The sequence below is a fragment of the Anabrus simplex genome, chromosome 6 (genome assembly GCF_040414725.1).
Source record: "Anabrus simplex isolate iqAnaSimp1 chromosome 6, ASM4041472v1, whole genome shotgun sequence".
NCBI lineage: Eukaryota > Metazoa > Arthropoda > Insecta > Orthoptera > Tettigoniidae > Anabrus > Anabrus simplex.
In genome coordinates, this window is record NC_090270.1 from 163665251 (window position 1) to 163737339 (window position 72089).

At 40.4% G+C, this 72089-nt stretch overlaps 1 protein-coding gene across 1 annotated transcript; it reads right to left on the reverse strand.

Moving 5' to 3' along the window:
• Nucleotides 1–4615: 4615 nt before the first annotated feature.
• On the reverse strand, nucleotides 4616–54603 carry LOC136875605 (facilitated trehalose transporter Tret1). Its single transcript, XM_067149143.2, has 3 exons — nucleotides 54457–54603; nucleotides 35552–35823; nucleotides 4616–6408 (listed from the first exon to the last, which is right to left on the reverse strand). Exons 1-3 carry the CDS (start codon nucleotides 54563–54565, stop codon nucleotides 5314–5316), a joined length of 1476 nt encoding a protein of 491 aa, XP_067005244.2. The 5' UTR covers nucleotides 54566–54603; the 3' UTR covers nucleotides 4616–5313.
• Between the last annotated feature and the right edge of the window lie 17486 nt (nucleotides 54604–72089).

Genomic DNA, 72089 nt, shown 5'->3' on the forward strand with positions numbered 1-72089 from the left:
AGAGATATTTTAAAGTCAAACCCCTCAACATGTGGGGGGAAATGCACTATCAGTTAATTCTGAATACTAGAATAACATATGTTCAGTTATATTTTAACGAAGATAATACTTGTTTTTCAGCTACCTTATCTATAAATACGGTTCTAGGGGATCATCAGGATCAGTCCGTAGATTTTCTGGAAACAGAAATGACAGAGTAGCATCTTCCTAAGTTGCTTTTGAAGAATTTACTGCGAAGTATATGCACTATGAGCAATGTTACTTGAACCACTCCTATAAGCAGCTACTGCCCCTACTTTACGTAACAATCCTGTGGGGAAACTGGTAGTTTTACAACGTGAAATATGGTGATGCGTTTTCTTTATCCTACAACATGCCCATACGGTATATGGAGATGTTTCCATGTCTGGGAGAAAGTACCAAACAGGTTATCTCAGTGCTTTACCGCTACTGCGGGAGACGGCTGGATTCGAATCCCCCTTTGGCCATCCATGAAAATACCTTTTTTCGTGGTTTGCCCCGTTCATCTCCAGCCAAATGCCGGAATGGTATCTTTCTCATGGCCATGGCCACTTCCTTCCCATTATTTAGATTCCTAGTCGAACAATTACACTTACTCCTAGAGACAACAGTCTCATACAGTATGATAGGGTGTACCGGGAAAAGCAGCTACAGACCTGGCGAGCCGAACATGTCCTCGGACAATCCCGGCAGAAAACGTTACGCGCTAAAAATAAATTTTAGAAAACGTTCAAGTTAATCAAAAGAATTGGTAGCATTTATTCAAATGCTTTGAAGTTTCGTGAGATATTGCTGTATAATCAAAGCACATTCCAGTATATAAAGAATGGAAAATATCATATATATACAAAATTAACACAAGATATCTTGGAGAGAGGATCACAGTGCTGTAATTTTCAGGTCTGTAGCTTGCACCGTTACGCTAAGACTTGGGAGAAAAGAAACGAGCTGCTTGACTAAGCGGTATGTTCCGAGCTGTCAGAGGATAGATGGAGTGGAATAATATTAGTAGACGAATAAGTTTGAGTGGTGCTTTTAAAAGTAGGAAAAATCACAATATGAACATGAAGTTGGAATTCAAGAGGACAATTTGAGGCAAATATTCGTTTATAACGAAAGGAGTTAGGGATTGAAATAATTTGTCAAGGAAAATGTTCGATTTATTTCTAAATTCTCTGAAATTATTTAAGAAAAGGCCACTTCCGCGACGGTCCTAAATACAGATCAGTGGTGAGTGACTGATTGATCGCATGCGGTACGATGCTTAATCCACCTGGTCGCGAGTGGCACGATTTTGGCACGTAACCGATCTTGCAGCCCAGACTCTTCGACACTCTCCCCTCAACCCACCTCAAGCGGCATGCTGGTGTATGTCCGATAGGTGCGGGGACCGGGAGGGGGGATAGGTGTGTTAGGCTTTAGGGTTCTCTAAAGACTATAATAGGTATGCTCGCCCGCCATTATGGTTCATTCCTGAACTACGTTGGTAAGGCAGTTGACCACCCCAGCCTTGTATATCCCTCTTTTTTACTGTTCTCCAAGCTAGAAAATAATGCTAAACTACCATACTATAAAAATACTCATTCTCAGTATTACTCAAATGGTTACTCAACATAAATTTATTTCGTACATTATTGTGTAATTTTTACTCGATACGGTGATTGTTAAAGCAAGGTCGTTGATAATTTGCCTTTTGACACCCAAACAAACAAACAAACTAGGCATGTGCTCTCACTGGAGAAATATTAGAAAAAATAGCTTACTAATAAATCAGTTTTTTATTATTATATTATTGATAAGTAGAATAGGTTGTAGGCAAGCTATGCGCCGCGGTACCGTCTAATGAAATGAGGGACACCGTGGACCGTGGTATTGATACAGGCTACTGTCATTCTTAAATCGTGGAATTTGACGTGGTAATAGGTCGGTGTCGAAGATATATAAATTGTGATAGAAGATTTTGATACCGTATAATCTCGGTCGGTATTTCATACTTGCGTGACCGGGCGAGTTGGCCGTGCGCGTAGAGGCGCGCGGCTGTGAGCTTGCATCCGGGAGATAGTAGGTTCGAGTCCCACTATCGGCAGCCCTGAAGATGGTTTTCCGTGGTTTCCCATTTTCACACCAGGCAAATGCTGGGGCTGTACCTTAATTAAGGCCACGGCCGCTTCCTTCCAACTCCTAGGCCTTTCCTATCCCATCGTCGCCATAAGACCTATCTGTGTCGGTGCGACGTAAAGCCCCTAGCAAAAAATACTTGCGTGAAATTGATTCATCGCTATTTTCAATGTTGTCGAAATAATAAGGAGAATATTCTTCGAACAAAAAATAACGCTGAAAAGTGATGTAATAAGACGAACACACCCAAGTAACTGGCATTCTTTTATTTATTTCTTCTAAAATTTAGTCCCTTTTCTTATTTACCAGTATTTTTAAAAAATACATTCTATGTGCAAAATAAACTTAATTTTTGGTGATTGTTATAAATCTTATCAGCTTATTCAGTTGTAATGAACAGAGGATTTCAATTTACTCAACCGAACATTCATGAGACAAATGTTACGTTATTATAAATTACATTCAGGAAGAAAATAGGAATAGAGTAACTACTTATATAGCTGTATCTTCTCTCCCAACCTGAAGTATTGCACTGATAATCAGTTACCAGTGACTTGTAAGGGGAGTGACCCATAAGCTGTGGAGAACTTTTTACTTTGGCAAAGTTAACAGTACTTTTTTCTCCCTCTGGTTTGAGGAGAAGTACTGTACTATGATTTCTAACCACGACTCACCTTATTAAACTTCAATTAACGTTGCAGAACATGTACTGGTACATTGATCATTCAAAATTTTCTCCATTACAAGATTTGTACCATTTTGCATTATACATTATAATGTCTATAGTCCCTATAGAAGACCTCACAGCAACAAATTAATTTCATAAATTCACAATTTGGTTTCTTTGAAAATGAAAACCTACCACCTGTTTTCCAGTCTTTGACCAGGTTAGGGACGTAATGAATGGACCATATATAGGCTATTAGTACAATGGGGTCGCCACTCCCAAACTGATTTATGAATGACTGATAAATTCTATGAAATGAGAATGGAGAGTGTTGCTGGAATGAAATATGGCGGGGAAAACCGGAGTACCCAGAGAAAAACCTGCCCCGCCTCCGCTTTGTCCAGCACAAATCTCACATGGAGTGACCGGGATTTGAACCACGGTAAAAATGAAATGGCGTATGGCTTTTAGTGCCGGGAGTGTCCGAGGAAATGTTCGGCTCGCCAAGTGCAGGTCTTCTATTTGACACCCATAGACGACCTGCGCATCGTGATGAGGATGAAATGATGAGAAAGACGACACGTACACCCAGTCCCTGTGCCATCGAATTTAACCAATTATAGTTAAAATTCCCGACCCTGCCTGGAATCGAACCCAGGACCCCTGTGACTAAAGGCCAGCATGCTAACCATTCAGCCATGGAGCCGGACTTGAACCACGCCATCTAGCGGTGAGAGGCTGACGCGCTGCCGTCTGAGCCACGAAGTCTCCCCTTGGTTTCTTTAGACCACCCACATTTAAAAATTCAATTAAATAAATACGAATGTTTCAAAGCTTGAGTCAGAAATCTCATAGTTTCAAACCTGTTCGCATATAAAAATATGCCTACCACAGATTTTGGTTTTCAATAATGCATTTGTTGTACTACCACCAACGTTAAACAAATTATTTCTGTCATATGAAGTTAGTTTTGTCAAATATTGTAGCTGTGGTGTTTGGATGTTGAACTCCTGTCGCCCGACTTTGGCGGCAGAACTGAATATTGAATTATCAATGTGACTGAATTAAGGGGTGTAGTAATATCAGTGGGAGCTGGATGCAGGTTTATGTCAGCAGTTGAAGTAGAAGGTGTAGCTGAGGCAGTGGAGGCATAATGCTGATCAGAAGGGAATCTAAACAACCTGTATCCCCCAGTAGAAACATCACTACAGTTAGGTGGAGAACAACCCACCATTATATAATAAATATTCACACAAATATAGCACTATTCTGTCCATGCACGCGGTGATTAAATAAATACGTTCACTGTTGCGAAGCCAGCGTCCGTAGGAGAAACTAGACTTTGACCACATGGCCCATTGCGCATGTATGAACCAAAATGGCGGCTAAGCATACCCATCTTATAGAGCCTTATTAGGCTTCGCTCCGTCAGATCGCCACTGCTATATATCAACCATGCGTTCCTCATCGTACACACTTCCTCACCTCATACTTCTAACTGAACTAGCCTATTTAGATAACAGAGTGCTGGTATTTCACTCTCGTTTACTTCTAAATCCTTGTAGGAAGACACTGGAGGGCTGCTGTTGTAAGAGTAAAATAGTTTTCTTTTTCTAGTTAGGTTTACTAAAAATGAAATGCAATATTTAAGATTTAGTGTTCTCGTTTGTTGGTTGGAGTCGAACCCGTGATCATAGGTCGGAAACCACCACTGATCTCTCGAGGAAGCTAATTGACCAGTGAACGATGCGTACGGCCTCTGTAAAATTCAAGATTTGTATTTAATAATAATAATAATAATAATAATAATAATAATAATAATAATAATAATAATAATAATAATAAAATCATTATATGCATGGCATCTGTATAGGTTTGGTAGTGACCTAACGAGGATAAAACGAATGGAGAAAACGTAATAAACACCCAGTCCCCAAGCCAGGGGAATTAACAGTACGGGGGGTTTGATTCTGAGAACTGAACCGGGGCCAACGGACCAAAAGCAAACACAAGGCCGGACTTTAATTTGCTAAACCTTAGGCTATCATCTCCACTGATCAGATGTTGAATACTGGCAGTGGCAGAGGCCCAGCATACGCCAATGTTCACTTCCTTCTGCCAATATCTTCTATTTCAAAGCATCGGACCTCATCAGTTATTCTGTGATTATTGTTAAGGGAGAACGGTTGCCCAATTGTGCTTCCTTTTAAAACAATAATTACCACCGGGATCATTTTCGAATAACATATAAGAGTCTCAATATATAATAGTACCGGATCTTTTGCGCTTGGTACTTATGTTATAAATGTCGATATCTTTCGCTTCGATTCCTTTCATTAAGCTTTGGCTAATTAATTGCCACTGGGATAATTACATATTTCTACGCAAGGAGTACCATGCTTTCAGTCGTGCAATGTACTAAGCACGTATCCCAAGGGCAATAGATTAGTATTATAATATTGTCATGTTCCATAAAACAATACACAGGTGCCTATAAACTACACATCTCATCTCCGTTTACCCCTTAGGGCGTCCTGAATTTCTTCTCGAGATCTTCCATTAGTCTCAGGAACCAAAAACCATACAAACATAAAACTAGCGATGCTCGCTGAACTAAATATACCATAGGAAACATCATTACCTAGATGTATTCGCATATCAGGGAATTCCTTTGCAAGTATAAACGCAATTCCCCAGTTTAGAAAGGAGGCCAGTGGACTCATCCATTTTTGGTGTTTGCTAGGAACCAGTTCTGCCATCATCAACCATGGCAATTGACTAAAACCGGCGGTATAAGTAATCACATATATTATTAGTGCTGTAATTGGCACCCAGTTCCAAGAACTAACATCGTAGTTGTTGTCATTATAATGAAAATATGCACTGAGCACTGCAAGGCACACTGCTGTTGCAAGTGTAGAGAACAGTAGCATAGGTCTTCTGCCCAAACGATCCACGTAGAAAGAGGAGCAGAAATCGGAAGCAGCCATGCATCCAGCAACAATGGCACTAGACATGTTGCTTGATATGTTGCTGCCAGAACTCTGGAAGATTGACACTGTGTAGAAGAGAATGGCGTTTATACCGGATACTTGCTGTAAGAACATCAAGCCAAGCACAATTCCAACTGTTTTTAAAAGTGTCGATTGTGAGGACAAGTCACTGAAGAACTCCTTCATGCGGCACATCAAAGGTCGAGAACCACTTTCTTCCTTTTCTTTATTCAAGTGTTCCTTAATCCTCTTAATTTCTGTTTGTATATCTTCTAATCTTTTCCCTTTCCTTAGCCATGTTAATGATTTCATAGCGTCGTCCATTCGATCTTCAAGAACCAAATAGACAGGAGATTCCGGCATCCAAATAAAGGTACACACGAATATTATTGGTATAATGCAGGAAACAATTGAAAACCCCATGTAAGATAAGAAGCAACCTAACAAATTCAAAAAGAACGATCCACTGCATAGGTTGAAATCAAGATAGACCCCGAGAGCACCACGAATGCTGTCTTCCGAAATTTCTTCATTGTACTGCGCTACGAGAACTGTTGTTCCTCCGACTCCCAAACCAGCAATGAATCGTCCAACGTACATCAAAGTCAGCTGCAACAGAGAAGGACACTATGGTTAATGCGATAATTCAATAAGAGTATGTACACAGTAACAAGGAAATGCACTTTTTACTTTTCCGTAATGTCTGTCTGTCTGTCTGTCTGTCTGTCTGTCTGTCTGTCTGTCTGTCTGTCTGTCTGTCTGTCTGTCTGTCTGTCTGTCTGTCTGTCTGTCTGTCTGTCTGTCTGTTTATTATTAGTGGTCCTATCGATAAATACTACATAACTAAAGTTAGTCTACATAGAATTACATTTCCGATCATTTATGTCTTATACATTTTTACCGTACCGGCTATGATAAGACAGATATTCATGAATTTGTAATTTTTGTTGCTAAGTCCATATCAACGCCGAGCCATGAGAAAATGGGTTAACAGAATTAAATGAAAATCGGTATATAGAGTCGGGGAAGAAGAAACTACAGTCTAAGCTATAAACAATTTTACTGACCCCGGGATGAAATGGTAGTTTAGGGGTAGGCGCCTAAAATTTCATTTTAAAATATTTATGTTAATGGTCCCATAGAAAAGTACCACATAACAAAAGTTATAGAGAATACAATTTCCGATCATTTATGTTTTATTCAGTTTTAGCGTACCGACTATGATAAGAGTAGTATTTCGATAAGAGTGGTATTGCAGAGTCGGAAGAAAACTAAATGCGAAGGCCTACAATATCGAAAGCGTATAACATTGATCAACAATAAGATTACATTGACCATTGTTTGTTGTGATGTTCTTTGTCTCTTATGGTGCCTTCAAATCCGATAGATGGGATTACTGTTGCGTACCGAGTGTAATAGCCGGAATGAATATTGGCGGGAAATAGCTGGGGAGTTAAAAAACTTTTTTCTTTAGCATGCCATTCCTCTGGTTCATACATTGTTTGATACTACTGGTACGTAACACACTAGTTCATCATGGTATTCCAGCTATTCGATCCCTACTCTGACGCGCTGTTTTTAATGAGCAGTGTGCGCATTTGGCAGAGGCTCACGTAGTAGTAGTATGACCTGGTCTAGAATTACAATTTAGGCCTGTTCCAAATTATAGCATTACAATTCAATAACTAATTCAAAATTCAACCCTGAAAAGAACCGTTTCTTAAGAAAAGTGTCTTCCTCTTCACTTTTATTAAATTCTACATTCATTTTATTCGAAATTAGCAGTGAAGAGGGGGTTTCTCCTCTGACTTGAAGGAAAAAAATTGCCTCCAAGTCAAACAGATTTTTCCACTGCCAGTGTAGTGAAATGAGATTATCCGACTCATCGGGTACTCCTAGGAACCAGATTAGTAAAAGGGCACAGATTTGCCCTGGGGACTCTCCACTATTCGACCGCCTCCCCCCCCCCCCCCCGCCGCCGAAAAATACGAAGAGATCACGGATCACGGGTGCGGCTTGGTCATTCCAGCTCTGGAACTTTGGACTGTTAGATTGCCAGCGTAGTACTGTTCGTTAAAAGTGAGAAAATGCGTGGTTTTCTGCAATGGTAATGAAAACTCCCCAACCTGATTGTGACTTATGGTAGGCAAGCGGGCCTACCATTACAATGAAAATTCCCTAACCCAGTCTTCATATGAGAAAAGAAGTTTGGTGACTTCCCCGTCGCGTTTCTAGGGTAACGTTAAGAGCCATGTAATATAATACAATCTTGCCACAAGGGTGTACACTACCTAACCTAGAATTCTGTATACCGGTCAAGTTGGCCGTGCGGTTAGGGGCACGCGGCTGTGAGTTTTGCATCCGGGAGATAGTGGGTTCGAATCCCACTGTCGGCAACCCTGAAGATGGTTTTCTGTGGTTTCCCATTTTCACACCAGGCAAATGCTGGGGCCGTACCTTAATTAAGGCCACGGCCACTTCCTTCCAACTCCTAGGCCATTCCTATCCCATCGTCGCGATAAGACCTATCTGTGTCGGTGCGACGTAAAGCCACTAGCAAAAAAAGAATTCTGTATATAGTGTAGAATTCCGTAGCGAAGCACGGGTACATCAGCTAGTTAATAATAACGTTACCTAAATTAAACAAATATGATTAACTAGGTTAAAACCACTTATTTATTGGTAAAACAAAGCCGAGTTTTCCGCCAAATTACATTGGCCTTCGTCAGGGTATGTGAAGGTCTGCTTCTGACAGTGGTCATAGAAATTCTTCAAAGAACTTGGAGGTCGCAGCCATACTATCCACGCACCCACCAACTAACTGGTCTCAGGTGCCATCGCGTTGTGCTGAGGTGGTGGATAGTGAAGTTAATGATACACCGCTCTGTGGCGACAATTTCTGGCGTGCGTCGGGCTGTGCCATGGTGGTGTTACACATGCACTTCTGGAGTACAGTTCTACATGTAATTGATATCTTGAAGCCGTCTTCCCTGTTGAAGTTATTTGGACGCAGATCTATTTCAATGGCTTCCCTCACCAGTCGAGAATAGAACTTTTTCCAGGCACGATGACCCTCGCCTGGTCAAAGAGGATTTGATGGTCTATTGTAGAACTGTTCTGCTATGGCAGATTGACTTATAGCATTTTCTGTCTAGGATGAAAGAGTAACATTCTTGACTGTCCTTACGAGTTTTTTCACTCTGGTGCTAACCAGCCTTTTTACATGCCAAAATATGAGCGATCACAACCACATGGAACTTCATATCCGCCCGGTGTTTCATGAGGTGGTTTTTCTTTGACTGGTCGAAACAGGGATTTGAGCTTCAGGTCTGTGTTGAAAACCGGAATTATATTGTACTTCTTAAGAATGCGCCCTGTTCTGACAGTTATACCTGCCACGTCAAGACGGAATATTTTTTTCTGTAGTCCTGGTTTGGACTATCCCTTCTAGGCCCGGTTGTATAAAACATTTGATCTGAGTTTAATGAGGGAACATGGCTGCCAGTCAAGTTGAACTTCGATTTTCCGTTGTATAAACGCTAATCTAAGATCATCTCGTCTCGATCTAAGTTCAGATTTGACTGCCGAATATTCGTCGGTTAATCTCCTTGAGCCTAGATCATTATCATTCATATTAAACATTGAACTAGACCTGAAGACTTGAGAAGTGTTTCCTTGTATCGTATCTGCGTAAGAATACCGTACCTTAATAATATCGAGGTGAGTTATAAATATCTTGAATGCTAGTAGTTAAATAATATTGCTGAAGATTGCTCGATTCTTTCAGAAGTTAGGTTATGTGAATATCATATAAACAATAGCCTACTGCAATACCAACGCGTTGTTGTTATTTAGTTTTATGATACTGCTTCAATAATTAATTATTTTAAATTATGTTTCAAGTTTACAAAACCAAGCAATTGTGTAATATATATATTTTCTTTAGCAGGGATGTCGGATTATATGAAGAAGAGTTGACTTTACGACGAGCTCCTCGCGTCTTTCGGCACAGACGGGATCCGATGATTGAAATGAGTGATCAAATGTTCAAAATGAAATTTTGTTTTTCGAAAGATGTTGAGGAACGACTGGAACTGAAGTTAAGGGACACACTACAAAATCCTACTCAAAGAAATTATCCCCTGTCACCCATGTGTATGTTACTAATAACCCTTAGGTTTTATGCTACAGGAAGTTTTCAAACGGTTTAACATTGACAAGTCAACGGCTCTCTCTTTCAACTTTGATGTCACCATACCGCTTCTTTTATTTTCTATTATATCTTTGTACCTTGAAAGTACAATATCCACCAGATCGTCCTTTTCTTTCCGTGTGAAATTCGCAGAACGCTCCTTTTTAAGTTCCTTCTATGTATACTTCTGAGATTACTATATTATCTTCTTCTCCTTCTTCAACAGTCACGGCAATTTCGTATTTCATTTGTTCACAGTCACGGCCAGGCCAATCCCACCATTTAAGTATTATCCAACGGGCCGAGCTATTTCGTATTTCATTTGTTTTGCGGTGTTGCCACGTCCACTTTTTTGAACTCCGATTACATTTGAACTACACATGTGTAAACCGAGTTCAGTTATATACAACGCGATGTCGTAATCTCAGTTCATTTTCAGAACTAAGTTCTTAATTGATCTCCAGTCAGATGTCTTTATACAATCGGGCCTTAGGCTCTTTGATCTTCACAGCTCGTGTTATGTCTCCTGATGTATAGCCGTTTTTCTTTATGAATGTTGTCACTTCTCTTAATGCAGTCGAGTGTTTATCAGCGTCTGCAACGTTATTAACCCTAGTAAATAGCGTACGAAGGAGAGCTGATTTTTGGCAGAGGTGGTGGTGGGAGGACTTTTGCAGATAACTTTCAGAATGTGTAGTTTTCTTGTACATTGCATGGCGTAGTGTACCATCGTTCTTCTTCTACACTAGCACATCAAGAAAAGGTCATTTACCTTCATTTTCTATTTCCACTGTGAACTTAATCTTTCTCTTAATGGAATTTAATGTTTCTCTTCCATGTGACCAGACGGAAAATGTGTCATCTACGCAACGATAAACGCACTTACGTTCCAAGTCGCGCTGTTTTAGTAATAAATATGTGGCTTTAATCCAGTTAATCATATTTATTTTAGTACAATGAGGCACGAAAACCTACGTTCATTAATAACGTTACCTGAAAGAACTATTTCTATTGCATTGAATTAATGAAATAAGTTAATTTTAAGAGCAATGCAAATGATGAAGGATGCCATAGATCATCATGGCAGATGACGTATTAGCAAGGCCGTTTCAAGATATCGGTGAGCCCGGTAGCTGCCGGGTTCCCCCTCTTAAAGGTACCCTGTTCTGTTACGGACGTACGAGTAGAAGGGATTTATATTTCGGGAGCTGTACCTACACAGTGAGCTCTGAGGGAAATGGCTACGCTTGTAAACGCGTTAGAGCTATGAAGCCAAGCTCTGCATTCGGGAGACGAGTAGGTTCGAAACTCACCGTCAGCTGTCTAGAAAATGGCTTTCTGTGTTTTCCCATTTTTCACTTCCAACCAAATGCCAATTCATAGGCCACACCCGATTCCTTCGGCTTATTTACCCAGTTTCATTCACCAGCATTCATTTCAACATTAGCCCCTAAATTGTCAGGCGGGAAGGGAGGGGGGAATCTGGTCGTAAAAGGTGCCATATCATTTCATCTCATCTCATACCCGACCTCGTATTAGGAAACGGAACTACGGTACGAGGTAGACACACATACAATACACTTGGACTGATAATCGTTACAAAATCATGCAAGTTTGAAAATAGAAATACTTTCTAGACAACACAGTGTTTGGTATCTCGTTGTAAAGAAAACGAAATAATGTACCTAGCATCAAAAGTCTGAAAAAAGTCAAATAGTGAACATCTGAAAAAACTGTGCAGAAATGATGAAATGGCGTATGGGTTTTTAGTGCCGGGAGTGTCCGAGGAGAAGTTCGGCTCGCCAGATGCAGGTCTTTTGATTTGACGCCCGTAGGTGGCCTCTGCGTCGTGAAATTAAGATGAAGACGACACATACACATATCCCTCGTGCCAACGAAATGAACCAATTAGAGTTAAAATTCCCAACCCTGTCGGGAATCGAACCCGGGACCCCTGTGACCAAAGGCCAGCACGCTAACCATTTAGCCATGGAGACGGACACTCTGGCAGAAAGGAGTGAAAACAAGTCTGTCTTTTACTAAATGTCGTGATAAATATACATACATACATACATACATACATACATACATACATACATACATACATACATACATACATGCATGCATACATCTTCATTATAGACAGTTATGCTTTTCAGCGTTCAGTCTGCAAGCCTCTGTGCATTTACTGAAATCGCCACAAACCTCTATTTGTAACTAGTTCAGTGGCCTTGTTTAGTTCTATACCTCTTATCTTTAAATCTGACCATCGTCGTCTTGGTCTGCCTCTACTCCTCTTAACCTCCATAACAGAGTCCATTATTCTCCTAGGTAACCTATCCTCCTCAATTCGCCTCACATGACCCCATCACCGAACCCGTTTTATGCGTACAGTTTCATCCGTAGAGTTCATTCCTAACTTAGCCTTTATCTCGTCATTCCGAGTACCCTCTTGCCATTGTTCCCACCTGTTTTTACCAGCAATAATTTTCACTACTTTCATGTCTATTACTTCTAACTTATGAATACGATATCCTGAGTTCACCCACTTTTCACTCCCGTAAAGCAAAGTTGCTCTGAAAACAGACCGATGTAAAGATAGTATCGTCCGAGAGCTGACTTCCTTCTTACAGAATACTGTTGATCGCAACTGCCAGCTCACTGCATTAATTTTACTGCACCTTGATTCAATCTCACCTATTATACTACCACCCTGTCCGACTCGCTGGCTGAATGGTCAGCGTACTGGCTTTCGGTTCTGTTCCTACGTTCGACACTACGTTCGTCCTCAGTCTTCCCTTGTACTGTTGGCTGCGGGATGTTATCTGCTTGCTCGTCATATGTGCCCGAATTACTGCCTTTTCCACTGTTTCTTCAGATGGTTTGCTTTTGATCTCAAGTACTTCAGTGTATCACATCTTTTGTGTCCACGATATACGGAGAATCTTCATTTCAAAGGTTTCAAACTGTCTGATGGAGTCTAAGTCTCAGCTCCACATTCAAGAGAATATTTTAAACTTTTGTTGGCGTCCTTTAGGACTGAGCAAGACCAACTACAATTCTCACACCTCAAGACAGGTTTCGATTGTTATTATTATTGGCAATATTACCGTAGGTGCGGGGCAGGCATAGGTTACATTTGATCGTGGATACAAGTTTAAGGTAATAATTTTGAAATATGTATTTCGAGTCCACATTTGATCGTACTTCGTGATTTTCAATACTTCAAAGGAAGTGTTTGTGTTGCCAGTTGCTTTTGCGTGAAGGCTTAAAATACCTGTAGGTTAATTATATCGTGTTTAAACGTGGTACCGTATATGTTATGTGTTTGTTTACCATTGCGTTCGAGTGGTGCTGTTATAAGTATTGGTGTTTACTTAAAATGTAGTGTGCATATATTGGGCTAACGTGGATCGATCGTAGGTAATTCTTAGGGTATGTCTGCCCTCACCGAAGGATAAAGTCTTCGAGAGAAATGGATTCGGTGCACTGATAACGAGAATTTTGCTATAAGTAATGAAATTGTTGTGTTCTTCAAACATTTTAAATCAATGTTTATTGTCCGCAAAGATACATTTTCCGTTGAAATGAAATGGCGTATGGCTTTTAGTGGCGGGAGTGTCCGAGGACAAGTTCGGCTCGCCAGGTGCAGGTCCTTTGATTTGACTACGTAGGCGACCTGCGCGTCTTGATGAGGATGAAATGATTATGAAGACGACACATACACCCAGCCCCCGTGTCAGCGAAATTAACCAATTAAGGTTAAAATTCCCGATTCTACCGGGAATCGAACCCGGGACCCCTGTGGCCAAAGGCCAGCGAGCTAACCATTTAGCCATGGAGCCGGACGAGAATAGCGAACCTATTCGCATCCCTAAGGAATATCTAAAATTGTCACCAGAGACCTATCTAACCGTATTCTACAATCATCTTTCGCATAACATTTGTTTACCTCGAGGAAGAAAGTGCCCTAAAGAGGACTGCCACTGCCACTGATAGACGAGGAAGCGTATAAACGTTGGTGTGAAGAAGATAAGGCAGATCATTTTCAGTCTTTTACGACAAAAATGTGAGGCCATTCAATGTGATTGCAAAAGTTAACAGTGTTCTCAAGACTATGTCGATATTCCATCGATATGAAAGTGACGAATGACCTATAAGTGCAAGGATATTTTAAATTTATTGCTTTACTAGCAGAAAAATTAAAGTTGATGTTAGGATGTTGTGATAGTACATATATCACACCCCAGAATTATATGTAGAAGTTAGAGATATTATTGTCAGTATTCGATTTTTATTATTATTTCATTTGTATATTTTGCCATTTATATTGGTAAGCTGGAAGATATCCACATATGTAGGTATGAGTAATTTGTTTTGCACGAGTGGGAAAACATTGCTTTAATAACTCTGGTAATTTGAATGAGTCATATGGCTACCCCAGTGTTTGTTGTGATGTACTTGTGTCGGGAAATTCATGAGTCATGTATATATCCCAGCCTGATGAGATGAGCTTCTTGTTGTATTAGGAAAGTTGGTGACTCATGGAATATACCCCAGGGTTTGTTATTGTCTTGGGAGGAAGAAGTAGTTCAGGGCTTGGGCTTGAGAAGAGGACCACTCATGATTGGTGGGCAAGCACCAATCCAGACGTATCATCTGAGAGGAGGGGGATGTTGATGTCTATAAAGGTTGATCATACGGCGGCAACCTGGGACATTGTAAGGGACATTGTGAGAGTGATTGTAAAGGAACGAGAAGGAACTACTACAACTACAAGCAGTAACACTGTATGAAGGAACGACAACTGACGCACTGTACGGGAAGGAAGTGGTGCTGATACACGGTACTTGAGTGACACGGCAGCAATGGACTGGACTTCAAACGTTCGTGGAGCGTAGTCTTGTTATGTTCGTGGAAAGTGGATGATTGTGGAGAGTGCTTGCGCATTAAGTATTGTAGCACTTGTGGCGGCCAGCATTATATGTTGGTGAAAGCTATCTCAGACTTTCCATAAATTTATATGTTGAGGATCGACAGACGTGTGTATATATCTTTACAACAAGTGTTAAAATATGTGAACACAGTAGTACAAGATACAGTATCTGTGTGATGTGATAACTGCCGATTATGAGAATCTGTAAGTCGAATTGATATAGAGACAGTGAAGGGTATTTATCTTCATACATGTACATTGTTCATCGGACTATCTACAAATGGTAGCTTAGTTCTCTCTTTCGTTTTCCCACGATTTTCATTATTGTTGTTGTTGTAAATATGGAGTCTTCCAGCAATATTTTGTGTTTGTATTATATGTATAATGCTGTATGTTGATGAGGTGCTCATGCACGGAATTTGTTCAGAATATAGTTAGCTATTTTAGAATCAGTGTTATTGATGAACCTAGGTGCAGTTCCTACCTAATTAGTCGTTTTCAGGAGGTTAGGTAAGGCCTGCGGCAGATGTACCAGTACGCAGCATTATGTACACGTCCTGGGATATACAGTTTATCATGCTCTTATCTAAATTCGAGGGATCCATTCTGGTGAACTCTGGCGCCCATACTACGGACATTTCGGTTAATTATGCTTATTAATTTTATTAAGTTTTTGAGTAATTTTATTTATATATTTTTATTTATTTATTTATTTATTATTATTATCAGCAAAAAATGTTACAATGTTAAAGACAAGACGACCTGAAGTGTAACAGACGGAGTAGTAGTTGGTAGTTGTAAAGAGAGTAATACTGAAATGAGTGACAGAGTCTTTATTTTGGGGAACTTTCTGAAAAATAAAGCCCTTATCTTAGCCTAGTGTTAGCCTTTGAAAGTAACATTAATAATATTAAATTGATGTGTGGAAGTGTGGAGTTCCTTCGACAAAAATTATAAAGGAGTGTGTAAAATTTCTGGCCAGTATTTTTATCAACAATTATACGAAGATCTCAAATGAAAGGAAAATATAAAAAGAAATTGCTAAGGAATTTCAAAAGAAGAGAACCAAGAGGAATTGTTTGTTGGATGTGTGTAGTGCTGGTTTTAGTCAACTTCAATATTTCGGTGAATGATGCACAATGTAATAGGGATGCTGTCGTAGTGTTTTATATTAAGTCGATATTCATGTTTTAAATTAAGTGAAATTTGTTAGGTGTTGATAACTTAATGTTTGTTGTAATGCTTTCTTTCTTTTGTCAGTCATTAAACGTCACGCTAACACATCAAACATTTTCGCAGACGGAAGGATAGGAAAGGGCTGGAAGTGGGAAGAAAGCGGCCGTGGCCCTAATTAAGGTACAACCTCAGCATTTTCCTGGCATCAAAAAAGGAAACGACGGGAAACCACCTTCAGGGCTGTCGCCGATGGGATTCGAAAGTCTCCGATCTTCCAAATGCGAGCTCACAGCTACTGAACTCTGACCGCGCGGCAAAACTCACTCGGTGTAATGTTTTTAAAATCTTACAAAGCATCTTAGTCTCCTAGGTGCCGAGCGAGTTGGCCGTGCGGTTAGGGTCGCGCAGCTGTGAGCTTCCATTCGGGAGATAGTGGGTTCGAATCCTATGTACAAGCGGTAGCCCTGAAGATGGTTTCCCGTGGTTTCCTATTTTCATACCAGGCAAATGCTGGAGCTATACCTTCATTAAGGCCTCGGCCGCTACCTTCCCACTCCTAGCCTTTTCCCATCGTTCCGTCGCCGAAAGCCTTCGGTGTGTTGGTGCAACGTTAAGCAAACCAAAAAAAATGTTCTCCACGTAAAATTCGTAGTTATGTTTTACGTATCAAATGCTAAGTTTTTTATAAACCTTCGGCAAATATTTTCGTACTGCAACATTCTCACGACCATTATTAGGTTACTCCTCGCCACGTCAGTTTTCGCCCGGCACGGCAGGCACGCTTTTTGTGTATTGTGGTCTGAGTATCGTAGTTGGTCTTGGACTGAGGTTGACATTACAGAGCAAAGTTCTCAATTGTTAAATTATGCTTACGCTTGCCACCTGTCCTGTATTTCAAGCAAAACTGACACGTCCCGTATTACCTTTTGTCCTTTACTATTCAATAACTAATTTTTTAAATGTAAGTGATTCAGAAAGAGGAAAATTCGAGGGAAGTTTCATGGAATTTTTTGATGAAGCTCTAAAATGTCTCCTCGAGTTTTATCATTTTCCTGAAGACAATGTTGCAACAAAACTCCACGTGTTTAATTTGTAGAAAAGTGTTCATTTTTCTTGTGTGGAAGAAGCACTTGAATCTTCAGTTAACCCAGAAGACTGATATGAAAAAGCTCTATGAAAGTTCAGTATTTTTGGAGACATCCCTTCGGACATGATGTCAAGTCGGTGTAATTGAAGTTCGTAAACTTAAAGAAGTTGAAAATTTGGTGTGTTTTGTATTTAATATTCCTGATTCAAATGTGTTTTTTGAACGAATGTTCTCCTTGACGCTAAATAGATAGACTAACACGAGAAATAGATACACAGGGATGCTAATAAAGAGTGAACTTCTGATTTCAATACATGTGAAAATATCACGTCAAGAATTCTGTACCATGATAAAATCTGATGTTGACCTTTCAAAGGCAGCGAAGTAAAAGAGCAAACAACTCTGAAATGAATAATCTTCTTTAATGTCCGGCACTATGCTAAATGGTTAGCGTCCTGGCCTTGGGTCCAAGGGGTCCCGGGTTCGATTCCTGACCCGGTCGGTGATTTTAACTTGCATTGATTAAGTCTGATTTTTCGGGGACTGTTGTGTGTGTATGTGTGTGTGTGTGTGTGTGTGTGTGTGTGTGTGTGTGTGTGTGTGTGTGTGTTTGTTTGCCGTCTTCAGCATTACACTTCATCATGGGTAAGGCCCCAAATCACAGACATGCAGATCGCCTATCGTGCGTCAGCTAGAAAAACCTGCACCTCGCCATTATTATTATCTCATCATGCTCATCCAATCAGGCTTTTGTTTCTTGGATTTGAATTGTTGCTTGAAAAGTCCATGGTATGATTCCTCATTTAGCTATTGCCTGCGATAAAGCTTAAGGGGAAACCTCACTGAGATGACTGAAGAGGTTCTTGACCAAATACCTGTCTTTACTGGAAAACTGTCCGACTCGTTGGCTGAATGGTCAGCGTACTGACCTTCGGTTCAGAGGGTCCCGGGTTCGATTTCCGGGCGGGTCGGGGATTTTAACCTTCATTGGTTAATTCCAGTGGCTCGGGGGCTGGGTGTTTGTGCTGTCCCCAGCATCCCTGGATGTCACACACCACATGCCTTACAAGGGCTGCACCCGGATAGAAATAGCCACACGAAATTAAATTAAACTGGAAAACTACCTTCTGGAGACTTCAACCCAGTGCGAGTAAAAGAGAAATGGCTTGCTTCCATTTAAATAATCGCTTGGCGAACGTGAAACTGAATATTAGTTTCAGAGGGAGAATTCTTCGTCATAATTGGAACCCAAAATACCTTGGCGTCATCTTGGACCGTACACTATCCTTCAAACAACAGCTCCTGAACTTAACACAAAAGTTGAAGTCTCGAAACAACATCCTCCATAAACTACCTGGGGATCATCAGCAACCACCTTGCGATCTTCAGCCTTGGCTTTGGTGTATTCAAGTGCTGAGTACTGTGCACCAGTTTGGTTGAATAGCTATCATACAAGGCTTGTTGACACCCAGCTTAATACCACAATGCGCATCATATCTGGCGCAATCACATCTACTCCATTCCATTGGCTTCCACTGCTAACTGGTATAATGCCACCTGATCTCCGCCGATCTAATGCCCTTATGAAGGAATTCCACAAGTTCTTGAGTGACCTGCCACTTTTGAATCTTAATAGACTAAAATCACGCCATCCAACTCTGCGTGATGTTGCTGACATGGATTCTAAGGATTTTAAATCTCTTGATGAGTGGAAAGGTAGATGGGAGCAGCAACAGACCTGGACTGCCCTGAATAGAATCAGAACAGGATATGGTCGGTGCAGAGCCGTTCTCCATAAGTGGAAAAAGCTACCTAATCCAGACTGTGACTACGGAGCTCCACACTAGACTATTCATCATATCGTCAGGGAATGTAAGATTCGAGCCTACCACGGTGATAAAGTTGACTTCCTGCTGGTAACTCCAGATGCTGTACGCAGAATTGAAAAACTTGATATTCAGTTGTGAAGTACAAATTACTTTGTTTCTCATCTGTAAATATAGTATATATATATATATATATTACTGATATTGTCTGTATAAGCCATACGCTAAGTAATAATACTGAGATTTTGGACTAAAAATGACAAAAAATGAAAATTGTATTGTGTTGACACTCCATACCCTGGGGCACATGGTAATACATGAAGCCATTTTTCAAGGTCTTGCGGATACATCTAAATCATACTACACTTGCGCGTCTCTTTAATTGAGCACATCCACTCTAGCTTTGTCTTTTATTTAAAAGCAAACTTTTCTGACATTCAAAATGCTCCAGATAAACCAGCTTCTAACTTTACATAAACATTAAAAACTTCCGGAAATACTTTGAGTCAACGCATGGAAGATTGACTGTTTTGATGCATGCTGCTTATTTTCCCCGTCATCTTCACTGGAATCGCCAGTGTTCAGGGAGTGTAGTAACTGCCCGTGAACTGCCCTGACTGTAGAGAGACACATCCGCCTAGCAGCGAGGCCGGAAAACGGTTCTGTATGAGTTGCGCCGAGTAAAATTTGCGCCGTGGAGATTCCCCGCCGGGAGCAGAAGTGGTTTGACAGCTGTCTTAAGCATCTGCTACCTGCGCTGCACCGCAGGGGTTATTTCCAAGTTCAAGGAATGTCTGTGAATATCTGTAGTACTGAGATTTTGAAATTAATATATAACAAATATTATTCACTCTATCTTTTTTTTTTCTTGCTAGTTGCTTTACGTCGCACCGACACAGATAGGTCTTACGGCGACGATGGGACAGGAAAGGGCTAGGAGTGGGAAGGAAGCGGCCGTGGCCTTAATTAAGGTACAGCCCCAGCATTTGACTGGTGTGAAAATGGGAAACCACGGAAAACCATTTTCAGGGCTGCCGACAGTGGGGTTCGAACCTACTATCTCCCGAATAGGCCTACTGGATACTGGCCGCACTTCAGCGACTGCAGCTATCGAGCTCGGTATTCACTCTATCAATGTTGGTTTCTTGCACATTTAGAAAACCTGCATCGTATTTATATCAGTGGGTGAAATGTGTATAAGTACGTAGTTTGACTTAATTTACAAACCAAGTGTGGAAACATGGAATCAGTCTTTCAGTCTTATGAAGAATATCCACAGCCTGTTTGTAGCTAATTGACGGGATTAGGAATAGAATGAATGAAGAATGAAATACCACTAAAGGAAGAAAATACTACCGAATGCGAGATCTGGCGTGCTTTTGCGGACAAAGATTAATGGATGGCAAGTGAAATGTAGCGAATTTGTTGAATAAAGAATGACCAGTGAAAACAGAAAGAACTGTCTCACCCGACGTTTCCCCGACATGCACCCCTTATGAAGTGATAGGGCTCAAGAATGAACCATAGCTACTGCCAAAGAAAGGAAATTGTGTGCCCTGGCGAGGCCTGTCGCATTCCCCTGCGTATAAAAGATGAATAAATGACAAAGTAAATTGTTTCAAACAGTGATGCTGATATAAATATGAAGAAATCAGAAATAATATTTTGAACGCCAACCCTGATAAGCGGTAAGTAGGGAGTGGACACTGTCACATTCTGAAACACGAAACTTCCCTGTGGAATTACCAAACAAGACCTCTAGTTCCCAGAATGATTAATGACCACGGCGCAACTTTTACTCGTCGCAACTCATACGACACCCGGAAAACACCTGTTCATAACTTGTTTTAAATCATGCGTGTGTTTTCTATCAGATATGAAACTTACAAAGAAATGTGGCGAGCTGTCAAAACTCGTGTTCGACTCCCATTAATTGTTTAGCAAGAAATTACTAGGCCATTCTCCGCGACGTCCAAACCCTTAAATTTTCTACGTGTGTTTGAGATGTGGAATTTAGACGATTTGACAGTTACAGGTTGGAAGGAGAATCTGATACTCATTATTGTCGTATGTCAAATATAACATCCAACTAGGAACTGGTGAATGTGCGTAACTTCCTACATAAACACGGAACCCTAACCTCGAAAATGCAACCACGAAACCACAAAGGATGCAAGGCGCCCACAAGGCTGAAACCATGAAGGGAGTAAAGATGAGTATGTAATTCAATTTATAGGAACTTTTGGGCTTTCTACCTTTTAAAATATGTTTCCATGTCGCCTCTTGTTCCAGCTTGTTGAGCAGAGTAACGTAATTAATTACGTAGTCTTTTGAAGAGTAGTACCGGTATTCTCTCTGTTTTCACCTTTCCCTGAGTTTCATTTGTAGCATCGGCAATAATTTTCTCGTTATCGGCATGACCTGTAGTTGTGAGTTTGTAAGTGAAGTCGTCCGTTACAAATTTTCACCTAACGCTACGCTGTAGGCCTAAATGATAAAATGCTGATAGGAGTAATCTCGTCAAGGACATGTTACCGCAAGCCGGAAGTAAAATAGGAAGTTTTCTAAACTTATTACCTTAATTCTTCACGCGTGGCAATAATAATAATAATAATAATAATAATAATAATAATAATAATAATAATAATAATAATAATAATAATAATTGAGAGTGGCTGTGCAGTTTGGGTCATGTAGCTAACAGCTTGCATTCTGAAGATGGTGAGTTCGAACCCCACTGTCAGCATCCATGAAAATGGTTTTCAGTCGTTTCCCATTTATATACCAGGCAAATGCTGGGACTGTAGCCGAATTAAAACCACGGTCACTTCCTTTTTACTTTTAGTCCTCTCCCTTACCATTGTCGCTTTAAGATCTATTTCTGTCGGTGCGGTGTAAAGCATATTGCAATAATAATAATAATAATAATAATAATAATAATAATAATAATAATAATAATAATAATAATAATAATAAAAGTGAATTCATTAGAGTTGAGTGTTTTGTCAAGCATTGATACTAATTTGTATTTGAGGATGTGCTCGCATTTTGCTCTGTGTAGATTTGTAATTTTGTCGTGCTGTTGGAAGACACAGTCGAGCCTTACTATCACAGTGAGGTGGTATATTTTGGAGCACCAACGAGCGATTGTTGTAGATGATTTGAGAATATTAGGTACGTTTAATGCACGATCAATTAATGTAGGATTTTACGATAATACATGCCAGCGCTAAGACAGATCGAGGAGTACGTACAGTTAGGAAAACGAATATTCATCAGAACATACTTTAAAGATACTGTATAAAACTAGAGGAAAGAATAATAGGACAAGTGCATTTTACACGTTACTGATGCATAATATTGTGGGTAAAGAACATACATACATACGTAACAAAAATATTGTAGTCTACAGGAAAAATGAAATGTACAAACAAAATAATGTTTAATTTCACACCAAACAAGTATTCGTCTGCAATACTTAATACAAATTTCTGGGGTCATCTTTAACATCTTCAATATCTGACCGGCCCTCCTTTCCTCTTTATGATTTCTTGCAATCTTCTTGGTACTGATTTGACTGGATCAGCAGTTGTTTCTGCTGGTATCTTTTTAATTCATCTAATTTTGTTTGTACCGGGTGTACCGGTTGTATCCGTACAAATGGACAGGATGATGCGCACCGTTTGTTTGCGATGCACGGAGAAGTCTCACAAGGGAACATCCACAATGGTGAAGTCGCCGATCGCGATGAAACTTAGCAAACTCATTGAAGTACATGTAAAAACAATGCCAGCATCTATTTTAGGCGCCAACATTCATTAGCGCGTTAACTAAGGGGCCTAAAAGTTGCGACATTTCAAGTTCCGCGCGATCAGCCAATGCTAGGCCGGCACACACACTTCCCGTCTGGAGACACACCCTCTGCACCGCCTTTTACCCTCCAAGTGGTTCTCCCCGGCATGTTCCCCTCCTCCTCGCGCTTGTGAGGAGAAATAAAACAAATAACTAAAAAATATGTTGTTATGTGTATATGTATTGACAGGAACAACGGAGAACACAACTGTTCGTTTAAAAACAACGAGAGTGTTATCGGTAATGAAATGAAATGTCGTATGGCTTTTAGTGCCGGGATATCCCAGGACGGGTTCGGCTCGCCAGGTGCAGGTCTTTGTATTTGACACCCGTAGGCGACCTGCGCGTCGTGATGAGGATGAAATGATGATGAAGACAACACATACACCCAGCCCCCGTGCCGTAGGAATCAACCAATTAAGGTTACAATCCCCGACCCGGCCGGGAATCGAACCCGGGACCCTCTGAACCGAAGGCCAGTACGCTGACCGTTCAGCCAGCGAGTCGGACAGAGTTATCGGTATCAACATATCATAAACCTACAATTTCACATGCAGCGCAAAAGACCACGCTTCAATCTACGTTATTACGGCCTATGTCCGCAGTGTGACATCTCCCCGTGAGCGTCAAAACATATTTGACAATAGTTGACTGCTTAACACTCACCCTCAATCGCGTCATAAAGCTGCAGCTCCCGAAAGTTCAGCGGACCTTCTTCACCGCGACTTCCGTGCTTTGCTTGAAGATGAAAAATAATTTTTGACACGCTCAGTGACATTGCCCTTAAGGACTCGTCGCAAACGTTTTCATAAATATTTCATAAAATGTAAACTGCCTATACAATGTGGAAATTCCAAGGGAGAGCTATGAGGAAGGCTGATAGCGTACGTATTGTAGCACAGGTTCTGTTCGACATCTAAGCAGACGGCAGCGCGAGGAGAGGGAAACGAGTGGAACTGAACCAGGCGGGGCGGAGGGGAGGAGGAGCAGAGGTGTGGCACAAAGCAGTGTTCCGGCTAAGTATTGGTCAGGAGGAATTCATCGCTGTTCGCGCGGAACTTGGAATGTCGCAACTTTTAGACCCCTTGGTTAACGCGCTAATGAATGTTGGCGCCTACAATTGATGCTGGCATTGTTTTTACGTGTACCTCAATGTGTTTGCTAAGTTTCATCGCGATCGGCGACTCCACCATTGTGGATGTTTCCTTGTCAGTGACCGCATACGACTGGTCAAGTTCATTAATTTTCTTCTTAGTGCATCTGTGGTGGACACGGGTAGGAGTGCAGAGTACGAAGCGTAAGAACGCTGTACTTAAACTGGCACTTAAAGGATTTTCATTACAAAGGAAGGTTGGGTAGTTGGTCAATAGAACACATTCTACGATGCAATATGTGGTTGATAAATGTAAATACAATGCACTATAAAGAACACGCCAAGGAAACCCAGGAGAAAGTGAACTGAAAGGGAAGAACGGTTTGTTGTTCGGCCGATTAAGTCATATTCCAAATTAAATGCACCAGTATTGAGGCTACTCACGGAGCAACGAACCGGAAAAAAGATCAGCAACTCCACCATCCGTCGGAACCTGTATCGGCATGGGTACTATGGAAGAATCCGTCGGAAAAGGCAATCCGTAAGTAGAAAGAACGGACGGTTTAGACGGACATGAGCTAAGGAGCATATAAATAAGGAGAACGAATTCTGGAATGATATTATTTGGGCTGATGAGACAAAAATAAACCTTTTCGGGTCAGGTGGCATCCACAGAATATGGAGAAAAACTGATACGGACAGTGATGTGACAAATACACTTCCAACTGTAAAATACGGTGGTGGGTCTGTAATGCTTTTGGGCTGTATGTCAGCCAGAGGTGTGGGTAACGCACATTTCATTGACGGAATAATGAACAAAGAGTGCTATAATACAATCCTTGAGGGCAAACGTGAACCAGAGTGCGGAAGAAATGGGGATGCCACCTGTTTATATGTCGCAGCATGATAATGACCCAAAATACACTGCTGATATTGATAAGACATGCATCATCTGGAACATTCCTAAACAGCTTAGAACACCTCCCCTGTCTCCAGATTTAAAACTCCCATCGAACGTCTTTGGACTACGTTCAAGAGGAATATCCGTAGACAACGAGTGCTTACGAAGGAGGAACTTAAAAGTGTGATTCTTCAGGAATGGCAGAAAATCAGCCCAGACATGTGCAAGAAACTAGTGTATTCAATGCGGTGATGATATCAGGCAGTTATAGAGGCTACGGGACATTCCACTAGATACTAACATGTTCCAGGAACTCTTTATTTTTTGTTTATTTCAAGTGTTCAATTTGCTTGTACGAACACGAAATATACAAGATCATGGACGCGCTTTTCTTTATTAGAAGCCGTATGATTTGTAAACATTGGTGTAAACAGATATAGTAGACATATGTTTTCTGAAGGTTCTGTTGAATATATGTTCAGTGAATAAAATATTTTTCAGTTTATTATTTTCTGGCACTGCGTTGAGGTACTAACGCAAACAGCCCGTACGAATAAAATAGGTAGATACTGTAAGGTTTTCTTCGGGGTGTTCGGGCATTATACCCAACTTCATCAAGCACATTTCGTACTGTTTGTGCCGTAACATGCTTGCCAGTATTTCACTTTCCACTTGAGACCTAATTTTTGGAGCACTTAATTTCGGATTCCTCTTCACTTTTCCGACTATCTGTCGTTTGTCTGCAGGAGTCAGAACTGATGGCCAACCATTTCTTGTTTCGTTGTGATACATTTTACTTTGATTGAACCTCTTTACTGTACTGATGGGCCTGTTTATTATTTCTGCAATGTTTTCGAAGGATTCTCCCTTTTGGAAGCATCTCATTGCAACTAGTCTTTCTTCCTCAGTCGTTTCCCTATTCTTGCGTCCCATCGTACTCAAGTCTGATACACACTGCTTCAAAGCTGAAAACAAATTGATTTTAGCAACTGAAGGGTGAGGCTATGGTCTGCTGGGACTGAGTGGTGGTGGTGGTGGTGATTATTGTTTTAAGAGGAAGTACAACTGGGCAACCATCCTCTATATAACACTAATCAGAGGGAAAAAATGGAAGGGGTCCGACACTTCGAAAAATGAAGATATCGGCCAAAGGAAGACAAGGGCCACGAAAGGCATGAAAATGAAAGACTCCCTAGCCCTCGCAAACCTAATAGCGTCGGGGTCGGAAAAGAACAAGAGTTGACCAAGAAAGGTCGGAGAGGATAGATGAAAGTGAGGAGCCTGGCACAAGTAAGTGGAAGCAATGCCAGGACTCAGCTAAGGGCCCCGTGGTCGCCAACCCACGCTCCAAAGTTCAGAGCCCCTGGGGCTGCTGGGACCGAGTCATGGCATTGTATTCACTAGATGAATATTTGTTTGGCGTCAAGGTCGACATGACTTAAAATGTTAGTGTTCTGGCTGTAAACAAACTACTGTATTAAAATATTTTGATGTTATTTTACAAGAACAGATACAGTATAAACGAATTAAAAAGCACAAATATTGCCAGTCAATTCTTCGTTTTTAACACGATATTTGTAAGAAGGTAATGTGACTGTAGTCAGGCGAATACCTATTTTACTAAATGTAATTATTTCTCCAACTCGTGTTCTCTACGTTATTCATGTTGGTTTGTTTTGTGAATGGTAAAGGGTTACATTCAGTTTAGACCATGTATGTGACCTGTGATGCACTTCAGCCTCTGTTTCATTCTGAGGCGTACATTAGGAAGATCTTCGACTTTGAGAATTACTTCGAATAAAAATAATTGGGTAGTTAATTCTGTAAATAGCGCGTGTCTTTTCTTGTGATGGAATTCTGAGAGCATTGCATTTTCTTGTATGTGCATTATTTTTCTTTCAGCACAACGTTGCTTAATACTCGTGATATTCGTGTGATTCTACAATCCATTTTCTGTAATGACTGCTTTGATGATTATTGATATTTTGTCATTTTATGTAATGACGATTGTGTTGTCACTCTGACAATTTTCAGCGTCGAAATATTTCTTCCTCGGGGATAGAGAGAATTTTCGTTTGTTAATTTTATTCTTGCCTTAAAAGTAAATAGAGATAGAATTAGTACGAGATAACACATTCCTTTTCATTCAGTGAAACTGTAACAAATATAGGAAAAGACAATGACGTGATGCAATGTTAATAATGTTAACTAATATTAATTAAAATTAGGACTACTTCAGCTAAGTGTTTAATTAACCAGGAATTGTGAATTTTATCCATCTTAAAATTTAAATAGTGTAACACCATAAATATGCTTCGATGATGATTATCAGTTTCTGGATATTATCTTCAAGATTTATATTTTTCAGTGTAAGATTTATTTAAGTGCTGAAGCAAGATATTTAAATGAGTGTCAGGCTTTCTGTGAGTCAGTAAAGTAAATTTTAAATGATCACGTATTTCAAACAGTACTTACTAGAACGTGTAGCCTCCGTGGCTCAGACGGCAGCGCGCTGGCCTCTCAAGGCTGGATAACGTGGTTTTCCCTGTCATATTTCATTCCAGAAACACTGTCCATTAACGTTTAATTTCATCTATCAGTCATTTATCATTTTCCAGAGGAGTACGACATGCTTCGGCAGCCGGCACATTTCCTATCCTCGCCGCTAGATAGGGACTTCATTTATTCCATTCTTGACCCGGTCGAATGACTGGAAACAGGCTGTGGATTTTCATTTACTAGAACGTGAAAATTGCATTTGGTGGAAATGAATGATTTTCCATATCGTTTGTGACAATTGCAATATTTCATTTTATTTTTGTTCCATTAACTCCGGTTGATATTAAATAAAATTATTTAGAAAATAAAATCCACATCTACTTAGTTACTTCTGTAATATTCAAGGGATTATTTTTCCCTCGAACTTTATTCCTATCCCTTGTATTCAGCTTTCAGGTTTACGGAGAGGCCACTGCTGACTAGACTAAATGTTGTTAGAAATGTGAGCTTTTAACTAACATAACACTAGCAGATTCCCGATTCTGCCGTGTCAAAGAAATAAAAGGAAGAAATTCATTACGGTGAGTTTCGCAAAGACTTTCTCCAGTTAATTAATTCTTTCTTCTTTTTACACTCGACTCCTCGACCTTCTTTTTATTGTTTCCATCTTCCCTCTGGCCTTTCCCTCCACCGGCGCCTACACTGTTTTTCTTTCCACTTACTTTTCTTTTCATCTCTTTGTATTCTACTCCTGTGCCTTTACCTTCTTCCGTTGCATTTGATTTTTCCTCTTATATTCCTCATCCCCTCCATCATCTTTGAATAGTCTGATGATCTTGCAGTCTATTCCGCATCTCACACGCGTAAGAAAATGAAACGTCTTACTAGAGCTAAGATGGCGTCATCACCTCCTACTCGGAATGCTAGAGCGTGGGTTATTCTACTTCTGGCCAATATATTCCCAGTATACTCCCTAGACAATTGTTGATGTTGACAATTGTTAATGAATATCTGTATCTTTTGTGTCAGATATTTGGTCACCTTCAAAGCTTCATGAGCATATTTCAACACAGATTCTACACTGAACATTAGTTTCCACGACCGCATTATACTTTGCTATCAGCTATTAGGTTCTGTCCAGAACATAATATATTGTAGCAGATGCCAAAGAGTTGTTAAGTATTGAGGAAATAATAACAAGACCACCGTAGTTAAATCGGTAGAGCGTAGGACGCAAAGTCGAAATAGTGTGGTTCAAATCCCGGTCATTCCATGTGACATTTCTGCTGGACAAAGAGGAGGCCGAACAGGTTTTTCTCCGGGTACTTCGGTTTTGCGAACGGATGATATAACATTTCGCTAGGGTTCAGAATCGTGTGCAAAATGTGCTCACTGAATATTTGTACCATACAGTACGCCTGCAGGGGAATAGCACCCCTATAATAATGTGCACGTTAGTTGGCCTGCAGCAAACGATATTAGAAGGGGCTGCTGAATCACACTGTAAAATGGCGTGCTGTGTATACAACAACTAGAATTTCAATCACCGAGCGAGTTAGCCATGCGGTTAGGGTCGCGCAGCTGTGAGCTTGCATCCGGGAGACAGTGGGTTCGAATCTCACTGTCGGCAGCCCTGAAGATAGATTTCCGTGGTTTCACATTTTCACACCAGGCAAATGCTGGAACTGTACCTTAATTCCATGACCGCTACCGTCCCAGACTTAGCCCTTTTCCATCCTTACGTCACCTAAAAACATTGATGTGTTAGTATGATGTCCAACAACTAGAGGGGAAACAATATGAATTTGCGTTTCCTCCAGAAATTTGGGCTTTTGACTGAATCACATCAGAAAGAACAACCAATACTTGTGAGGCTTTCGAGAGAGGCTTCGGACTTCACTTTAATAAATGAACATCCAGTGTAGTCCTATGTGTCCAAAAAATGGGGAAGGAAACGCGGTTGACATATACGCAACAAATGACGAGTCCATGGCACGTTGTGGGTGAAATGTACACACGCACACACACACACACACATGGCCTAATAATGCTGTGTATTTTTACCTGTAGACGTGAAGGCCTTAACTGGTATTATTATTATTATTATTATTATTATTATTATTATTATTATTATTATTATTATTATTATTATTATTATTCGGTTTTCGCATCAACGATAGATTTACCATCTAACAATATAATGCACACAGTCTGTCACTTTTAAAGACAAAACATATTTCTGTTCTATGAATGGTCCTTAATACTTCAAATCAGAAGAATGATGACATTAAGTATTGACTCATTGAAATATGGTCAGAATCTTCGACAGTGGTTAATACTGCAATACGAACTTTCAACAACAAACATGAAGTATTAAGACCGACCCAAGTATGAGAACAAATATTCTTTGGCTACACGGGCTTCCTTACCACTGCAACAAGAATCTCGAATTTGAAATATTTACTTGTTTATACGATCATAGTGCAAAACACCAAGAAGCTTTTTTAATGAGTACTAGTGGTTAAATTGAAATGTTCATGGTTAGTATAAAATACTCATCAAATATTAAATATTATTAGCTTAAAGCATGAACTCTTAAATTCCCAATTATCCACTGTTGCATCTTTGTATCGATTTTGCATGCAGAACAAGAAGTGTTCAGTTATTTTTTTCGTGTGCTAGTAGGAAAAAAAAGAGACCTATCTGTGTCGGTGCGACGTAAACAAGTTATAAAATCTTGTCCTAGTGGTTTAACGCCACACTAAAACGTAAGGTTATTTGGCAACGTAAGGATGCGAAAGGAAGTATAATTGACTGGGTTAGTTCCTCTGGATCGGCGACTGGATAACCTTCTTCATCTACACACAACAGAACATACGGTTGGCGTCAGTAAGGGCATCCGGTCGTAAAATTAGGCTGAATTCATACAAAATGGCAAATCAACGTTACCGGGAAGAGACCTATTATTATTATTATTATTATTATTATTATTATTATTATTATTATTATTATTATTATTATTATTATAGTTATATGAATTACTTCTCGATGTTGTTATATTATTTTGTTTAAGATGTCTGCTCTATATTTTCATTATCTGTATGCAGGGATAAATTTGTTTAATGGCAATGCATTATGATTTCTTTTGTAATAACTGGAAATGCGTTAATTTTCTTTCTTTACACAATATGTAAGTATGCAGTCTGTATCTTGTATTTTTAATGTCCTTTTATATTATGCATCTTTGAGTGATTCCCTGATTAAGAAAACTGTGAAACGGTATTTATTCCCGCGCCTCTGGTACTTGCTTGACCACCACGCCCACATGATTTGATCGCTTACAATATGGCGGAAGCGGTGTTCAAGTAGATTCAAATATGGCGGTCCCATAGCCCCTCTATAGTCCTCTTTCTAGCTCGTTGGTCAAAACTAAAGTGGATTGTTAGCTAGCAGGATTTAACAGCTCTCATTAACAAAGGCAACTCTGTAAATTCACTACCAATAATCTATTTACAAGATAATATTGTCCATGTCCACAATACCAACAGAAAATATACTACACACTGAATTATCTCATTCAAGCCTGACGAAATGACTTATCTTCTTAGTGTCTCAAAAGGCAGAGAACATTGACCTTAGTACGTTGCTGCAAAAATGAAGCAAAATACCTGAAAAATCTTATGTTGTTTCCCTCGGTATTATTCAGTAAAAAACATAAATCATTTTTAAAAGTCGAAATCGACAAAATCACATAAAGAAAGAGCGTAAGTTACTTGAGTAACAAAACACTTGAAATTTAAGCTGTCATAGGCTACCTAAGATGCCACTGTCACACCGACAGCGAAAGACGAGATTACCAGTATTCGCGTCATCGGCTATTGTGAATTGGAGTGTTTGTAGTAGGCCTAGGTTCCACGTAAGGCCAAAGATATCAACTAACTCATTGAAGAAATGAGTCACCGCATCAACACACTTAGGGTAGTACTCTTTCCTCCAAGTTTCCGTATCATGTTTTCCTAGCATAAGAGCGATGAACTCCATGTGCTCTAGATGCGAATTATTTTTATATTCTGTGTGAATGTAAATACCCGGCTTATAGGCTGAATGGTCTGCGTAGCAACCTTCAGTTAAAGAATGGATAATTGGACATAGCACTTGCGTAAGGTAGGGCATCTAGCCATAAGACTGGACCAAGTCTACGTGTAATGCCGACTCACAAATTGACTTGGAAGAGGCCAGGAAAAAAAAGGAAGTTCTGTCTGAATGTAGGCGGCTCCTCTAAATGTTCTCTTCTGAGTGACTTTTATGAGGATCAAAACCTTTATAAACCACAGTGACAGCTATTAGGGGGGGGGGGGCATCCCCTCCACCCCCCCCCCCCCCCCCGCGCCATATTATGGATATTATTTTTCCACTTTAGCCGGCTGCAACTAGAAATTATTAAAACAAGCAATTTGTACAAGCCCTGTTGTCTTATCCGCTAATTATTTTCTTTCATTATTAACAAAATTATTAGCAGAAATACGCAAAAAATGTCGTTTGACGTGGCTAACCGATTTGTACAGCGCCACAGCAAGTAGGCCTAGTTTCTTTTTTTTTTTTTTTTTGCTTTACGTCGCACCAACACAGATAGGTCTTATGGCGACGATGGGATGGGAAATGCCTAGGAAGTGGAAGGATGCGGCCGCGGCCTTAATTAAGGTACAGCCCCGGCATTTGCCTGGTGTGAAAATGGGAAACCACGGAAAACCATCTTCAGGGCTGCCGACAGTGGGGCTCGAACCCACGATCTCCCGATTACTGGATACTGGCCGCACTTAAGCGACTGCAGCTATCGAGCTCGGTACACCAAGTAGTGGAGACTTTGCATGTGCTGTGAGGTAGGGTAGCAGGGGTATACTTTTTGCCAAGGTTTGAGATTTGTTTCACCCGCTAGCCGCGCGCATTCGTCAGTTTGGCAGTCCCTTTAGTGTCTGTTAGTTTGTAGTCACATACTAAATTATTTTAATTTTGTAATCATGCTGTACTTCTATTTAATTGTAATACAAGTGTAATATTGTACCTTTTATCGAAGTTTTATTGTATATTATTGAATCAAAATCTCAAAAAACTGTTATTACCGCACTTAAGTTGGTAAATTGTCAACCTTTGCCTCTCTATCGAAATTCGCTCAGAGAACATTAAAAAAATTGCCATTTTGTAGCTTTTTCTTTCTGTTTTGACTTATATATACACCCCACCTCTGCTATATTCTTCAAACCGGGTAGTATTTGTTTTGTGTACAATTTCTTGCCCCTGTACTTCGAACTCCCGATCGCCGCTACTGATAAACCAAATACTGTTCTAAAGAGTAACCTAAGACTGTTTTATTTAAACTTACAGTAATTGTCTTCAGAATGGCAGCGTACTGAAGTTTGGTGATAGTAGCACTTTGCACAGTTCTGTGACATTCACAAACTAGAGTGCACTTCATGCTCTCAAGAATTAACTGACGAATAAGATAGGAGAAATGAAGGCTAATATCAAAGCATTGATTGTGAGTTAAGGGCTTTCGGTAACGCTGTACTTGGCACAGACAGCTCTAAGAAAAACGCTATACATTGGCTACAAGTCTCACGTGCCAGGAAATTCCCAGAATCACCGAGATACCACTTACGTAACTGTGAGTCTTATTGTTTTCTTTTCCACCGCGCTTCCTCCAGACAACACACTTATAATTGAAGAGCTTGCATAACTTTTCTCGTACAGGACGAGAAGAGAAGTGTTATATAAGGGAGGTGCGTGCATACGATTAAGAAGGGGTTATTAAAATTGGTTTGCAGAGGAGCTATCAAAGCACTGAACGGTAGAGTCATATGTGCTCACATATAAAAGGACAATTTAAAATGAGCTTACATAAGAGTTATAAGGAGAGTAAGGGCGTTATTATGCGTAGTACTGTATTATCGAGCAAGTGGCCCCGTGGTTTGAGTCACGTACCTGCCGACTTGCATTCGGTAGATAGTGGGTTCGAACCCCACTATCGACAGCCCTTGAGATGGTTTTCCATGGAAAACCATACTCCCTCCGTCTCCCGAATTCCGAGGCGTAAAGCCATGGCTGAGCCGCGACCACTCCTCCTCTGCTCGGCTGGTCGGTCGGAGTGCAGAGCCGTCGGACCAGCCGAAGGACACTGCAACCGACCAAGTTATAGATGAGACGTGATAGTGTGTTAAAGGGCAGTTTAAAATTAGCTTTTATATGAGTGATCGGAGTGTTTGTATTCATCGACATGTACTTAACACCTGCCGACGACCTCCCAACTTCCCAAGTTGCTTCCTCGATGGTACATTTAAAGACTTTTCTTGGCCGTTCTCCAGCTAAAAGAACTCCAGTCTGGAACCCAGTTTTAGACTGCTCAATCTGGTTTCTGCAATATACACTGAGTGGCCAAAGGAAAGGGGTGTCCCATGTGCCGTGTATGGTCCCTGAGCGTTGCGGCTAGCTGCGGCGTAGCTGAACAGTCTCTCACAGACACCAGTGTCGTGAAGATGGCAATACGTCGCGAGTTAACCGACTTTTAACATGGGATGATCAAGAGCGCACGGTACATGGGTCATAGCATTGCAGAGATTACACGCGAATTCGGCTTTCCGAGGTCAACAGTGTCGAGGATGGATCTCCAATATCGCAGAGAGAATGTTACAACCCGCGCAAACCACCGCACCGGAAGACCACAGGTGTTTAACGAACGGACATCACGCGCCTCCGCAAAACCATACTGGGCGCTTGACGGGCTACTGTGAATCAGAACACCGCCCAGTTGAATGATGGGAGGCAGGACCCATTTCTACCAGAACTGTAGAGAGACAACTGCACCGCATAGGCTTCACCAGCCGACGACCAATGTGTGCCCTTTTGCTGACACCTCGACACAGAGCTCAACGACTTGTACTGGCCCGCAAACATCGGAAATGGACCATGGAACAGTAGCGGCGTGTGGTACGGTGTGATAAATCCAGTTTACGGTTGTATCGAGCTGATGGGCGTGTGAGAGTGTGGCGTATGCCCCATAAAGCTATGAATCCTGCGTGTCAACAAGGTAGAGTCCAGGCGGGAGGTAGGTTAGTTCTGGTCTGGTCGGCGTTCTCATGGTCGCAATCAGGCCCCATTGTCTGGCTGCAGGGAGCACTGACAGGTGCACGTATGTAGACATTCTTTCAGACCATATGCATCTCTTTCTGGCCCTAAAGTACCCCGATGGAGATGCCATGGCTCAACAGGGCAATGCGCCATGTCACCGCTCTGTGGTAGCACGCACGTGGTTGTAGGAGTACTCCAGTAAAGTTATGACCATGGATTGGCCCTCTAGATCCCCCGATCTTAACCCAATCGAGAATTTATGGGATGCTCTCGATGTTAGTGTACGCTTCATGAACCCCGTCCCAACTACACAAGACCAATTGTGGATAGCAGTGCAAGATGCGTGGGTCCAGATCCTTCCAGAACGATTCCAACATCTTGTGGAGTCGATGCCTCGGCGTATTGCTGCCGTTTCGAGGGCTCGCGGAGGAGCAACTCGTTACGAACATCATATTCAGTGTCTTCCCATGGCTTCTGGCCACTCAGTGTATGTCCAATCCACTTCCGTTTCCTTTCTTTAGTTTGTATGGGCAATTCACAGCAGATTCTAGTAAACTGGCCACTGTTATGTTACTTCTATTCCTAACGTGCCGTCTTGAGATTCCTTACTTGAATTAACAATTGCTGGCACTGCGACTGAAGTAGAGCTTGCGGAAAAGGCTTCCCTTGCCCAATATCCTCCTTCACGCTTTACCGTGATTTTCTCTGATGATTACAAACACTTTCAATTGGGTCTGCGAGTCTTGATCTTGATATCTGCTACTAGTGAAACAAATTCTCTAGAGTGAGTGTTTGCAGTATGAGAGCATGAAATAAATTCACGTATTATTTACAGTAAAATTATAAGTGTTGTGACTTTAGCCCATTCTATTAATTAAGCCTCGTCTTCATATTTAATTCTCCCAAATTTAGAACCCACCATCCGCCACTGTATTCAGGTTTAGGTCTACTGAATTTAAGAGGATTAATCATTGTTATAAACTCTCCTAGTTTGTAAGAAATACCCTTAACCTTTAGATCTTAACTGAGATGTGGTAATCCGTGAATAATGTAGAGTACAGTACTCACCGAAGTATCGGAAAACAAAATAAGCATCCACCCCACGATATAAGGAATGGCCAGCGAAAGGATCGCTTTCTTCCGTCCGATACAATCGCTAAGGTATCCGACAGGCAAGGATCCCACTGCGGCCCCTAGTGGCAGAAGGCAGCTGATCCATGATCCTTCTTCTATTGTCACGTACAGTGGGAGATCAACGTCGCCCTGCTCCCGCTGTAGTAGTGGTACGGCTGGAGACGACCATCCTAGGCACATTCCCCCGCTAAAAGCAGCCAGGTTAGCTGAAAAGGAAGGGTGTTCGTTATTATGTTGTTTTGTTTATATATTTGTTTCCCATTTTGGGAAACTCCTTAGTTGTTGTGTTCAAATTACTGAAGTGGCTGAAAGAGATGTCGAGGACATCTTGAATAAGATGAGGACAAATAAAACCCTTGTCATAGATGAAATTAGGACGGAAATGACGAGGGAGTCATGAGAAGCAAACATTAGGTGTCTACACCAAATCCTTAATGTAATCTGGCCTAATGAAGAGATCCCGGATGAGAGGAGAATGGATGTTATTGTCCCTAATGTCATTGAGTCATCGCAGAGGATAGTTCATCTAAATTGGAGCTTATAGCCTACATTACCCTTGCAACTTCATTGTATGCTAGGAGCAGACGCGAGAAATATCGTCGCAGACTGCTGTGAGTGAGCCTTGAGCATAATATTGCCATTACTCCATTGTTTATTGTGTTGATTATTTACGGGCCGTTATTTTCCTCTTGCAATTTTTTGGCTCGACAGATTTATTATGCATTTCTTTCTTTTGCGTATGCATTATTTTATTTATTTGAGTAGTATAAAACATGCCCGAAGCAGTGGATTTTCTTTCATGCTGTGGTTATTTTGTTTGCTTTCCTTTTCTACAGGATTTTCAACGTTGAATTTTACTTATGGTTGCATTCTACTTTCAAGTCGTAGTTTTGGTGTTTCAGTATGGAGGCATGAGTCTTGTAGTGCTGACTGGTGACACTAAGGGAGATTTCGAAGTTATGGTAAATACATGAGCTGATGAGTTTGAGAGTAGTGATCTTAAAAATATGAGGAGAAAACCGAAGTTATGCATCTCGGCTATAAAACGAGAAACTTTCGGTTACCAGAAAGGGGAAACCTCTCGGCTAGCCTGTCTTGGGGATGTAATTATTGCGGACTGTACAAAGGAAGAGGATATACGGAGAAAAATTATTATTGCATGGTTAGGAGTAAAACGTATCTCTGGAATGCTGTATGACTTAACGATAGCAGCTTTTCCGGATGTACCATCCGACTTTCGAGTTACCGAAACGTGGCGTGTGTGACCCTTCGGTAGTACGATGTGCATCAACATAGACATATTGAATCAACTGGTGTTTATCTTTAAGGTTTTATGGTTTTGAAATGGATTCCGCGTGGGACTGTACTTCTACTTCATTACAAAAAATAAAAATAAAACATCATTTAAACCCGAGAAGCCAAAAGGGAAAAATAAACGCGTATGTGCATATAATGCAAAGTGGGAAACCAGCACGCCATACGTATCTCCTGATCGAAATAACGTCCACAAGGTATTTTGTAAAGTTTGCGAGGAGACGTTCAGTGTTTCTTATGTATGAAGGGTCTTCAACTCACAAACTGTAAAAGAAATTGTACAGTAAACATGAGTGAAATGTATTTTTCTATGTTATTACTTAAGTAAGGGCCCGCCCCGTGGTGTACGGGTAGCGTGCTTGCCTCTTAGCCGGAGGCCCCGGGTTCGATTTCCGGCCAGGTCAGGGATTTTTACCTGGACCTGAAGGCTGGTTCGAGGTCCACTCAGCCTACGTGATTAGAATTGAGGAGCTGTCTGACGGTGAGCTAGCGGCCCCGGTCTAGAAAGCCAAGAATAACGGCCGAGACATGGGCTGTAGTGCCATGGGGTTTGGTTTATTACTTAACTAAGACTATTCTTGGTCAAGACAAAAGGGAAACTGGCAATACAATGCTTTTGCAAATGTTACAGTTTTTGTCGTTTTAAAATGTAGCTGTCCCCCCGAAATTGTGTGGAATTCCCTCCCCCCCCCCCCCCCCCTATTTTGACTGTCTTGTCCCTCATTCCTTCCTTCAACAGTTGGTCACACTATTGGCAGGACACTTACTGAGAATGCAAGATGAGAGAATCCCGTGGTCAGTATGGCTCATTAAAAAAACTCGGAAAGGCCCATGCAGACCACAGGTAAGATGTGATGATGGCCTTGGGCGAAGCCTGAAGGCCGCTGCAGTCCAGAAAGACCAAAGGAGGGACCTGGCAAACAAGATAAGGGAATGGAGAAGAACCCTTCAGAACTCCGACTCTACAACACTAAGAAATAGAGTGGTGATGGTGATGATGATGATGATGATGATGACGATGACCGAGCTCGATAGCTGCAGTCGCTTAAGTGCGGCCAGTATCCAGTAATCGGGAGATAGTGGGTTCGAGTCCCAGTGTCGGCAGCCTTGAAGATGGTTTTCCGTGGTTTCCCATTTTCACACCAGGCAAATGCCGGGGCTGTACCATAATTAAGGCCACGGTCGCTTCCTTCCAACTCCTAGGCCTTTCCTACCCCATTGTCACCATAAGACATATCTGTGTCAGTGCGACGTAAAGCAAAATAGCAAAAAGAAAATATGATGATGATGATGATGATGATGATTTGCCTTCCTCTTGGCACTGTTTGAAAACGTAACCTGATGAAGCAAAGAAATACACAATTATAGTTATAAAACAAGGCGATCACCGGAAAACGCAACTTACTCGATTGCAGACGGCATCCCCACTGCGGAAGATCTGGGGGCATTTACTTACTTGTTACATTTGATAAGGTACTATTCTTTGGAAGCTGTAGATTATTGTCTCAGCAAATAGTAATCTATAAATGAATTTATCTCTTTGTCTTCACCATTTTGTCTTTATTCTAGGATGAATTGCTATTTGTTAGAAGACACTCAATTTAAATACACTCGCCAAAAATCTCTTTAAACTAACCAAAGTATTGTCATCTTTCTGAGGCTTGAGGTCTTAGGTTCTACACAAGGCTCTACTGCTGTAGGGTCCGAATCTTCGAACCTAGAATGTGGCAACATCCAATGCTCGTCTGTAAACATCATCCATACGACCACAGAGTATGTTCTCTTAAATGAAATTTCTAGCGCTACCTTTCTGCTTGTACATGAGAAAAGGTTATTCTTGGTTATCAACTTCCTGTTTCCTTGTGTTAAACGCAAGTACTAAATTTAAGTATATAACGGACTAATTTACAGTTTAAAAATCATCCTGCTATGAAAAATTGATTTTCTTTCCTATTGTTTGTTTTGAACAATCTCGTGGTAAAGGGGTAGCATGCTTGCCTCTTACTCAGAGGCACCATGTTCGATCTCCGACCAGTACAATAATTATTATTATAGAGTGCCAAAATAAGGTTCGCTTAGTCTCGTGAGACCAATTGAGAAGCTGAATGATATGAAAGACAGCTGTCCCGGTCGCAGAAGCCAAGAAATTGCTCTGAGGATGTCGTCACGCTGATCTCGCGAGGCCTTGTGATCGGGCAGCAATCGTCTTGGCACATCAAGGGTCTTACTGGCTTGCACGTGTCGTACGATTCTTCCTTTGAGTGCTTGTTTCGGTGGAAATCTGGAGAATACAACTGGTTCACAAGGACTCAACTTTGATTCTTGGTTATGTCAAGCTAAATACTTGAGTGCACATAATGATGCAGGTAGAATGTATGTGAGCAAACATATTCTATTCCCATGTCAATTTCATGACTCTTAAATGGAAGAGATCCATGCCACTGGTTTAACTGGATCGTGTGTTAATTCCTTCTGGGTAATATTCTACCAGACAGCCACTACTGCGGATCAGTGGTTAAGGGTTGTTGAGAATATTATCAGAATGATCAGTCTCCTCTGATTCTGTCATGGCTGGTTTTCCCTGTCTTTAGAGCCCTGCAGGGATGCGAATATCCGCGATGTTAGCGTCCTGGCGGATGCGAACTGTATGGCAGTGTGGATAATTTTGCTGATAATTTCCAAATAATGATGATTATTGATTTTCACTCAGATATACTCTAGAAATCTCGACAAGTCAGTCTTTCACACATTTCATGCAGTTGTTTTCCTTGTGGTGAGACGACCTTTAAACAGGTGATATATAAAGAACCTTTCAAAGGTGTAAATCTGACCTAAACCTAACTGGCTCCTGTTCGCAATTAGTGGAAAGAAGTAGTAACAGTTTCGGAAATGAACCGGTCAATTCCTCATAAACCTGTTACTGTGGGGCGGCTGGTGTTAGGTATCAGTCCTATTGCATTATGTTAACAGATCGATCCGTTTCAATACCTTGGGTGAAATATAGTTAAATAGTTGCGGGTGCGATTGCGGTTGAGGAAGTACGGAGGGGTTGCGAATAATATTTTGTATATCCGCGCAGGGCTCTGCTTATTACATCATTGGGCAGTTTTAAGACAGCCCAGGGTGCAGAATGAACACAATGATTAAGTTATAGCAGCATGGTGTACACTGTTACTGGTGCAGCAACCGTGTTTGAGTGTAATTGAATGATATTCATTGCTTTAATGTCGGTTATAAAGAAAAATATTCTATCCACACTGGTAACCATAAATGTAACATAATTCTTTTTTTTTTTTTGCTAGGGGCTTTACGTCGTAACGTAATTCTTTTCGTGATGATGATAATGATGATTGATGATACATTCACTTTTCGAGTTTTGAAAGGAAAACATTCTATCCACACTGGTAACCATAAAAGTAACGTAATTCTTTTTTTTTGCTAGGGGCTTTACGTCGTAACGTAATTCTTTTCGTGATGATGATGATGATGATGATGATGATACATTCACTTTTCGAGTTTTGAAAGGAAAACACTTCAGTAAGTTTTCTCTTAAGAATGGCTATTTATATTTTCAAAATAGAAAAATGAAATAATGTAAAATTTCCTACTTTCCTACTTTCCAAAAATAATCATTCAGTCCTTTTTTTAAAAAAAAATTGAAAACTCCTTACGCCGACCGAGCAATTCCTCCACCTGGCAACACTGCACAAAAGAAATGCCAAGAACGCATACTCGGACAGATTACAAATGAACAACAGAGTACCTTCCATCACAAGTGCAGAGCCAAGAGCATGATGTGTTCATTGAACGGCGGGAATATCCCCTCCTGCGCCATTCACCTGGCTGCCTGCACACATTCAACTCGTGTTACGTAAATGAAGGTGCATTGCCTGTCTATCTCCTTCTGTCTTACCGTGCGCTAATCTGTGATCAGCGGATGTGCACGAACTTACTAATGGCGAGAGAATTCCTAAACATGGGAGCGTGATAACCGACCGAAATCGTTACTGCTTTCTATAACTAAGGCGGCCATGCTTCAAATACCTTCAAATTCCAGCCAATCGGATTGGGTTTCTTGAAATGAAAAAATGGGATTCCACGTAAAAAAAAAAAAAACAGCTATGAACACTATATCAACAGTCATGAAATACCTCTAGTTTTCATTTCTTAACACGTACAGTAGTACCAGTACGTATCTCTAAAAAAAAAAAAAAAATGTAAATAGCGTTCCCTACGGTGATTCCCAGCCAGGTCAGGGAATTTTACCTGTATCTGAGGGTTAGATCAAGGCCCTCTTAGCCTACGTGAGACCAATTGAGGAGCTATCTGATGAGGAGATAGCAGCCTCGGTCTACAAACCCAACAATAACGGCCGAAGTGATTCGTTGCGCTGACCACTCGTCACCTCCTAATCTGCAGGTCTTCTGGCTGCGCAGTATTCACTTGGTAGGCAAAGGCCCCTCAGGGCTGTAGAACCATGGTCTTTTTTTATAATCTTCTGCCTAGACTTTACAGTTTCCTAGTACCAGCACTTTCTAGGATTTGGCACATTTTTACGGTAGGACTCCCTTCTTGACGCCAACCGTATGGGGATGGATATATTCACTGCTGTATGATTCTGTAGTGGTCTGTAGTGTGATATGTTGTGTGGAAATGGACCAACACAAATACGCAGTCTCCGAGCTATATCTGAAATATTAAAAAAAGTGTTTTGATAGATAGGGCTGGAGGGAGGAACACAGCACGTGTCATTGGACGATGTTGACACATTCCTGCATTCCTTTCTCCTTGCCTTCGCTTTCGGCTCACTTTTTCGTTCGTTCAGACCGCTGTGTTCTGTTGTACGTAACTCAGGAATGAGAGGTTTGGGAACCCCAAGCAACATGAGCCGGCCAGGAGGTTCAATCTCCATGGCAACCGCAGTGGGTCCACCCACGTTTCAATGGCAACCATACCCTCTACACCATTCTCCCCACCCAGGCAGGTAGTAAACGGACGTCCCTCTAAGAAATGTCAGAGCGTATCTTTCAATATTACGTCTTTAGAGGAATTAACCAAACTAAGTCAATACTCCGACTCGGACAGGAATGGAACGTGGAACCCTCTGAACCGAAGGCCACTACGCTGACCGTTCCCTCAAGGAGCCGAACGGTTTTAATAATAATAATAATAATAATAATAATAATAATAATAATAATAATATGACATTGTACATCTTGTGAAGTGGTGCCGTTTAGACAGCTTGCCCATGAATGTCAACAATTCATTTTGGCTGCTATCTAGCAGCGAAAGCGGAACTCTACTGGACCATTCTTATTGTCACGGCCGACTTGATTCGTCGCACTAGCTAGCTCCTTGGAGCGCAGCGAGGGATTCAGTCGGCCGTGTTATTGTTTATTGTTTATATAGTTCGGTCTGGTGACGCTGAGTGCGCCATCAGTCCAATGCCATGGAGTGCCAGAATTGACCAGGATGGAAAACACACTATCACTGACCCACTGACAGAGATGAATTTTAACATTAGCTAATTACTGCATTTCTTACTTCTAATGGGAGCTGAAATTTAATCGTGGAAATGGATCTGCGTTTCACACATCAGAAAGCAATTCCATCTACACGCCAATGTAAAGACTAAACGTCAAATTCAGATTCAGATTCAGAAGAAAGCAGTTCTCACAGTAAGTAATACTCGAATATAATATATTATGTATATTGGGTAACCGCCCCGAAGGCTGATTTGGCCCTTAACAGCCCCATGTTCAGCCGTCATAGATGACCTGGGCATCACTGACGTGGTGTACAAGGGAAATGTGGAGTGAGTTAAGATTTCCACGCTTTCCTCACAAAGCCAGAAGTAGCAGTGAGATATCAGTCTGTCAAGCCCATTGAAATGTCCTCACCAAGCGACCCTATGAGCGACATTTTCACACCATTCATAACAAGAACTTGCTGCTTAAGAAAATATTAGCATCGCTCATACCTCAGTCACTTTCACATCGTTAAAACCAAGTGTGAGACTGAGACAGGTTAATGAAAGTAACAGATATAATTTAGCCCATACCAGAAGATAGTGTTCTGTAAAGACTAGGTCTTGGGAGCAAAGGCATAATACTCGGAATGCATACAAACGTATCATACGTCACTCGTGTTTTAATATTGTTTTAGCCAGGCTGAGCAGCTCAGATGTTAGAGTACTGACCTGAGCTCATGTGGGCGGGTTCGATCACGGCTCAGTTCAGTGGTACTGTATTTGAAGGTATGCAAATACGCCAGCCTCATGTCGAAATACTTACCGGCAGGAAAAAGAACTCATGAGGGACAACATTTCGGCACCTCGGAATGTTCCAAAACCTTAAAAGTAGTTATTGTGACGTAAAACTTTTTCTTTTTTTGCTATTTGCTTTACGTCGCATGACACAGATATGTCTTATGGCGACGATGGGACAGGGAAGGCCTAGGAATGGGAAGGAAGCGGTCGTGGCCTTAATTAAGATACAGCCCCACCATTTGCCTGGTGTGAAAATGAGAAACCACGGAAAACCATCTTCAGGGCTCCCGACAGTGGGATTCGAACCAACTATCTCCCGATTACTGGATACTGGCCGCACTTAAGAGACTGCAGCTATCGAGCTCGGTGTTCTTCTTTTTCTTCTTCTTCTTATTATTAAGACTTCACTAATCAAGTACAGTAGGTTTTCGGTGCGATAGGGAGCTAGGACTGTGAGAAAGGTGACCGTGGCCTTAACTGAAGTACTGCCCCAATATCTGCAAGTTGTAAAAATAGATAAACTACAGAAAACCATCTAAATGGTGGAGTTGGAATCATCCTTTTCCGAATGGAAGACAAGACCTACGTGGCTCGTACCGCGCAGCCTTCTACTTCCTCGAATATGATTTTGCAGTAGGACTCTATTGTACACTACCGGTATAACACACCCGTTTGATTTGCGCTTTGACGTTTTAGGCCTACATTTTTTTACAGGAATTTTTTCTTTGCCATCTCCATCCAGGCTATGGAAGTTGCAATTAGATATCAGTCTGTCAAGTCCATTGAAATGCCCTCACAAAGCGACCCTACTGTATGAGCGACAATTTCACACTATTCATAATAGGGACTCGCTGCTTAAGAAAATATTAGCATCGCTCATACCTTAGTCACTTTCACATCGTCAAAGCTAAGGGTGAAACTGGGACAGGTCAATGAAAGTGAGTAGAAAATAAAGCCTTTCTGTAAAACCCATCTATCTCGTCTTCACTGGTACATATGGAGGGTTACATTCTAATGAGGATTGACAGAATAGGAAAAGGTAGTGGAGGCGTAGGGATATACAGTATCTGCCCAACTAAATGGCATTCAAATAAATATTTAAAACACCGAATTAATATTAAAACGGACCAGAGGTCTTATTTGTCGAGCGGCATATTCGCAGTGCTAAGTGTTTACTAGCTATTGTGTGTCATGCACCCAAAACGAAGTATGTTGAAGACCTAGAGGAAGCAGCGCAGGACCTATTATTCAGGTGTGAGCTGGTAATTTTAATGGGACACTTTAATAGTGGCATTTATTGTGATTCTACTGAAACCAAACAACTGAAAAGCATGCTTACCTCACTCAACAAGACCCTACACATTAAACAGCTACTTCCCATACAATCGCTGGACCTAATCGTAACAAACCATACTGATATAAAGTAGGCCCAAGGACAAATGCAAGCTTCCGGACTATTCCATCATGACCTCAGTTATGCAACATATTCAATGAAATGTGCCAAATATGAGTCGCTACCCGAGACTTCAAAAACCTAAACGAAGAGGGGTTCATTGAGGAGGCACTAAGTACATCGTGGCACAACATGACAAAGACGACAGAGCATCCCTCTTCAACGATCCACTTTTAGCACTCTATAGCAAACATGCCTCCATATGGAAACGGAAATACACGGAGAAAATGTCAGCGAGAGAAATGAAGCTTATAAATATTATGTAAAATGTCCACCCCAGACTATGAAAATACAGAAAATTGCGTAATAATGTAACACAAAACATTAGGAATGCTAGGATACGTCATACATATGACATCTTAAAAATAATATCACTGATAGTGTATGTAATACTCATCGCAACAGTTTGATAAAAAATTAAACTGACGAAAACAGAGACGTGTCACTGGGTGACGTGAATAACTACTTTTGCTCACGAACTTCACAGACAGACGAAAGGTAGGAAAAACGGAGCAAGTGGCTGCGTAGTTTGGGTCGCGTAGGTATTAGAGTGTATTTGGGAGATAGTGGGTTCGAACCCCACTGTCGACATCCCTAAATATGTTTTTTCGTAGTTCTCCATTCTCAAACCAGGCAAATGCTCTGGCTGTATCTCAATTAAGGCCACGGTCACTTGCTTCGCATTCCTAGCCCTTTCCTATCCCATCGTCACCTGGGTTGGTGTACCTAAAGCAAATTGAATACAAAGAAGGAAACAATCAACAGACTACATGCGAAAAGAAAACGCGACGGAGAACAGTTTTTTCACATGTAATTATTAGGGACGTGAGATATACAATCCATGAAATAAAAGTTTATCCGAAACTGCACGTCCAACAATAACACATGTTATACTAAATACTTCACTCATGACAGGAATATTCCCTACGAAATGGAAAAAGTATCATAATAAGACTTAAAGGAAAAAAGGACAATGGAATAAACTCTGAGACCATGAGGATTTTCGACCAATTTGCATATTGCCCTGTTTTAGTAAAATATTTGAAAAAGTTGTTCACACCCCTATTCAAACACAAATTACTAGGCAAATACCAGTCAGGATGTAGATCTAACCACAGCACCACCACAGCTCTACTAAAAGTTACAAATTACATTCAAGTAAAAATGGACAAGGAACAGATGACTATTCTCGTTCATTTTCACAAGCAAGGCATATGACTGTATGTACAGGGAAATGCTATTAGCTAAGCTAAAAACCCCCAGTTTTTCCAAACATTCACTGAGATGCTGAAATCGTATCTAACTGGGCGGCAGCAGTGTGTATCAGTAGGTATGAATGTACCATTCTGCCAACAGAGTGAAATTATGGTTCAGAACAGTGTTCTTGTGCCACTTCGTTTTCCAATGTATCTAAATGACCTTCCAAAATACGTTTAAATATCATTTATACGCTGACAAAATACAACTATATTATATACATACAAATCCGAAAGACACCCAACTAGACATTAGTAAACTAAATGTTGACTTAGGAAACATAAAAAACTGGACTAAAACTAATTATCTCAAATTTCACCCATTCATATCACAAACAGCCTTAACAGAATCAAAATGGACCTATTCGAAATAAAAATGTATTAAAATGTCTCAGATCTTCTTCCACGAAACACACATAGCAATAAAGGATACCGTGAAAAGTCCAGGATCGTTTCGGATAAACATTTAACCTGGACAGACCACATCACGAAAATATGCCAGCGAGTTTTCTTTTCCCAGCATTCTCTTAAAAGGTTACGGGATCTCCTTCTATTAAATACGAGAAAATTCCTTGTACAGAGTTTAATTCCGCCCATCGTCGGCAATGATAACGTATACAACAGCCTGAACAACACATTTAGCGCTAAACTTCAGCGAGTTCATGACATCCGTGGCCGTTTTATACATAGTAAGTAGATATTGCCATGACAAATAGAATACCTAGTGTTATCATCACTACGCTCTTTGAGCGCTGGCGTTGGTGGCCCCGCCAGAATGTGGCGCTGCAGTCGCTTCGCACCAGCGATAGCACGTGCACCAAGCAGTCGATAAAGGTAAAATAGCGTGCGTGCGTGCGTGCGTGCGTGCTTGAAGTCATGGTCATAATTTTAACGTGTATGGGATGGTATTTGTTTGTTTATTTGTTTTAATATTTTTTCGAAGGTCTGTGTTGGTATCTGTTCAGTGTCTTGTGTGAGTAACCAATAGTTTTCTATTGTTTCGAGAAAATGCTGTATTGTTTCGTTCCTGTAAATCGGATTACGGAAGAAAGCGAGATGGTAGATAATTTTTTACACTACCAAAAGGATATAATGGGTTCGCGAAGTGGGCGAAAGTTATTTCGCGGAAAGATAAGCGATTGCTAGTTGCTTTACGTCGCACCGACACAGATAGGTCTTATGGCGACGATGGGACAGGAAAGGGCTAGGGGTGGGAAGGAAGCGGCCGTGGCCTTAATCAAGGTACAGCCCCAGCATTTGCCTGGTGTGAAAATGGGAAACCACGGAAAACCATTTTCAGGGCTGCCGACAGTGGGGAATAAGCGATTGACGGCCAAAACAGAATTTGTGACGTGCATTTTTTTTCGAACATTTAATAATTAAGGCAAACTGTTTCGGAGTGAATGCTGAAAACGTGGAAATCCCTCGCGTGTAGTGAAGATTAAAACCAGGAGCAATACCTCATTTTTTTCCAAATTTACCGAAATGCCTCTACATCGGGGTAAAGTGACGAAAGGCACCCAGTAGAAAAAGAACTTCAGACAGCATCAAGTCAACAAGAAACAAGAATAACGATGTGAGTGAAGCAGTGCTGGCAACAGTAAGTGGTGAAGTACAAGTTCAATGTCAGCCTAGTTGTAGTCAAATTTAGGGCCAGTCTAGTTCTCTTACCGATGCCGAAAATACAATATTGTCTTTCAAAAGGCGACTAAAGATCGCAACTCGCAATTTAATGCGAGCTAAGTGTAGTCTGTCCTCAGCCAAAGCTAGGATTAATTTCTTATAGAGACAGATTAAGAACACGGAATTTCAATTTAAACGTCATTTTATTAGTATCCCCCCATGGCACTACAGCCCTGAAGGGCCTTGGCCTACCACGCGACCGCTACTCAGCCCGAAGGCCTGCAGATTACGAGGTGTCGTGTGGTCAACACGACGAATCCTCTCAGCCGTTATTCTTGGCTTTCTAGACCGGGGTCGCTATTTCACCGTCAGATCGCTCCTCAATTCTAATCACGTAGGCTGAGTGGCCATCGAACCAGCCCTCAGATCCAGATAAAATTCACTGACTTGGCCGGGAATCGAATCTGGGGCCTCAGGGTAAGAGGCAGGCACGCTACTCCTACACCACGGGGCCAACTCAGTTTTCAGTAGAAAAAGACTCTTATGACGACAATGGGACAGGAAATGGCTAGGAGTGGGAAGGAAGCGGCCGTGGCCTTAATTAAGGTACAGCCCCAGCATTTGCCTGGTGTGAAAATGGGAAACCACGGAAAACCATTTTCAGGGCTGCCGACAGTGGGGATCGAACCTACTGTCTCCCGAATACTGGATACTGACCGCACTTAAGCGACTGCAGCTATCGAGCTCGGTAGAAAAAGACAATTATTATAGCCACTATGTTAAAGAAACGCCAAGTAAAATATCCCAGTGGTATGAAGTACAGTACCTAATGACTTTCTTTCACAAAGCTTATTACTTGGAACAAAATCACTTTAAAGATACAGACATTGCCTGGGGCATAATAAAGCCAATTGAGGAAACTCTGCGAAGGACTTAAATGCCCTTACGATGTAAAAATCGTCATTGTGTAAATGCTATTTCGGATTACTTTTATGATGCAGTAGAAGAGAATAAATGGTACGGAGTAGTATATTCGATGAGAGAGGAGATTCAATTTAGGCCTAAATTAATAGTACTTCACTAAAAGTAAATGGTTTGGTCGATTTCCGTAACTAACAGCAGATTGTCAAAGAAATCAATGGCAAATCATGTATGAGTTTTTATATTTGTACCTATTTATTCCATAATAGAAAAACAATCGTTATTTAAGACTGTTTTAGATGTTGGAGATTGGGAGAGTACTGTGCCGGAGTTGTACCCCGTTCCCGATACTTCGAACGATATGTGTATGTTGTTAGGCAATCCTCAGCATTTGTTAAGTGTATATCATGTGTCCGTTCTCTCTGTCACGAAAGGGAAAGTAGTTTATTAGTTCTTACGGAAATAAAAGATTACGCATCCTACAATGGCACGAGGTTTCTAACTCGTCCCTCTAAAAGAGAGAGAGAGAGTGTGTGTGTGTGTGTGTGTGTGGCATTCTTTTCCAGGCTGAAAGGAAAATTAATATGGGGCGATATTTTTATGAGTGTATTGATTGGAATCAAACAGTTTCTGTTGTGCCGTCAGCAGCTGATTGTTGTATTGAACACACTTTGGACATTACTCCTAAACTCGTCTATAAGTATTTAAAGTGCCGGTTCTTCTTCAGAGCGAGAGAAATCCGCAGAGATCTTCAAGCTCTGACATTTGCGAAGTCTACTCGTAAACTATCGAAAGTGGCCTCAAACTATTTTAGGTGAATAGTTTATTCTTTTAATTCATTTGAGATAAGTGTCAGTGTTATATGTATCTATTGTATGTATTGTGTTTTATGTACTCAAAGTGATACATAGATACATTTTCATTATAGTCTGTTATGCCTTTCAGCGTTCAGTCTGCAAGCCACTGTGAAATTACTAATCGCCGCCAAAATCTATTTGTAACTAGTTCTGTGGCCTTGTTTAGTTCTATATCTCTTATCTTTAACTCATTGGAAACTGAGTCTAACCATCGCCGTCTTGGTCTCCCTCTACCCCTCTTACCCTCCATAACAGAGTCCATTATTTTCCTAGGTAACCTATCCTCCTCCGTTCGCCTCACATGAACCACCGCCGAAGCCGGTTTATGCGTACAGCTTCATCCATCGATTTCATTCCTAACTTAGCCTTTATTTCCTCATTCCGAGTACCCTCCTGCCATTGTTCCCACCTGTTTGTACCAGCAATCATTCTCGCTACTTTTATGTATGTTACTTCTAACTTATGAATAAGATATCCTGAGTCCACCAAGCTTTCATTCCCATAAAGAAAATTTGGTCTGAAAACAGACCAATGTAAAGATAGTTTAGTCCGGAAGCTGACTTCCTTCTTACAGAATACTGTTGATCGCAACTGCGAGCTCACTGCATTAGCTTTACTGCGCCTTGAATCAATCTCACTTACTATACTACCATCCTGGGAGAACACACAACCTCAATACCTGAAATTATCTACAAGTTCCTGCTTCGTATTCCCAATCTGACATCCAATTCTCTTGGATTTATTACCTGCGACGTCAATTTAGTCTTAGAAAGGTCAATTTTCATTCCATAATCATTGCACCTATCTTCAAGGTCCAAGACTGCAGGCTTTCGGTACAATCCGCCATTACGACCAAGTCGTCAACATAGGTTAGACTGTTTACTATAAGCTCTGTAAAAAAAGTATGTAACGCACGTTATTCCATTTGTTTGTGTATAGGAAAAAATACATAATTTGGTATGATGTTGATGATGCTAATGATAAAAAAATGGTGTATGGCTTTTAGTGCCGGGATGTGTCCGAAGACTTCGGCTCGCCAGGTGCAGATCATTTTATTTGACTCCCGTAGGCAACCTGCGCATCGTGATGAGGATAAAAGGATGATGAAAACGACACATACATCACCCAGCCCCGTGCCAGCGAAATTAACCAATGATGATTAAAATTCCCGACTCTGCGGGGAATCGAACCCGGGACCCGCTGACCAAAGACCAGCATGCTAACCATTTAGCTATGGAGCCGGGCATGGTGATGACAGTTGTCTTATCGGGCCAAATCTGTAGTTTCTGTAGGTTCACAATGTGTTATTGTCCTTAATCTCTTCTACTATTTTCGTATCATTTATCAGGAATTGTATAATCATATTTATGTCCTTGTTATGCTTTGTCTCTGTGACAGCCTTGATAATTTTCAGGAAGCTAATAAACAAAACCCACAAACTATACATATATTTATCAGCGTGAAATTCCGTTAAACGACTAGCAAAAAATCTACTGTTGTCCTATTGTTACTATAAACCTTTGTTTAAGTATAGATGCAGAGTGTTAGAAAAATAGCCTATTTATATGAAACACTGAGAGCCAGAGTGTCATAACCCACAGCTTTTTCAAAATAGTGTTAGATGCATATTCGTACCCACCAGATGGCTATTGATGTCTGCCCAAGTGGCCTACCCTGATTTTAATTTCTCTTAGCTTTACTCTTAGAAGTCACATCTGATAACCAAAGTTGTCTACCCCTGTGGGTGGGGGCGGTAGAATAACACCCACGGTACCCCCTGCCTGTCGTAGGAGGCGACTAATAAGGGCCCCAGGGGCTCTAAACTTGGGATCGTGGGTTGGCGACCACTGAGCCCTTTGCGGAGTCCTGGCATTGCTTCCACTTACTTGTGCCAGGCTTCTCACTTTAATCTCTCCTATCCGACCTCCCTTGGTCAACTCTTGTTCTTTTCCGACCCCGACGGTATTAGAGTACTCGAGGTTCAGGGAGTCTGGAGTCTTTCATTTTCACTCCCTTCGTGGCCCTTGTCTTTCTTTGGCCGATACCTTCATTTTCGAAGTGTCGGATCCCTTCTATTTTTCTCTCTGATTAGTGTTACATAGAGGATGGTTGCCTAGTTGTACTTCCTCTTCAATCAATAATCACCACCACCACCAGCAGCACCACCAACCAAAGTTGTCTAAGCTAATAATCCATTGTAGCACTCAGAGGTTGCCTGAACTGGAAAGTGTCACACTGATCTAAATCACATTTAACCAATGAGTAAGAATTACTAATAAAAAGAAAGTACAATGATTTCTGATGGCCGTTTGTCTCGAGATTGAAACTAAGTGCTGAATCCACAATTCTACTTTATGATCAAAGAGGTAAACATCCACAACAACAACAACAACAACAAAACACCCATTTCTGTGGGTTCTATGAATATCTCAAGAGTTTTATTTCCTCAGTCCCAACTTACTTTTGTAACACAGCATCCGATTTAAATATCCCGTAGAAAATATCTGTCACCATATAACAATATTGTACAAGGAATATCAGAAAAAAATATGAAATTGATAGCAAAGTGCCACTGACACAATGGGTTTTTCGGAATATTTTAAATACACATTTTTCATTACCACTTCCACCAGTCAATCAAAGATTTTTAAAAAGGGGTGGCAACCAAACATACATACATACATACATACATACATACATACATACATACATACATACATACATACATACATACATACATTATCATTATAAACTGTTATGCCTTTCAGCGTTCAGTCTGCAAGCCTCTGAGAATTTACTAAACGTCGCCACAATCCTCGATTTGCAACTAGTGTTGTGGCCTCATTTAGTTCTATACCCCTTATCTTTAAATCGTTAGAAACCGAGTCTAACCATCGTCGTCTTGGTCTCCCTCTACTTCTCTTACCCTCCATAACAGAGTCCATTATTCTCCTAGGTAACCTATCCTCCTCCATTCACCTCACATGACCCCACCACCGAAGCCGGTTTATGCGTACAGCTTCATCCATCGAGTTCATTCCTAAATTAGCCTTTATCTCCTCATTCCGAGTACCCTCCTGCCATTGTTCCCACCTGTTTGTACCAGCAATCATTCTCGCTACTTTCATGTCTGTTCCAAAATAAATTACTCAGTTCATGCGACAGATAAACAGGGATGTCAGACCACAAAGTTTTACTTTCAGGGCACTCAGTTTTGCCTTGTGACCTAAATGTTTACACTAATTGAAAAGGCAAAGATAACTAATTTTACGGTTTTCGAAGACGTCGAGGTGCTATAATTTAGTCTCGCAGGAGTTCTTTTACGAGCCAGTAAATCTACCGACAAAGCCTGACGTATTTGAGCACCTTCAAATACCACCGGACTGAGTCAGGATCGAACCTGCCAAGTTGGAGTCAGAAGGCCAGTGTCTCAACCGTCTGAGCCACTCATCCCAGCAAAGGCAAAGAAATTCTATCCCAATATTTACAGTCTGAATGATTGGATTAGCCTTTTAACTGACGTTAAGAAGATAAATCCTTTCAAGGTGAATATATATCAGCAGATGACATTTTTAGTTGTAGTACAATAAGATCATATGTAACCAACAGGAAGGTAAACACTGAAAAATATAACGTTGAGTGGTTGAAATGCAATGGATAATAGTTGAAGCAGACTAATTGTTTCACTTATGTATACAAATATACAAATGCAAGTATACAAATTGCCCAGATATATAGATATTTTAAGCAAATCTTCGCAAAAGGAACTCTGCAAAAAACATGCATGTGCTAGACAAGCTTTACGCCCATGGAAGAGCTATAGACAAACAGAATCCAACTTGAACTTTTGCCATACACTTCACAATTCGTCACACTTTCTATCATGATCTGAAAATTAATGCTCAAGTTGTAGATGAGAACTTACGTGAGAGTGCCATGGAGTGAAAGGAATGGATCTTCCGCTAACTTATATTAATATTTCGTTTCATTGTAATATGTTTACCGCAATTAAAATACACTAATAAATACTTTATTTTACGTCGTGTTCCAATATATTTTTGACTTTTTTCATTAATCATGTCATAGTGGTCTAAGCCACAAATGTTAATGCAGACTTAATAATCTTGTGTGCCATAACGTATTAAATAAACATATAACCAAAAAATAATAACTCATTCTTTATAAAACTGATAAATAACAAAGAAGACTATTTTCTATATATGTTTCCATCTTTACACTACGATAAATAATTGAGAAAAACATATTCTAAAAATTGTAGCCTACATTTTAGGTCATGAGATAGGCCACTCTAGTTCTAAGCGACTCATATTACATGTTTCATTTATACATGTGGGTGTGTTTTATACATGTTAGGTTAAATCATTATTGTCACTTAGAATAAGACAACTTAGTAATAATTATAAATTGATACCTACGTAGTTGATGCTCGGGACAAGTGGAAGGCCCCCTAGAAAGGAGGACGTTAATTCGGATGATAAAATATAAATGAAAAGTTTCATTTTTGTGTTTCTGTCCTTCGGGTGCTCTTGTGATAACTGTTTAATTATTATTATGATTTATTATTATTATTATTATTATTATTATTATTATTATTTCTTCGATTTTGGCCATCTGTGGACCACGTAAAATAAATTCCTCGTGTTTTTGTCTCCTTTTATTGATTTTTGGTTCCTACAGTACTTCATCCTTTCATTGTGTTCTTTTCTTCCTTCATCCGTCCAGAGAGTTGCACCCTTTCTCTCTTTTTCCTGAAAATCCCCGAACATTCTAATCCTATTGCGAAATGTAAGCCTGCCTATAATTTCTGCTTCCGTAATCCTTATTATTATCCCTGGATTGAAAACCTGCATAGTAGAGCCTTGGATCGAAGCCAGATCAACCATATGTTACTAGTGAATGAGACTAGACAGTTGCTATGGTTTCCCCTTCCAATGGGACGACACAGTAGGATGCAGTAGTAGAAATAGCCTTCTCTCAGTCTTTAGTCAGATTGTGACCGCATGTTGACGGTGAAACTTGACTAACCCTGAAATTAACTAACTGTGTTTTCGATGGTGTGAAGTCTTACAACACATGCGTTCACTTTATCTCAGTAAGTAATTGATAATGATATAATGACACATTACCTATAAGAGCAGCTAGATGTTGTCTGAACACAGACCAATCACGTCCAGTACGTCCTTCATCTTGACAGTCAGTACTTTTAACCACAGCCACTTCCTTTAATTCAGTCATCTTGCAGAGCGCTGTAGCATTACTACTGTAAACCTGTTCCAGCCAGTGCCACTCACGTAACTGAGCGGTGTGAGGTACAACAGCAAGCTTTAATAGTGACCCGGAAGTTCCAGAGGCATTTAAAATATTCATGCTGCCGTGCACCTCATGCGAACGATTAACGCGTTGTACCAACACATAGAAAAAGTGATTTCTATTACATGTCTATGCAAAAATTAAAAACGTTTTCTTGTAAAAGCCCATTTTCTTTCGTGTACATACTGGAAAGTTACAAGGGTCTACAACTTCCATTCAAGTTTCACGTGTGTGCTGTTCGTCAACAGCTGTCACGAGAATACCAAGGAGGTGGTGGTGGTGATTTTACTATTTTAAGAGGAATGGCCACTGGGCAACCATCCTCTCTTGACGTTTACCAGAAGCGATAGAGGAAGAATCCGGAAAAGAAAGAGAAGGACATGAAAATGAATGACTCCCTAGCCTCTATATTGCTCACGAGGTGCTTTCTCTATCGTCCACGCGTTAGTTTCTTTCTTTCTTTCTTTTTTTCTTTTTTTTTACAAGTTGCTTTACGTCGCACCGACACGGATAGGTCTTAAGGCGACGATGGGACAGGAAAGGGCTAGGAGTGGGAAGGAAGTGACCGTGGCCTTAATTAAGGTACATCCCCAGCATTTGGCTAGTGTGAAAATGGGAAACCACGGAAAACCATCTTCAGGGCTGCCGACAGTGAGGTTCGAACCCACTATCTTCTGAATACTGGATACTGGCCGCATTTAAGCGACTGCGGCTATCGAGCTCGGTCGCGTTAGTTCTTGAATTATTCCTGCAGTATTACCATCTTGTGGAGGTGAATAGCTTCAGGAGAGATAGAATACAGGTCGGTTAACAATAGTTAACAATGTTAAGAAATTGCAGGATTCTGATTAGTGGTCGAGTGTTGGTCTCGTAGGATCACAACCGACAGTGGCCATTTCTTACGTTATTCACAATTTTTTCAATTAGGATCTAAAGTGTGTCATGACATAAAAAGTTGAATATTAAAAATAATATAAGTTTTGTTTGAAACGTTTTTAAATGAAGCTGAACGTTTTCTGAATATTACCAAGAAACCCTTTTAACACCCTTGTACCCTCCTTCTTCCTTTGATTACTACATTGCAAGTTACACCAGCATCTACTTTAATATACAGTAATTATTGTAATACTATGTTGTGTTTCATAAAAGTATGCCGTATCGCTCTCATTTGACAGGTCTGCTGCTAGTTGCGAAGTTCATGTGAGCCGGTAACGTCACCCTTCTTTCATTGCCGACCCACAGAACTACCACGTTCACCAGTTCATTCACAGTAGTGATGGGCTAGCGACGGAATCGAGTAGAATCGAGTAATGTGCTCTTAGAATCGGTATTACTCGACTCCAGACTCGAGTCCAAGCATACTGGTGTCGCTATCTGTGGACATGCCTTAGAACTAAAATCTACTGTACTGCAGTGCACGGCATTCAGGGTCACCCACAGAATATTTTTGTGGTGTGGAGTGCAACATGTTTGCTGTTGATGATTGATGTTGTTCAGTCATCGGTCGTCAATAATTCGATTGTTATGATTATTATTATCATCATAGGCACTAAAGGTTGTGACTTACTAACAAACTGTCAGCTGTTTAGCTAGAACAGAATGACGTTCTGTCCGCTGATTTGCTGCGTGAACGTACGTCACATTCTGGACGCCTCATCTTAATACCCGACATTATATCTGCCGAAAGTATGATGTACATATAAACTGCTGTAATTCACCTGTTCCCCCGGACGATTGTAGCCTTTGGCGCGGTTAGCAATAGGCTATGGTTACAATAAATCTGTCATACTACCGATCATATTAGCACATCTACGCCCGTGTATATGCATAATAGCTACATGAGATATCATTTACCAGTAGCGAAGCAATACAATGTGTGCAGAAATACCGTCTATAGTCTACAAATAGCACATGTTTAAAATACACTAATTACAACATACATACCGTGACAGGGATTTGAAATAATAATAATAATAATAATAATAATAATAATGTTATAACTTTTACGTCCAAGTACGTACATTTGTATGGTTTTCGGGGATGCCGAGGTACCGCATTTAGTCCCCCGGGAGTTTTTACGTCCCAATAATTCTACCGACACTAGGTTGACGTATTTGAGCACCTTCAAATACTACCGGAATAAACCAGTATCGAACCGGCCAAGTTGGGCTATGAAGGCCAGATAAGCTATATTATCAATATTAGAATAGATGGCATATTCAGTGAAGTGTGTGCGAGACGCCGTAAACGGATATTTTCATATCTTATTATGCGTATTAAGTGGCATTATTATCGTTCTCAAGTAATTATCAAATTTAGGTTATTCCTTTTGCGCATTCATTCAGTTTTTTCATATCGTACCGCGCTGTCGCAATCCCATAAACCCTCAGCGACCGCTTGTACGCATGCTTCATCCATCTACGAGCCGGCGAGTGAGCGAACGTGTGACGTCATGCTATCATCGAGCCTTCGCAAGCGAAGCGAGTCCGAGCCTGGACTCGAAAGAATCGAGTACCGCGATTCCAGGCATCACTCGCGCACATCACTAATTCACAGCTTTCACATCACGTGAATGGAACAAACATTTCGGAGAATATCAGGGCTATACAAAGCGGAAAGCAGCTGTTTGGGAGTTCTTGTGAAAAATATATACAGTATATTTTTTTGTTACCGAACAATTTAGCTGTGCGGCTATACTCGCGCAGCTGCGAACTTGCATTCGAGGGATGGTGGGTTCGAATTCTACCGTCGGCAGTCCCGAAAATCGTTTTCCGTGGTTTCTCTTATAAGGCAAATGCTGCAGCCGCTACCTCCCCAATCCTAGCCCTTTCCGATCCTTGATTCGTCGAAGATCTTCGATGTGTTAGTGCGACGTTAAACCAGTTACAAAAAAGATATTTATACATTTTTGTTAAGTTAGATATTTAAAAAAATATTATTACTAGGATTCGGAAGTTTATGACGAAAAGAAGTACGAAATATACAAGCAATATGCCCTAAACACAAGCTAAGTATGACCTAAAAACAGGTAAAATATGACTTAAGCATTTTAGGGATAGGCAGCAAGTATTAGAGTATTGCTAACATTAAACGTGTTTAATATAGCAGACACATTTCATCAAGCAAAGTGACAGAGCTATAGTAGGTAAATTAAAACTTTATACATTCATTCAGTATCATAGCTCTGAAGCGTAGTTCTCATTCTGCTTTCCTAAAAAAAATTAAGCATTAGCGTAAATTTTGGTATCTGTCGGCGTACGTTCGTACAGCATCTCTTTCTCGGAATCATGTATTAAAAACCTGCCACCTATCTATTTCGGGAAAAGAAAGAAAAATACATCTACTACAGTATTTGGAAATTCTGTGTTTGAAAATCGGCGCAGATAGCATGTACTTGTTAAGAGGAAGTACATGCATGCACAGAAATGGTGTCCCGACATAAACAATCAACACTACGCCACTTCAGCACTGAAAAGGAGGGGAGGAAGCGAAAGAGTAGTGTTGAAGGCCACTCCATTACTGAAAAGGAGGGGAGGGAGTGAACTGGTAGTGCTGAAGGCACAGTGTGTGTATTGTTATACATCCACCACTGTGCCAATTTCAATCACAACAGTCTTGTGATGATGATGATGATGATGATGATGATGACGATTGTTGTTTAAAGGGGCCCAACATCGAAGGTTATCGGCCCCAAAAGTCTTGTAGCGGGCTGTCTACCTGCAGTAATGTGTTAGGTGAGGAGACGCCATGCTTTGTTTATATCGGGACACCATTTCTGTGCATGCGTGCACACCAGTTCGTGGTAAGCAGCCGGACAGGCAGGTTGTAACATAGCTCGGCTCCGCTATAGCTAGTGAGACTTGTCAGTGCGGCAGTAAACCATCTTCGGACATAAACATTTAATTAGTGAAGTAATCATAGTTCATAGTTTAATACAGTGAATTGTGGACAAGTTTAATGTTAGTTAATACTATACAATGGCTAACCCCTAGATTTTTTTAGTAGTAGTATTTATTTAATCTCTCGTTACGTTGTTTACATATTTACAGGACTCTGTTGCTTATGTATATAACTCTTCCAATAACATTAATACTTGAAAGAAATTAATCTTGTAACTATCTCCTTTACACATGTAATTTATTATTATTATTATTATTATTATTATTATTATTATTAATATTATTATTATTATTAATATTATTATTATTATTATTATTATTATTCATAACAAAATGATACCAACCTCAACAGAGTCGAGTCAGGATATCAGTAACATACCACGTAAGGTGAACCCTTGCGTGTGGTAATTTCGAATGTTGATTATATACAAAGAAATATACTTGACAATGAAGCCTGAAATACGAGTATGGGTATGAATGAATGAATGATAGGTATGATCAACAGCACATGGTGGAGCATCAAACAAACTGAATATGATGATGTGATATTTTTATTTAGTTATTTCTTCAATAACAGTTTTATTATCTATGGCAAAGGATTTAAGACGCTTCAGACTCATTTTCTGGCTTAATGAAGTAATTTGTAAAGAATCTGAAAGGACATTAAAGAATTTTGGAATGAAGTACAAGAAATTGCGTATCGTTATGCTAAGTTTGTGTTTTTATAACGTACAGTGGTGGTATATCTTACTGCATGTTGAATATTCATGTTTAATATTCTCAATTATATTTTTGTTTTTGTTAATATATGTGTATAGGGGCTGTCTGGCCGAGGCGGTAAAGGCGTGCTCGGTTCGCCCGGAAGGAGGTGGGTTCGAATCCCCGTCAGGAAGTCGTAAAATTTGAGAAACGAAATTTCCACTTCCGGAGGTGCATATGGCCCTGAGGTTCACTCAGCCTACACCAAAAATGAGTACCAGGTTAATTCCTGGGGGCAAAGGCGGCCGATCGTAGAGCTAACCACTCTACCCCATCATGTGCTGAGGTTAACAATGGTGGAAGCCTTTACCTTCCACTCCTCCAAGGGCCTTCATGGCCTGTACGGAGGTGACTTTGCTTTGCTTTTTAATATATTTGTATATTTCAAGGGCACAGAGCCGCTTTACATTAAATATATTTGCTTCAGCACATAATTGACTACTTGGGTATAATCTTTCTTTCTGGTACATTACTCGTAATACAAGGTTTTGAACAACCTGTATTTGATTGATTACATGTTTTAGGCTCCTCCCCATGCCAATATTCCGTAGCTAAGAACAGACTAAATTAAAGCGTAATAAACCTCTCTTAACAATTTCATACTGGATATGTATATTAAATTGTGAAATATATAAATAGTTCTTCTGACTTTATTTCGTAGATCGGTAATGTGACTTTTCCATTTTATGTTCGCCTCAATTGATAATCCCAAATACTTAACATTACTTACTTTATAAATGTTGTAGCAGTTACAATTAAATTTACAGTTGATGTTGTGTACAGTCAATTCACTAAAATCGTTCCTAGTATCTGTTATTGAAAAATTCATAAATTTTGTCATGTTTAAAAACAATTCATTATCATCTAACCATGCTTTAACTTTAAACAGTGCTTGAGTTGCTCTGTGTCTGACGAGATTCCAGCTATCATCCTCAACATAAATGACTGTATCATCCGCGTATGTTACGATATGCGTATGTTCGTCGTTTGCTATTGTTTTCTCTAGATCGTTAACAAATAGAATAAACTATAATGGACCTAATAGTGTGCCTTGTGGGACACCCTTTATCATCTTCATCGGTGTGCTTAGAAATGTATTAATTTGACATACTGTACTCGATCTGTCAAGTAATTCTCAAGCAAATCCAGCACCTTACTCCTAAAGCCGTATTTTTCCAATTTCTGGAGGAGCAAGCGGTCTGACACACTATCGAATGCCTTTTCAAGGTCGAGAAATATCCCTGTGGAGAGCAGAGAATAAAAATTTTCATAAATTATCTTGATTAAGGTGGATATGGCATCAGTCGTTCCGAGATTTTTAACTAATCCAAACTGTCTGGGCGAAAGTATGTGGTGTTCTTCTAAAAATAGGTAAATATTGTTCTTTAAGCATTTCTCGAATATTTTCGATATTGTTGTAGTTATCGAAATAGGTCTGTAATTTCTAATGTCATAAACATTTCCAGACTTGTGGAGGGGTTTTACTATTGTTGTTTTACGCTGCTTTAGAAAGTAACCTAAGATGAATGAATCATTGATAATATTCAGCAACGGTTCCTTTAATGACTCTATATTTTCTTTAATAATTCGAGCCGAAATATTGTCTATTCCTACAGCTTTGTTTTCATGTACTGCACTCAAACTTCTCTTCAGATCGTATTCTGTAACCGGTGCAAGGAAGCAAGTATGAAGGTTGCGATATTTAATGGGCTGCTTTGCTTTCTTAGTGGTTTCGTTAGTGAAATAATTGTTAAATTTATTAGAAATATACAAGTCATCTTTAAAAACTTCACCTTTATATCTGATTTCCTTCATCTCTTCTTTCTTACTGACCTTTGAGTTATTTCATAGACTATTCCCCAGACCTTAACCCGGTTATTTGAATTGCGATTGATCAGTTTCCTATAATACTCCATTTTCGTTTTCACAGTTAGATCATTTAGTTTGTTCCTATATTTCCTGTACTGTTGTTTGATTTCCAAGTTATCCTTATGTTTTAAATATTGTTGATAAAGTCGGTCTCTTGTGTGAATAGATTTCACCAAACCGTAAGTAATCCATTCTGTTCTTTTAACTTCCTTTGATTTCAATTGAACAGTGCACATGCTCATTTAGCTTTTAATGGTATTCACAAATTTAAGATGTCTCCCCAATTTATTTTACTTAAATGATTTTTAAGCTCAAAATGATATATTTTAAAATAGTTGCGTCGAAAATTTTGTATATTACTAGGGACCGAGGCATTTTGAATATTGAGGCTTAATGTTATAGGATAATGATCTGAAATTTTACTCTGAGAGAGGATAGAATGTCGTCATTTCTCAATCTACTTTTAATCAATGCTTGGTCAATACAGGATTTACTTGTACCAGATACTCTAGTAGACTTGTTTATTAAGGACTGACAATTACTTTCTTGCAACATGTTAAGATATTCATCACAGTCGTGTTCATTTAAAAGGTCTATATTTGTGTCCCCTATTATCACTTCGGTTTCGACATGGCATCTCTCCTGGATATAATTATCTAACGCACTGAGAAACCGCTGTTTGTGATATACAAGTGACAGATATACTGCTGAAATAGCTACTTTCTTGTTGCCATAGTTAGTTACTACTCTGAGAAATTTAAAGTCATCATACTCAATTTCGTGTTCCAAACCATTTTTACCATTGATACAACACCATCATATTTGTTAAACTAAACCCTCATTGTAATAAGATTTTTACAAGGCATGTTTCCTTATATTTACATTGCTCAGTGACCAACTTTCTGTTAAAATTATGACATCCAATCTATGATCATGTGCTTTCAAAACAACGTCTAAAGTGTTCTTATTTTTCCGTATGCTTCTAATATTAGTATGAAAAATGTCTAATATGCTTTTCCCTTCCGCATGCTTCTGAAATCTACTCATGCAATCTTTGATGCTCCTACTCGTCTCTGAAAGAGGTTGGTTTGTTACATAATCATCTTCTAAACCAATTCTGACTATTTACAGAAAAAGCTGATAGTCAGCTGATAGTTATTTCTAAGAAGGAAGTTACTGTATGCACGGAGTTTGTACAGAGGGTTGGGGCAAGGTCAGTGTGTAGTAGGCCTAGGGTAATTTACGAGAAACACACGTACATTATCAGAAGATTCTGATCGAACTAAGCGATTTCTCAAGAAAACTAAGAAACAGAGTTGGCAAAAAGCCAAATATTTTTATTAAAAAAGAATAGGAAGTACAACAGAGATACACTCTACTTCCTTGCGGTATTCTCGCTCAATCGCAGAGACTGCGTATTTCCAAAGTCATCACTACTCGTTGCAATCAAATGCGTCTTCAGGAGTGGTATAGGCTTTCGATCTTCAAACTAGACCTTGAAGTCAAACGCTGACAGGTTGTAAAACTGGTCTGGATAACCTCAGCTTGACAGTGCCTTGAAAATCTACAGCCTGTTTCCAGTCATTCGACCGGGTCAAGAATGAAATGAATGAAGTCCCCACTTTAATGGCGTATTGGCGTATGGCCTCCGGAGAGGCCTGGTGCGGGTCTTTTTCTCGTAGACGGCCTATTAGGCGACCTGAATGTCTGTGAAGGTGAGGGCCCTACATGGGATTATTTCTAATGCTGAATACGCCACACACACCCAACCCCCCGAGCCATTGGAATTAACCAACTAAGATTAAAATCCCCGACTCGGCCAGGAATCGGACCCGGGACCCTCTGGACCAAAGGCCAGCGCGCTAACCATTTAGCCATGGGGTCGGACAAGCCCACATTTAGCGAGGAGTATAAGAATTGTGCCGGCACTCTTTTGGGCCAATGATTAAAGAGTGACAGATGAAATGAAATTATATTGGAGAGTGTTGGTGGAGAGCGTGGTGGGAAAGCCGGAGTACCCGGAGAAAAACCTGTCCCGCCTCTGCTTTGTCCAGCACAAATCTCTCATGGAGTGACCGGGATTTGAACCATGAAACCCAGCGGTGAGAGGCCGGTGCGTTGCCACCTGAGCCACAGAGGCAGTACTGACATCGCCTTCTCTTATTAAAATGAGGAAGAGAGAGTAGCTGTGACGTTGAAGTCTATTACAAGTAGCTGAGGTGAGTTAGACCTCTTTAGAGCAAGGTACATAAACAAACCGAAACTGCTGTCTGGTATGAGTTTCTAGTGATAGCGTTGATATGGACTAAGTCTAAAATAATGAATATCTGCTACCGTAATCGACACGGTATAACGGTGTAAGACGAAAATTTTTGGAAACTGTGTTTCCTATAACCTTTGTTATGTAGTATTTATTGGTAGGAAGACTAAAACGTAGATATAGGGAAATTAAATACTAGATCTCCTCTTAAACTGCATTATTTCATATAGCGCGAATACACTTTCTCCTATTGTATAACAGGAGTTCTTTCAAGGACATCAGAGATCACCTGTTCAATTTCTATCTGTCTGGTTAGATGTATTAAGTTCCGCTCCCGAGCTAAATGGATGCTGACATTTGGTCCAGCATAGTGACGTCTGACGTTCAAACTACAGAAGGCTGAAGACGACTTTCAATAAAGTTGATACTCGAGTACCTGCAATGGAATAATTCGTGGTAAACACTACACCGAAAACCCATCATTATAAGTAAATACAACAACGTCTCTGCTACAACCATTAAATATTTAAATAGAATTAATTGTAGGGTCAAGTCCCCTAACCGATGTTAACTGGAAAGTTCTGCACCAGGCCCCTTTGGAGGCCAAGCGCCATCATTAATAATTGACTGATTAATAATTTATCCCAGAAACATCTACCCGGTTAATACACTATTTACAACACACGTGTATAAACCTAAATAGTTGATGATAATTTTTATATATTTCCTGAAATGTTGCTATATTATTAATAATGCTTTTGGTTTTACGTTCCACCAATTACTTTTATTGGTTTTCAGAGACATCAAAGCGTCGGAACTTTGTCCCACAAAGGTTCTTTTACGTGCCGCTTAATCTACAGACAGGAGGCTGGCGTATTTGAGCATCTTCAAATATCACCGCACTGAGCCTGGATCAAAACCTGCCAACTTGGAGTCAGAAGGCCAGCGCTCGACCTACTGAGCTACTCAGCCCGGTGGTAAATTATTAAAATAGTATTATAAAGGAAGATCAGAAAATGGGCAAACCGGGTGTATGAGCATTAGAAGGTTCGTCAAACTGATAAATAATTTAAAAAAAATGGATAACCCACACCGTTGTCATTTTGTTAGCTACTGACGTTAGATTAACAGATCGCTTCACGGCAAATTTAAATGGGTGGTGTCGCTAAATCTGTACGTGGCTGAAGACCGGCTTGAGACATCCAATAAACATGTGAATATTATGCTTCAGTCGCTAAAAATAAATAATAATAAATAGCCCGCCTGGTGGCCATGATCGTTAAGGCGCTGAAGTCTAAACGGTCTGACACCGAGGTTCGCCGGTTCGAGTGCCGTTGGTCGAAAAAAAATTCACCATCAGAATGTTGGCCGGCAGGGTAGGGGAGGTGGTGGTATACAATTGCTAATCACTAGATTGCGTGCCAAAAGCCTGCATTAAATTCCAAACCTCTCCGCAGTGCTCATATGGAGTGAGGGCATATGACGCCGTTGATGGTGATTCGTCCGTCGGATGGGGTCATTAAGCCTTGAGCAGACCCCTTGGTGCTATTCGAGAGGAGTAGGCTATGTGCCGGCACCGGGTTTCACCCTCTCCCTATTATCATATATCACGTCATTCATTTCATCTCATCTCATCTCATTAACTCCTCTGATGTTGACGTCAGGAAGGGCATGCGGTCATAAAAACCCGCCAAGACAGATTCACCTCACCTCATAACGACCCCGTAGGGAAACGGGTCAAGGGTTGGACAAACACACAGTGGCTAAAAATAAATAAAATATATGTGCGGCATAAAGAATGAAAATTTATCTTAAAACAAATAAATGTATACCTAAGTAATAACTATGGTTCGGATGTTAAGGAAAAGTCATATTTCATTGCTGTGGTTATTTTACCCGAAATACGAGAAACAGCTGTGAATGATGAGTCCCTGACTCCGTTTAAAGCAATTTTATTTTGCATATAAATGCATATTTCCTCCATTGTTATTTCTTTGGTCATATTTTCTCATTTTAGTGCTGTAAGGTCATATTTGCTTATATTTTGAGGATTTTTATTCAAATTGAGGTGTCGTTTTTAAAACACTGAAACTACCACAAACATGAGAGCCAGATTAACTTTTGGAGCAATGGAGGTTCAGACATAGAGCTAATCACTCTATCAGTTTTAGTTCGAGGCTTACTTTTCAGTGGTGGTGATTATTGTTTTAAGAGGAAGTACAACTAGGCAACCATCCCCTATATAACACTAATCAGAGGGAAAACGGGAAGGGATCTGACACTTCGAAAAATGAAGATATCGGTCAAAGAAGTACAAGGGCCACGAAGGGCGTGGAAATGAAAGACTCCCTACCCCTCGCAAACCTAATAGCGTCGGGGTCATAAAAGAACAAGAGTTGACCAAGTGAGGTCGGATAGGATAGATGAAAGTGAGAAGCCTGGCACAAGTAAGTGGAAGCAATGCCAGGACTCAGCTGAGGCCCTCGTGGTCTCCATCCCACGCTCCAAAGTTCAGAGCCCATGAGGCCCCTTGTAGTCGCCTCTTACGACAGGCAGGGGATACCGTGGGTGTTATTCTACCGCCCCTACCCACAGGGGGAGCTTACTTTTCACTCCCCCATGGATCCTCATGGCCTTTACAGAAATGTGTTGGCTTTCCTCTTAAAAAAATCTTTAAATGACATAAATCTAAAAGAGAACCTGAGAAACACTAGAATAAAATAATCTGCTCCAAACCAAACCGAAACCGTAAGAAAACGTAATAATACTAAACTGAAAAGGGTTAAAGTTCCTCCGATCCTCCTCAACAACACTCTCTAAGTGAGCATCGAACGATCAAAAGCAACCAACTGCCATAGAGTATTAACGACTAAATTTATTTGCCTTGTCACACTCGTCATCGAAAGATAGGGATCGACTGCACGGAAATAGTTCTTAGGCCTACTCCCGCCCAGTACCGTACAGGCTACAGACGTATTCATATTCACGAGCGGAAAAGAATGTGTTGTGAAAGCGATATTTGAGGTGAAGATATTATTCTAATCTATGAATACATAATAGAAGAAATAATCAGACGATCGCAGTGGACAAGGCAAATTTCCTTACACGTGAGAACCTTGGAGAATTCCACCAACTTGTGCCTTCGTTGTGGAATGACGAAAAAAATTCATGAACTACTGTACGAGCGAATGTCCATCAATACTTGTAAGGAATCAGTGGAGAAACTGAAGCCACTAATACACATCAGGCAAACAAATTACAGGAAATGTATACGTTTTGAAGAAAGGCTGATGGTATCGTTAAATTCATTATCAACAACAATTGTTTAAGGTTTAAATTTAGAAGTGACGTTCACTACCGAAACAACTAACATGCCCATGGCAAAATACATAAAATAAAGGATTAGTGGCAGATACATTTCCATGTATTCTACAGGTTGCTAATAAAGTATTGATAAAAAATAGGACTGAAAACAATGTATGCATTTATGTACATCAATTTTAATCCATAATTTGAAGGTACCACAATTAACAGTGGATATGTATTTATTTACAGGTTTCTGGCCACTGGTGACACAGACATGTCTGCATCTTACAGATTTAGAATATTGCACACAATACACTCAGATAATGATAATAATAATAATTATTATTTTATTATTATTATTTTGTCCCTACTATTCGTGATGATATTACAGCCAGAATTCTTGACTTTCTTGACTTTCCCAAAGAAAGAAGACTGGGATATAATTGAAACAAAAGCCTCACAACAGTGGATCATTGTAATTAAATTTTAATAGTTTATTACCATTTATGCTTATTTTTTTAATGATATTTGTTCTTTTCAAATGATATTTTGAGGTGTTTATTAGATGGATGTTAACAGCTTTTATTTTGTGTTGTTCTTCTTCTTCTCTTCCTTATACCACTTGGTGAGACCCCAGCTACCAAAACAATAGATGTATAAAGAAATGCTTCCAGTCAACATTTACATTACCTAATGTAGAAATAAGGTGTCAAGTTCCATTACAATCCTGTAAATAATTTTGAAAAAAAAAAGAGCATATGTTCTGAATTGTGAAACTGAGAACAACAAGGAAAAGCAATGAAGTTCCATTCACTGTTTGATATCCCCCATAACTGTATTCTTTTTCTTCCTCATGATACTCTGCAAATATCTTTTGCCTTCCTTCTTCTTTGTTATTGTGCAATGTTCAGAATAGTAGCATATCGCTTTCATGAGAAGCATGTTGCTGAATTTACGTACTGTCTTTTATTCAAAGAATCCAGGTCCAAATCCAAACTTTGCAAGAATGTCAATCCTGACCTTATTTACACTACTGAAGACTACATCAGCTTCAAAAGCTGCATCAGCTTCAGAAACTGCTAAATTTATCAAATGGCTGTGAAGAAAGTTTGTCTATCGACATCTCTTCCAAAGTAGAATACTTAAACTCTCATTAGGGTTCTGTGTATTCACATATGTGTACATTTCTTGAGGAGTTCAGGTGAGGCTAGTGCGAGTATGATCACTGGTTCAAGCAGGTATGATCAATGGCAGGAGAGTACGGTACTTGGAATGAGGAGATAAAGGCTAAGTTACAAAGGTACAAAGTGGCAGGGAGGGATTAAGTTAGAGAGAAATGTAGTACGCAGTTTGTCCTATGCAGGCAACTTGGTCTTAATGACAGACTCTGCTGAAACCGTGCAATCTAATCTCTTGCAACTTAAAAAAAAAAAAAAGGTGCAATGAGTATGATATGAACATTAATCTTTCCAAGACTAAAGTGAAGTGAATGTCAGGTTGGAAATAAAAAACAGGACAGGTAGATAATTTCAAGTAGGTATTTAGGATGTGTATTCTCCGAGGATGGCCGTATAGTAAGCAAGATTGACTATAGGTGCAGCAAACCTAGTGCAAAGAGCTTGCAGTTGCGATCGACAGTAAGAAGGAAGTCAGCTCCTGGACAAAACTCTCTATACACCGGTCTGCTTTCAGACCACCCGTGCTGTACAATTGCTTATTATATGCACACAGAAAGGACCTACCAGTACTATTGGTATTTCAAAATACTCTTTTTTGTTAACTATACATGTTATATCACATAAAATATACACATTACCTAATAATTAATAAAATTGAAGTTAAGGCTACTTACCCATCAGGTGCTAATATAGGCTACATAACTCACTGAGGAATCCAATAAATGTTGATAGATAAGTAGAAGGAAAACAGATTTAATTTAAAAAGTAGAACATTTTTCAAGGATATACCATATATTTTATTAGATTCTTCCTTGATCTAACATTGCGTACAACGATTCCTAAACTATAACTCTGAAAAACCTTCAACCTAGTTCACTCAGTCTTTCCATGTCATCACGGAGAATCTCTAAAAATAACATTGATGGAGTTTTCAGTTTCTTTCCTAAATATTTACTCAACTCATCACTGCCACTTTTACATTTTTTTTTCCTTTTTTTTTTTTTTCGAACTGCTGGCAGAGATTTTTGTAGAAGTCACTAGACTGGAAGATGAAGTCCCTTCAATAATACTTGAATTGCAAGAGTTACACCCCTCCGCCACAAACTCTATTTCTGTCTCCCCTGCCATTTCAGCTTGGTGAGAAAGCTCTCTTACACCAGGTGCCACTTTCATTGTGTGTTTGTTATAGAACTGAAAAATAAACAACATATTAATGCAACTCTTCTAAATTGGAGCTAAATTTTAGTAAACACACAAGTCTTCTGTTTAAGAAAATATAGTTTCAATAATTATTTTAGTAAGATGATTGTTAGGTTAGATTATATTATATTAGTTTCAGCACCGGGCGAGTTGGCCGTGAGCGTAGAGGCGCGCGGCTGTGAGCTTGCATCCGGGAGATAGTAGGTTCGAATCCCACTATCGGCAGCCCTGAAGATGGTTTTCCGTGGTTTCCCATTTTCACACCAGGCAAATGCTGGGGCTGTACCTTAATTAAGGCCACAGCCGCTTCCTTCCAACTCCTAGGCCTTTCCAATCCCATCGTCGCCATAAGACCTATCTGTGTCGGTGCGACGTAAAGCCCATAGCAAAAAAAAAAAAAAAAAAAATTAGTTTCAGTTATTTCTGATGCATTAATGAACAGATGGGTAGAACTTACGGCCTACAGACTGCAAATGAAATGAAATGGCGTATGTCTTTTAGTGCCGGGAGTGTCCGAGGACAAGTTCGGCTCGCCAGGTGTAGGTCTTTTGATTTGACCCACGTAGGCGACCTGCGCGTCGTGATGAGGATCAAATGATGATTAAGACGACGCATACACCCAACCCCTGTGCCAGAGAAATTAACCAATGATGGTTAAAATTCCCGACCCTGCCGGGAATCGAACCCGGGACCCCTGTCACCAAAGGCCAGCACTCTAAGCATTTAGCCATGGAGCGGGACCCTACAGATTGCATTTTACCCTCATTCTTTCAATACTAGAACACTAGTCGTTTCTTCAGGCTTACTACTAAAATAAATATTACTGAATTGTACCTTCTTCCAGCAATGAAAGGTTCTGGAAAGTTGAGGACATCAAGGTAGAACAATTTTTGTTTTCTGTACAGCAGAACCTGAGGGGTAATGTTACCTTTCCGAGTTCAGTACCCTGACCTCAGAATTTGCCCTTTTTTGGCACATATTTTTCCTGAAACAATGAATTACAATATTTTGGCAAAGAAAATATACATTTATTACTTATGGCATACACTTGCTTGTCATTAAAGCGAACAGTGGTGTTCATTAGGTACGTGATGGAGGTTAGGTAAGCACTGCTTATGTTTTCTTAACGTTTCTTCAAGTATGTCATGAGAACAATAATTACTACTTTTTCTAGCTTAAATTTATTATAACTCCAGTCATGTTCATGCAACATTAGTACCATGGGTTACCACTTACATCGCCAATATCTACGCGTGGTATGACTGTCCTATGTTTATATCTCGCAGACGAGTCGCCGATAACGTGATCTTGCGCTGCACAAGGCTGCCAACATCTCTACATAGGAAATGACCATTGGTGTGGATTGTTTAGGATAGGGCCTGGACAAGACCATTGGTCTGGATAGGTTAGGGTAGAGCCTGGACAAGACTGTTAGTCTGGGTTGGTTAGGGTAGGGCCTGGACAAGACCAGTGATATGGGGCAAGCAAAGGGGGTGTGGGGGCGTAAGCACCCAGGTTAGAGCCGCGAAGTGGCCTTAGGCCTCTAGTTTCCTGTGCAAACACCAATGGTATGCACTGGTTAGGGTAGGGCCTGGACAAGACCATTCGTCTGGATTGGTTAGGGTAGTGGACCCTGGACCAAAATGACTTTTTTTTCCTTGCCTTGTCGTATTACAGCAGCGCATTCTATGTGGGTTACTGGTGAGAAGATGAAATACTTTTTTCTTGCTAGTTGTAAAAAGCATATTTAATTAAGAATGCCTGATAGTAGCAAAGCCTACTACATTGTTCTCGGAAGATAGCGCCTCGAGACAGCAGTGTATTTCTCCGTTGCTGTTACAATACCTATGTAATTCTATTGATATGTTCTTCTGTATTGTACATTGTTACTTACAGGCGTTATTACCTGTACTTTTTACTTCGAGGGTTGGTACTTCTGATCATTGATGGGAATGACGTCACAACGTATTTTACGTCAGCCAATAGCAATGCAAGTACCCATTCGAGCAATGGAATATCGCGTGCACTACTCTTCGTAAAGTTATAAAATGGAATGCACTTCTGGGAGTAGGCTGGTCGGTCCCTGGACATGGCAATGAACACATCTCTTCTCTAAAAGGAATTCCACTTAAATTTTGCAATCAGTAGTTGACGCCGTGCTACCCAATACTCAGTACAATCAGCTGCGCGCGGAATGACTGTCGTTTGTTCATTTCTCGCGGTCTTCTCGCTGAGGACGTGAGTACGTACTCGGGCGGTCTAACAGTGCTGCCAAACTGTTCATTTGGGAACTAAGACTAGTGACATTGGACTGTGACCAAGCAAAGTGGAGCTGGGTGCGTAAGCGAAGCCGCTTTTATGTTTCTAGCTTTCTGCAGGGCGATAGCAGTGCATTCTATGTTGGGAAGCGTGGAAAAGATGAATTAATTTATATTTCTGATCGGTGAGAAAGCTATTGGTCTGGCTTTTAGGTCTCTAGCATTTAACAGGTCGCTAGGAGCCTATTCTATTTCACCTAAGGCGATATTGCTATTGTGTATTTCACATTGTTTCCTTTACATGGTGTTTTTCGTTTGTGCTTTTATTTAGCATGGGTGGCAATGACGTCACGTTCTGTTCATGTTGACCAATAGGAATTCAAGTAGCTACTTTAGCCATGGGCGATGGCGGGTGCTCCTCTTTATTAGGTTATAAAAGTAAATATGCTTTTGGGGGGCGGGATGGTGGATTCCTAGACATCGCAATGAACACATTTCTCCTCTAACAGGAATTCCAAATAAGTTTCACATTATTTTCACGTTCTTATAATGTTACAAACTTTCGGTGGCGCGGTGTCACATTTTACCCCCCCCCCCCCACTTCATCACCTTATAAAACTTGCGTGAATAGGTCTGGAATTTTACCCCTAACCATAATAAAGCTAATTATTACTTACCAGTTTTCGTGCCAATTCTCGATGCTATAGAATGCCATACAAA

What these genes read in the sequence shown, in the direction of transcription:
- LOC136875605 (XM_067149143.2), bottom strand. Translation starts at nt 54,565, where the DNA reads ATGACTGAATTAAAGGAAGTGGCTGTGGTTAAAAGTACTGACTGTCAA. An exon ending in ACATCTAGCTGCTCTTATAG is followed by an intron (nt 35,824 to 54,456) that starts GTAATGTGTCAT and finishes CTTCCTTTTCAG; the next exon opens with CTAACCTGGCTGCTTTTAGC. An exon ending in TTTTGTTTTCCGATACTTCG is followed by an intron (nt 6,409 to 35,551) that starts GTGAGTACTGTA and finishes TCTCTGTTGCAG; the next exon opens with CTGACTTTGATGTACGTTGG.